At 41.1% G+C, this 72,089-nt stretch overlaps 3 pseudogenes across 3 annotated transcripts; all 3 read left to right on the top strand.

The window, feature by feature from the left end:
• The first annotated feature begins 26,039 nt into the window (after nucleotides 1-26,039).
• Nucleotides 26,040-26,349, top strand: LOC308432139 (alpha-ketoglutarate dehydrogenase component 4-like; annotated as a pseudogene). Its single transcript has one exon. The product of its transcript is annotated as an alpha-ketoglutarate dehydrogenase component 4-like (transcript).
• Nucleotides 26,350-45,169: 18,820 nt separating this feature from the next.
• On the top strand, nucleotides 45,170-46,289 carry LOC308432420 (tubulin alpha-1B chain-like; annotated as a pseudogene). Its single transcript has one exon. The product of its transcript is annotated as a tubulin alpha-1B chain-like (transcript).
• A 189-nt stretch (nucleotides 46,290-46,478) lies between these two features.
• LOC308432464 (large ribosomal subunit protein uL29-like) lies at nucleotides 46,479-46,848 on the top strand (annotated as a pseudogene). The gene has a single exon. The product of its transcript is annotated as a large ribosomal subunit protein uL29-like (transcript).
• Nucleotides 46,849-72,089: the final 25,241 nt, after the last annotated feature.

The following is a 72,089-nucleotide window of genomic DNA, read 5'->3' as shown; positions in this document are numbered from 1 at the left end:
GAGATGCTAAGACAGGGAGAAACAGTCTTCCCCCGGGAGGAGGGAAGAGCTTACCAATTGGTTGTCAAGCACCAAATGGTCAGCCCTGGAAGCATATTTACAAGTAACTCTTTACATACTGAGCAAGGTTATGTTTGGGAATGTGTAAATGTACATTCACATATATTCATCTAACAACGATTGAAAAATAAAAGAGAGAGGCCACAAATTTGAAAGAAATAGAGGAGGGTTATATGAGAGGTTTTGAAGGGAGGTAAAGAAAGGAAGCGATGATGAGATTTTCATCTCGAAATTAAAGGAAACAGCTGAAAAGCATTTTGTATTCTGTGCAGTAGAAGTAGCTATCCTGATCAGAAATACCAGAAATAAGCACAAAGGAAGGTTTTTCATTCTGGATCAATTATTTCTAGAATGGCTTCTGCGGGTGACTTATGTGTTGGCAATAGGAACACACCCACAGCAGGTGTGGGAACTGGTCTGCACAGCACATGGCACATGGAGGAAGGAGTCCTGGGCTTTGTCCCTTCTGATGGTAAATGATTTTATTGAGGTTATGCTGACAGATTTTACAAGAAATCAAATCACATGTGAATTTATACTTGTGTGTGTGGTGCTAGAAAATTCTTAATTTTACATGTATAATGCTTTTAATTTACAAGCAATTTCCTAAACTTCTTTGCAATTGACTTTTATGTCAAGGCTTCTTTCTTTGAAATGAGTTACTAGTAGAATTTTTGTTCAGAGTTTTGAACTGCTTCGCTTTCCTTGGTTTTTGAATCATGTTGTCTATTTTTTTTTTAAGCACATCCACTGGAAATTTAAAGGCCCCGTTCTGTTTGCACTGTATTCTTAGTTGAAGAGTGGAGAATGCTAGGTCCTTCTCATGCTTGATGAATTCGTCTGCCACCCCAGTCTCTGAAACAATTGCTGTCGACTTTTTATGTTGAATATTGGTGTGATTAGAGTTTATGTCTCTGACATTTTGGCAGGCTTTTCTGGGTTTGCTTACCTGTAATTATCACACCCAGTTCACTCAAAACACAGCTGTTAATTTGATCTTAATCACTCGTCCTAAGTTAAATCCACTGCTAGTATCCAACCTCCAGGGGTAATCGTTAAATAATGGCTGATTATAATCTCATACAAAAACAGCAACAATGTTATCTGTTCACAGTCTAGTGTCAACACTGTGGTTAAAAGAATAGGTCCATACTATGGAGCCCAAACCTGGTTTGAAGTTCTGAGCAACTAGTTAGTAGTGGTGACATGAGTCCTTGGTGTCATTTCCCAAAAGCAGAGGTAATAAATGTATGTGCGTGCTTGAATGGAAGATTATATATATGATTATTTTAAGTATGTAATTGCATATTCCTTATGAAATATCTAGCATTATGGCATATAGCATGTAACCAAGCAATATTAGCTATTCTTAATGCTAAGTGACCTAGCACTCTGCTCCCTTTAGTCACTGTTGTGAAAGTCATAAAGTATTTTACTCAACCATCGATCCCACAGCGTATGATACAATGAAGTAAGAAGGTTGACTTTTGTGCACAGATTATAGCTCAACACCTGTCTCCTAACAGTAGTGGGACTGATATCAAATGCCTGTGAATGAGTAATCACCCTAAAACCGCTAACAGTCACAGGCAGTTAGTTTGACAGTCTAGACGGGTTTGAAGACTGAACCAAGTCACCTGCTGCCTTAGAGCGTTTTCAGGGAGTGATATAAAATTTGATTTTAATGGCTATCTGTTATCATATGATGCCATATGCATAATGATTCCGAGATCCGGTTTAAAGGGTATATTAATCCAGGGTGTGTTTTAGCACATGGTATGTTATTAGAGTTCTCCAGAACCAGTAAGTAAGAGAGATAAAGAGACAGAGACACGTTTTTCATAGGGAATGGACTGATAGAACTGTGGAGGCTGAGATGTCACATAATCTTCTGTGTGCAAGACAAAGACAAGCTGGTGATAGAGTCCAAAGGCTGAGCCAGGGATCCCTGAGAGCAAGGGAAGGTCAAAATGCCAACACAGGAACTTCAACCTGCTTCCACCGTTTTGGTCTATTCATGCTTTCAACAAATTGGAGATGCCCACCTCGGTGGGGGATGCCTATCTATTTTATACAGTTCACCAACGCAAATGTTGAAGTCTACCAGAAACATTTTACACACTCATCCAAAACAGTGAGTGTTCCAGGTTCCAGTCATGTTTTTATACAAAATTAACGTGCAAGAGTCTAGCAGCATTCCCTATAAGTCCTGAGCTATCCCCTAAATTCCAAAATGGAGACTGTCATTGGAGACCCCAGTTCAGTTCCTCATTGATGAAGACAGGAACTCCATTCCAAGGGAACCCCTCCTACCCAGATCCCTTTCTGTGTCTCGTTAGAAAACAAACAGGCTTCTAATGGATAAAAATAAAATATAATAAGATAAAACAAAAAACACATTAAAAAAAACAAAAGAACAAAGCAAATAAAAGAAAAAAGAGCCCAAGAACAGGCACAAAACATGAGACACATTCTCTCGCACACTCAAGAATTCCATAAAAACACAAAGCTGGAAGCTATAATATATATGCAAAGGACATGTAGAGTAAAAAGACAAAATAATATGAGATGTCTTTTGAGGAAACCAATTTTCCTTTGCATGTAGTTGTCAGTTGGTGATGGCTTCTAGTTAGAGAAGGGGGCATGTGTCTTCTCTTTTCACCTCTAGGACCCCATCAGGTGCTGACTTATGTAGGCCATACGCATGCTGTCTCGGACTCTGTGAGTTCACGTGTGCAGTGATCTTGTTGGATTAGAGGGCCTTGTTGTCTTTGTATGCCTCCTTCCCTCTGCCTCTTCCTTTCTGCCACCTTTTCAGGTGGGTTCCCTGAACCCTAAGGGGAGAAATTTGAGTAAAAGAAAATCCCATTTGGAGTTGGATGTCCCAAAAATCTCTCTGTACATAATGTCATTGTGTTTGTTCCCATCCACTGCAGAAGGGACTACTCTGATGATACCTGAGCAAGACACTGATCTTTCCTGCCTGGTGTCTACCTATTCTCATTTGTTAGGATTTTAATATGGATCAAACCTTTGAGTGATTAGCAATGCTCTGTCCTATTTCCAGAGACTACTTTCAGCAAATGGGAACAAGTATGTCAATGAATTCATGCAAGAGGACATATAAGGCATCCCAGGGTACTCCTATAAATCACAGGCCTAGTCTTGGGTTGAGACAGCTCAGTTGGCAGATTCCTTGCTTAGCACCACAACTGGGTGTGTGGTGCCGGCCTGTGATTCAAACACTTGGGAAGTTGACAAGGAATAATCAGAAATTAGAAATCATGCTTTGCTACAAACAGAATACAATGGAAGCCTGGAATACAGAAGCCTGAAATATACAGAGAATTAAAATCAGAAACCTAGGATTCTGAGACCTGAGATACAGACTTGGCTAAGAGGCCTGGAGCACAGAGACCTGGTCTCAGAAAAACAAGTAAACAAAGCAAAGAATAGTTATTTGGGACTTTGCAAACATAAAATAAGATGTAAGCTTATTATTTTATTGATAAGCAAATATTAGTTTGTCTATAAAACAAACTCAGGAGTTTAAAAATCGAATGAAATATGGTTTTCTTCAAGAATCAATTCTGGATCACAATAGTTGTTGGATCTGAGAAGTGGCTGGGATTTAAGATGTGAAGGAGAATATCTCTGTTTAAAAATTAACTCCATTCAAACCATTTGGTTTGTATCATGAGATTTTTTCCATTTAGAGATCCAGTCTGTCCTCCCTGCTCTTTGTCTCCATTGCTGATCATGAAGTGTTCTTTGATGACATATGGATAGACCACCTCAGTGACTATCAAATTAGAGCAGCTCTGTTCCCACACCACCATCCTTACTCACTAAACATTCTAAACATTCACTGGGATATGATATGAACCATATCCTTTTCTAACTCTTTCAGGGATCCTTCCCAAACCTCATACTCCATATGTTCATTCATTCATCCCCTTATTTATTCAACCAAGAGTCACTGGAGGGTAAGGTTCTATGGTATATCACTTGCTTGGTATGCCCAAAGACAGGTTTGATTCCCCACAACTGCAAACACATTCACATGCACACAAACACACACACAATGTAGATAGGTAGATGGATGGATGGATGGATGGATGGATGGATGGATGGATGGATAGATGGATGGATGGATGATGGATGGACACAGACAGACAGACAGAAAATGGGGGAAGGAAGAAGGAAAGGGAGAATCAGATCCTTGATGTTTCCATCTCATGGTACTTAGTATGGATCATAAAGAGTTCTTTTTCTTGCAGTGCCTAATTTCTAATATAATGGTTGTTCTTTCTGTGTTCTTATAATTACATTTGTCTCGTAGACTCTATGCAGTTTTATTCTTTGTCTAAATTTTGAGTACTAAGAAGCAGGGAAATTTTATCTTTAAAATGTTTATGGCCAACACTTGTGACACATCCTGGCACTGTGCCACAGAGGAAGAGACAAGCATACGTTACAGTTTGAAAGGTAGGAAACCTTGACCGTGTCAATATTTACATTTTTGTTATGGATTGCTGCCTAAGAAAGTAACTCAAAATTTAATGGCTTAAAGTAATACTTAACTTTGGTCATGGTTTTTGACTCAGACATCTTAAAGAGGCTTATCAGGGCAGTTTAGCATTTGTCTTTGGCTTTAGTCATGGTGGGTGAGCTGCTGCTTCTGAGACATCTATTGTCCTACTTCATGTCTTGTGGCAACCACTGTTTCTCTCCCCCCTTCCCTTTTTACTCAAGTTCTTGTGTTTCACAGACTCTCACATAATTTAGATTTCCATTGCCTGGTGTTCCATGGGATTCACACTTTTCTTGCAGTAGATAGATGCAAGATATTTCAGGCCACTTAAAGTCTTCACCAGAAACCTGATGCTATCACTCAGATATGCTGCAATGAATAAAGCAACCATGGAGACTGTCAATCTCCAATAAGATAGAGAGAAATGCATCAGCCCATGATGGAGGACAGGTAGTGTAGCTGGGCAAGGGAATGAACACAAGACTGTGCATTCATCACTGTTTCCCATTTGTGATAATAAAAGAAAATACCTAAGACTTATAAACAATAAAAATTTATTCACACAGTTGTGGAAGTTGGAAAGTCCAGGGTCAAGCCTCTGGTAGACTGAGGGTCTGATACAGACTCACAATATCTTCTTAGACATTGTCCTCATCATCTGTCCTCTGAAGAAAGCAAATGCTGTGACCTCAAATAACAGAAGAAATTCAAGAACAAAAATCCACACTAGCTTCTTCCATCTGTCTTATAAGAACATTATGTTCATTTGTGAGGGCAGAGTCACCTGACCTAATAACTCCTGAAAACTCCATCTCCTAACAATATCATAGTATGCAAAATCGATTTTGGAGGAACACATGAACAATGTTCTATTTCCTGTTATTAAAATAAAATGCCTGAGGCTGGATGTTTTGTTGAAAACAAACAAAACCTGCCCACAATTCTGGCATTCAAGTCCCAGGGGTGGTTCTTGTTTAGCTCCAGTGAAGACTTGGTCATAAAAAAAAAGGCCAATGGGATCACAGCAGGAGCAGTTGCAGAAGGGAGAGAGTGCAAGATGAGACAAGAAGTCAGAGCAAAAGTAATGGTGGCCTTGCTGTTTTGACAAATGCTTTACTGAGAACTAACCAGAGTTACAAATGAGCTATAACAGTTCCCTCTAACGGCAGTGTCTCAGCTGCTAGAAAATCTGGGTGGGGACCACATTTTATAGGTCCCATTGTTTTGAGACATGTCTTAGCAGTTAAAAATACTTGATATTCTTGCATAGGACCCAGATTTCTGTTCCAATCACACAGGTGGCTTATACTGTCTGTACCTTCAGTTCCAGGAGATCTTCTGGCCTCTATGGTAAGTATACACACATGCAGGAAAAGACTCATACACATAAAAATGTTTTCAATCTTAAAAATGTTGTATCAGCTTATACTTTTTTAAACCAGGATCAAGCTCAAAATTCACTAAGTCATATCCAACTCATTTTAGCATACATTCAGCCTACAGTATAATCTTTGGAAAATAAGTCCTGTAAGCTGTGAAATATATTTAATCATCCATGTGTTTGGGAAAACACATTAAAGTTTAATTTAAATGGAGATTTGAAACTCCCTCTTACTAGCTCAATTTTTTTTTGATTTACAGTGCTAAATAAATGGGTAAATGTGCTTGGATTCTGTCAAGTTTGAGGACCTAAGTTCGAACCCTGGGACTCAGATGATGAAAAGGGAGAATTGACACTAGAAAGTTGCCCTCTGATATCCACATGCGCAATACGACATGCTCACACCCACCCAGTACAACACGGTAAAATACAGAAAGTTAAATACTAAGTGAATGATGTTCAAAAACACCTAGCACACAAGAACTCTAAACATATCAAGTAATGGTATTTTAAAGAATTATATAAAAGAGCCAAAAGGAAATCTTTGAAGTATAAAATGTTAGAAATTAATTAAATTATCTTTCTGCTAAAATTTGCACATCTCAAGTTTGGCTCTCAGGGATGCAGTTTCATTCATGTTTAATATAAACGCATGGTTCTCAGACTCAACTGTTTCCAACATATCTGTACAGTTGCTGGCGTTTGTTTGACTGTTAGACTGTGTTGAGAAAGTTCTGTGAGTGAGTCCCTAAGAGGCCCAGAGGTGAGCCCCTTTTTTCCTAGCTTTTCTCATAGTGTGGGGTACTATCTGTATTCATTTCTCCTTGTGCTTTATAATACACTGAGGACTTCAACTACTTACCAAGAATCATCTCCTTGTTAGAGGGTAGATATTTCTGTTTCCAGGGAAATAGAATGATTAGTACTCAATTATGATTTTGTGAGTTTATTCACATCTATAATGCCTTAATGTAGCTCATAATTGTACAGCGATGCTTAGTTCTTGTCAATAAGAGATAAACTTGGATATATCTGGAACAAAGGAGAGGAGATCTCAAATGATGAATTGTCTCTTGTCAGATTGACACATGGACCTGTCTGGGGTCATTTTTTGTTATTGCTCTGTGATATACGAGGGCCCAATCCACTGTAGATAGAACCATCTGTAGTGACTGTTCCTGGGTGTCAACTTGACTATATCTGGAATGAACCACAATCCAGAATTGGATGGCTCACCTGTGATCCTGATCTTGAGGCTGGAAGGTACAAGTTTCTGACCCAGATCTTGGCATGGAAATCTTGAGGCATAGTGGCTATGAGGAGACTAAGGCAAGGAGATCTCTGAGTTCAAGGTCATCTGGAACAAAGCAACCCAGATCCAGGCGTGGTGGTACACACCTCTAATCTGGGACACACCTTCTGCTGGAGACCAACATAAGGACTTTGGAAGAAGAAAGACTTCAATGCCTGCTTTCCTTGTAGGACTGAGCAGCTGCTAGATGCTTGAACTTCAATTCATAGCTGCTGCTGACCAATGTTGGGGAGTTGGACTATAGCCTGTAAGTTACCAACAAATTCTCTTACTATATAAAGACTATCTAAGTTCTGTGACTGTAGAGTACCCTGACTAATAAACCATTCCTAGGCAAGGTGACATGGTTGTAAAAGAAAGCCACACAAAACAAGCCAGTAAGTAGCACTCCTTCATGGTCCTGACACAGTTCCTACCTCCAGGTTCTCTGCCTTTCTCTCCTGCCCATATTTCTCTTAGTGATGACTTGTGGCCCAGAAATATAAGATGAAATAGGTTCTTTCCTCTCCAAGTTTCTTTTGGTCATGATGTTGTTTGTCATAGACACTTGCTTACTGTTCTTTGTACTGTATACACACGGTAGCTCATATAAAAGTACTACTTTAGATATAAAGTCATTATCTATGTGTCGTTAGTAATCCAAGATGGTATTCACAATTCTGCCATAATCTAAATTGATATGAGTTTATGATCTCATATGGTAGAAGCCTATTTGTTTATCAGTGAAGGCTGCTATAATTTAACTATCAGTATTAATACAAAGAAATAGATTGCCCAATTTCAGTGTGGAAATTGAAAGTTTATTTGTAATTCTCCTTTATTAATCATTAAAATTAAAAAAAACAAGTCTTATTTCCTTAATAAGCCACAGAAATTTCTACTGAGGGGGGAATAAAGTCAAATGGAGGCCTCACACCTTTCATCTCAGCACTTGGGGAGAAAAGGCAAATGGATCTTTGTGGGTTGGATCCTAGCCTGGTCTGTATAACAAGTTCCAGAACAGCTAGATCTGCATAGTGAGACTTTATGGGAAAAAAAGGAAGAAGGGGGAAAAGACAGAAGGGAGAGAGAGACAGAGACAGAGAACATGAAAAGGTAGTGAATAGGAGCATTTGTCTACTCCCTGTCTCAGTGCCAGGATACCATCTGACGTAGTCTTTAACAGGCTCTGTGCATGCTGCTACAGTTTGAACTCACATGTGCACCGATCCTGTGGTTGTCTAGGAGGCTTTGTTTTCTTGGTGTCTTCTACCGCCTCTAGCTCTCACAATATTTCTGCCTCCTCCTTTTTCCCAGAGTTCCCTAAGCCCCAAGTAGATAGGTTTCATAGGGACATCCCATTTAGGACTGAGGATTCCAAGGTTTCTGCATTGTTCACTTGTGTATATCTGTATTTGTTCCAATCTCCATGAGGAAGAACAGTCTCTGATAATGGCTGCATATAGGAAATTCATTGAGAGTCATTTGATTGCTGCATTCCTTTATAAAAACTGTGGTATTTGGTTTTCCCCAAAGACCGTGTCCTGCCTAGTCTCCAGTTCTTGGCTACCTAAGCAATGCCAGGCATGGGTTCCAGCTCATAAAGTGAGCCTTAAATTCAATCAGATGGTGGTTGGTTACTTTCAGAACTTTTGTGCCACTCTAGCACCAGTGTATCTTGCAGTCAGGTCAGGGTTGTTGATCACAGGGTTTCCAACTGAGTTAGTGTTTGCCTTTCTCCTCTGCTAGCATACAGAGTCCTTCCAGTACCATGGACGTCGGTAGGGTCAAAGGTTCTATGTAGCCACCAGCTTGATTTCTCCATGCTCAGTGAGTTATTTAAGTGATGTCTTCAGTACTAGGGCCTTATCATCAGTTTGTGGAGTTGCCTGAGTTATTTGGGAGTTTCCTTAGGGCCCCTTTGGCCAGGCACTTGCTTAGACGTAACCCATTCCTGGAACTGGAGGTTTCATTTGGTGACAAGAGATGTCTAGTCATGGCTTTGTCTCCTCCAAGTTGTTTGGTGACTCCATTTGGATTTTATATCATATATGTATTTATTTTTAAAAGCTTCTACTATAGTGGGTTTTTATACAACCTCTCAAATGGTCCTTAGTTTTAGCTGTTTCTCCCTCCCCATATTCCCTCTTTTATTTGCCTCTTCCTTCCCTATTTTATTTAATCTTCCCATTCCAGTTTTCCCCACCTTTATAACTATATACTCGATTTCCCCTTCCTACGGAGATCTTTCTCTTCCCCAATCCCTTACTCTACGCCCAACCTCTGGAGTTATATGCATTATTGCCTGCTTATGGAAGTCTTAACAACTAACATCTACATATAAGCAAATATAACACACATATTTGTCCTTTGGGATTTGGGATACCTCACCCAGGATAAATTTTTCTCTAGTGCTATCCATCTACGTAGAAATTTCATAGTTTTATTTTTGTAACAACTAAGTAATAGTCCATTGTGTAAACATACCATATGTTCTTTATCCATTTAGTCACTGATGGACATCTAAACTGTTTCCAGTTTCTGGCTATTATGAGTAAAACAGCAATGAATATGAATTAGTTAGGTCTCTGTAGTAGGATATAGAGTTCTTTGCATATATTTCCAAGAATAATATGTCTGAGTCTTCAGGTAGATCTATCCCCAGCTTCCTGAGTCAAATTCACCAGAAAAAAATATTAATACAGAAAATATGTGGGAATGGCCTTAAGTTGTCTTCATGGAGTGGCTGTTGGTCAGAAAGGAAACCGTAACAAAACATATAGAGGCAACATTAGACAACCGACACTATTAAATAAAAATTACCATAAGCAGCTGTGGTAACCAAATGTCTGCCGATGAAATCTTTAGGAATCTATGTAACCTATGTAGTATGCTGAGCAAAAGCCAACAATTAGAACTTAGCCACGAATTAATATTAGATATATGGCAAATAAGAAGCAACTTTTTATTTTTTATTTGTTAGGTTGGTTATATTTTTCAAAGATGTCTAGGGCCAGTGAGATGGCTCAGCGGCTGTGACAATTAGGGTTTATATTGATGTAATAAACACCATGACCAAAGCAATTTGGGTAAAAAAGAGTTTGTTTTAGTATATAGCTTACAGAATATCATTGAAGGAGGTCAGGGCAAAAATTCAAGTCAGAAACCTGGAAGCAGGAACTGATTCAGAAGCCATGGAAGGATGCTGCTTACTGTCTTGCTCTCCATGGTTTGTTCAGTCACTTCTTATAACATCCAAGACAAGCTGCACATAGGTGGTACCATTCTTGTGGGATGGGGCCTCTCATATTAATCATTAATCAGTACAGTGCCCCCAATGAATTACCCATAGTCCAGTGTTCTAGCCGAATTTTCACAATTGTGAAATAACTCAAGCGTCTGTCAAGTTAATAGACTACTGCAAACTTGGTGGGTAAAAGTGCTGGTCCACACAAGTCTAATGGCCTGAGTAATCACTGGAACTTACATACGAATGGAAAGAGAAAATGAGTTCCCAAAAGTTGTCATGTGACCCCCAAACGTGCACCATGTCACACGTTTCTACAATTGCACACACAAACATACATATAAAATAATAAAGAATGTCTATGGTATAAAAGACAAAATAAATCGATCAATAAAAGGGTGCGGATATTAAACCCTGGGGAACATGACTACACACAACAGCAAATCCTAACTGGATTCTCAGAGGGAAAAAAAAAAAGGTGTTTTGTGTTTGCTACCAAAAACTGAAGTCATATGCATGGCAAATTTTCGGAGGGTACTAGACCAGTGTGAAAATCCCAGTTGTGGGGCAAGCAGAATGGCTCAGGAGATGATAGCATTTCACACACAACTCTGATGAGCTGAGTATGACCCAGGGAAACCTCCAGATTGGGGTGTCAGGTGTTTGTAGTTCCAGCCTTCCTACAATGAAATACACTGTAAATCAAGAGTAGATCCCAGAAACTCATGGTCCAGCTTGCCTAAAATATACAGCCTGACAGAAAGAACAAGAAAAGGCCTCTCTCAACAATATGGAAGAAGAAAATTTGCTCCCCAAAGTCTTTGGTCCTTCCCACCTGTGTTATTACATGTTTATATGCCGTCTCTGCAACCCAACCCTCACCACACATGCTTGCACACATGCATACATACACTGGAACACATACACAGGAACATGAACACACACACAAATAAATAATTTTTAGGAATTAAATATAAATTAAATCATAGTATGGAATAATTAGATGAATTGTGGTATGCAAGAGAATGCTTTATTCTTAAGAAGCAGACACAGTGAACAATGGAACTGAAGATGAATATGTAAATCCACATACCTCAATTTTTATAAAGAGGCCAGAAACGCACTGAAAACAAGACAGTGTCTTCAACAAATGGTGCTGTTCAAACTGGATGGCTACATGTAAAAGAATCTAAATAGACCCATACTTATCACCCTACCCAAAAGTCAACTCCAAATGTATGTATCAAAGACTCCAATCTAAAACCAGATATACTGAACCTGATATAAGAGACAGTAGGAAATAGCCTTGAACTCTTTGGCACAGTAAAAGACTCTCTAACACCATTAACTGGGCACTAAGATCAATAATTAATAAACGGGACTTCAAAAAACGGAGAAATATGGTGGCATGTGCATGTGACCCTAGGACTTGAAAGGTTGAGACAGGAAAATCAGGATTAAGAGGGCACTTTGGGCTACAAAATAAGGCCCTTTCTCAACAAAACAAAACAAATACAGAAAATAAAAGAGTATTATCAGTTAAAGTATTAAGGAACAAGGCAACAAGATATGGACGATTTATCTTTAAATATCTGCAGTTGAATCTTCGCTGCTCATACGGCACTAGAAAATGAGCCACACAGAAAAGGAGAAGCAGGAACATGGGTTCAAAACCACAAAGATGTTAGGTGAACCTGTTTTACTCTTTCAGCTTCAGATTTCTTAAAAAATATGAACTAAAAGCCTTGCTCAAGCAGCATGCAGAGGAGGAAGAGCATTCCCATCTCCCCCTGGCACAAGGACCCAGAGTGTAACACAGTATGCTGAAAGCTATCATGTGGCAAACTAGCAATTACTGTGTGCCCACATTTCAGGTGAACTTGATTCTGATTAATGTAGTAGGCTGTCTTGGTAGTCAACTAACTTGCCTTCAAATCAAAGGCAGTGTGGTACAGGTCATGGGATTGGGTTCACTGTAAAAAGCCTCGTTTCCAAGTCCCTAGGTGATACCTGACACACTCAAGCACTAACTTTGTAGCTTGGGTACAGAAGATAAACGAAAAGTCACACAGGAGCTCCTTTGCATTTGGCCCAGCAGCAAGGTTTAAAAGGACAGACAGGCTGTATGGCATAGAAGGTGAGATGCTTAAATGTCAGTCCCCATTGTGAGCGCCTATCTGTATGCACAGCAACCAGCCTGCGTTCCAAGAAGAGGAGCGCATTTCACAGAGGGAAATGAGAATAAAAGGCTGTATCCTGTTTTACCATTCCCGGGAGACTTGGGGAAGTCTCCAAACAGTTTAGATATTGTTTGCTTGGGTGACCTATGTATTGTGACACTCTCAAAACCAAAGGGGAATACAGAGTGTTCACATATTTCTTATCCAGCGTGCAACCGTCTGCATTCCCAAGGTGACGGCCACCTTCTGACATGCTCTTGGCCTTCAGTAGAAGCTGCAAAGCCTGCTCTCAGCACATGCTCTCAAAAATAAGCTCTTATGAGAGGCTAGCCAAAGATTTATTTCCTCTAGGAATTATGTTAAATAAAACTTTCTGAGTTTTAAGTTTTTGTTTTGGTTTTGTTTTCCTTTGTTTGGGCTGTAGTCCTGCAGAGCCCTGAATAGCTTGGAATCCATTGTGGCCTTGGCAGGCCTCAAACTCTTAGCAATCCTCCTGCTTCAGTGTCCCTTCTCCCACCTCCCATGCTGGCCAAGTGCTGAGATTAAATCGCTACTCATTATTAACTGCCTTGCCTAATTAACAAGACATTTTTTTTCAGTTTATAATATTATGTCAAATAAAGCAACTTTGCTATAATTTCTCTTCACCTTCTCTTTCATTTTTAAAGCATGTTTCCCATACAGTTGACTGTTTGCCTCCCCCAGGACTGGAGATTGAACCCTGGACTTCTCACTTGCTAGGCAATCCCTTTACCAGTGAGCTATGTCCTCAACTGTACACTATCCGTCTTCGTGCATTTTTCTCGATCAAAAATTTTCAGTTGGGATTAAGGAGCCGTTTGAATGCAGGCGGAGGTAGGGAGGGATGCTCACTAAATAGTTAGGTGCCATAGAAACAAAGAGATGGAGAACAGGGGTGCTTGGAGGATGGAGAAAACTGGTGTTACAGAGTCAGATGACTCAGCACCTGCACTCCACACAGTCCTATGTACCTCCAGCGCAAAGGTGAGGTGATTGTGAAGTTCTCGGGCTTGGCAAATCTCTGTGTGCAACACTGCATCAGAGAACACTCAGGCATGTTAAAGCCAAAAACCAAGTTTATGTTGCCATAGGTTACGAACCTACCCAAATAATGTACCCCAAACCCCATCACCCTTCATTTTTTATGCTCAAAACCCACATCCTGTTTGACACACTTGTGCTAGCGAGAACACTTAGAAAGAAGCAAAACTCCAGAAGCCAAGGTTAGTACATTTTTAGTTAGTACATTAAGGACTGTCCTGGATCCTGGAACTTTGGACTAGGTCATTAATGAGTTAGGTCTTTGCTCCCATTTTTGCAGGTGTTTGGGGCCTATATAATGTGATCTAAGGTCACTCGGTGCTTCCAACATGGCATCAGTTGTGATAAGTTCTGGGGCCTCTTATAGCAGTATATATTTACTTCTGTTGGCAACCATGCAACCTCCACTTCAGCCCCACAATGGGACCATCAAGCAACCCAGCAACAAGACACATCCTTAGCTGCCCAGGGGCAACACATTGTCATTGTCACCTCTATTACATGTCCCCCAGAATAGGAGCCGAGGTCCATATAAAGAGCCACGTTTTTCCTCCTCCAACCCCTCTTTCCTTTTCCCCCTTGAAGGCAGGTTCTATGTCCCCTAAACCCTCTCTTTTAATAAACCTGCATATGAGACCTGTCATTCAGTGTGACTTTGTCGGAACCTGCCACCTAGTTCCATTAATTTCCTTATCAGTCTTTGCCTTCATAAAGTCACGGTTCCCAGTTCATAAAGTGTAGCAAATGCTAATTTTACCTGCTGCTGTGCTTCCTGAGGACAGAGACTGAGGTCCTGAGCAGGGCCTGGCAGACAGCAGTGTATTGGTTGTTGGTATTTCCACTGGGAATTTATTGAGGGCTCTGTTAAGCTTCCATCACCTGAAGTGACGGACCAACTTTCTCCACTCCAACTATTCTTTTTCCATTATTGTGTCTTCATATTTTCTTTCCGATAACTATTAGGAAGTTTCAAACACCTCTGAGGTTATACATTTTCATGTCTAGTACTTATTAGAAGATCCTTCAAGGCAGAAATGCAGAAATACTTTCCTTTGGCTCTGACCCTTAGATATGTATGGGCTTAATGAAAAATGCATTGACGTCTCTTGGGCACCAGTGTGATCTGTAAGCATCTACCCTGTGCAAACTCACTGTCACATGAATGTCTTTTCATTCTGTCTCTGTGACACAGCAATTGTTACTGAACAATTTTAATGTCACAGGAAACAAAACTGAGAAACTAAGGGTTTAGCATGTCACTTAGTAAGAAATGGAGCTCAACTTTTGACCACAGGCTTGACTATCAGAGAGCCTGAACCTTATTCATCTAGGTACCTTACCACTCAGGGGACATGGGATGTTTTCAAACACTCGGATGTGTGTAGTTGAAGTTAAAAGAGGGCAGGCACAAGGCCTGTCATTGGACAAGAAGGAAGGGTAGGTGGGAACAAAGTTGTAGACTGATGAAGAGAGGAGAAGGGGGAAGCAAGATGGAGGAAGAGGAAGATTACCCATTGCATGTCTCTGTACAGCTACAGGTTGTTATGAATATTTTATAAGGGATGATTTGTATAGGATGATTTGTCTTGTCTAGGTGGGCAAATTATTTCATATCAATTGGATCAGAGTTTATTGTACGTTTTCCTTCACGAAATAATTCAATTAAGTTCAAGAGAAGGCATAGTGGCAGGATGCACTAAGCCCACCACGGAGTTGGGGTGTGTGGGCCTGATGTGGTAGAGACCCACTGAGGGAACTTTAAGAGGGCAGCCAGCGATGAGATAAATATATGTTAGTTTTATATGGTATAGAACTAATGTGGGAGAGGCCACCGCTGAGATCAATTAATGTTGGTTCTATATGGCCTTCCAGTGCTGGAACTAACATGGATAAGACTGCCTAGGTCATAGAGTACCTGGGGAAAGCGTGGAGCAATAACACGCTGGAACTGGTTACGTTTAATATTTATCTAAACAGATGTGCATCTGTGCTCTGAAGAGAAAGGATCAGGTCAAGGAGACTTGTTGTAATCACAGAATTGAGCAAATTTCCTTGGGCCCACACCTTCCCTCTAGACCAGTGGGTCTCAACCTTCCCAATGCTGTGACCCTTTAGTGCAGTTCCTCATGAGGTGGTGACCCCCAACCATAAGATTATTTTTATTGTTACTTTATAACTGTAATTTTGCTACTGCTATGAACTGTGATGTAAATGTTGGTCTTCTTCTATGGTCTTAGGCAACCCTCGTGAAAGGGTAGCGACCCACAGGTTGAGAACCTGCTCTAGCACAGGTCTTAAGTGCTCCTTAATCTGAAATGAGGAAACTGAGTCATGGGAGAAATTCCCCCTGCCCAGCATCACTTGCTTAAGTTCCAAAACTTTAATTCACATCAGAGTTATACCGAAAATTTGTGAAAGTACATCCATGTAGGTCTTATGCCAAGTTTTCTTAGTATTTCTGGGGTTCCTACATTGCTAGTAACTTCCAAGGTGTACAGATATATAAATACATATATAGTCTGAATACAACATTGAGAAGCAGAGCTTTGATCCATTTACAGTGCAATGCTGAGAACCTTTCATGCATCATCACCACATAAGATAATGCGATGTTTCATTGTTCTGTAACCAAACAGCTTAGCATCACAAACATCTGACCATAGTATCCATTTGTAAATTTAGGAAATGTTGTTTAGCAGTCAGTGAGATAGCTTACTGAGGTTGAAGCCTAAATACCTGAGGTCTATTCTTAGAACGTACGTGATGGCAGGGGTCACACACCGTTTATAGCCCTCACACACAAATAAATAAATGTAACAATTAGTTTAAATAGGCTGTCTAACTATAAGGCAAAGTTGGCTGCAAAGTGTTCACCAACATTTACAAAAAGAGCCAGGTACTAGGAGGAGAAATTCGCTAAGCTAACACAGAGAATTGACTCTAATAGTGAAATCTAAGCTTATGTGCTTGAATTTCTGGGTTTTATTTAAGAAAATGGACAAACATTTGAGCATTATATAAGTTGACACTAAATTGTTAAGCATTATTCTGAGTAAAAAGTAATTGGTCATGAAAGGCAGAATAATAGATTTGAAGTATAAATTACCCTCCTCCACTTTGAGTCTCACCTTTCTTTCCCCTATCCAATCAGATAGTCAGGTCTGTGCTCAATTCACTGACCAGAAGAAAGAGAAAGACAGGATAAAAAGAAACTGGCTAATTATACCACTATGGTGTCTTGAAGTCTATCCCCTTGGGAAAAAGCAAAGGGAAAGTCATGGAATGAGGAAGGTCTTTTTTTTTTTTTTTTTTTTTCCCAAGGATCACAAAGGAGTCTCTCAGTGTGGGAGGCTGAAACTTCAGAAGAAGGTTAGGCAAGCAAAGACCTGTGTTCATGGAGAGAGGTGCTGAGCCCTGTGTTCCTAGAGGAGGTCTCCGAGGAGCCAGAAAGGAAATGCTACACCCTGTACATGAGAAGCGGGCCATGGGCACCTTGGAAGCTTCCACATTCACACCAGTTAGAAAGACCATAAATACTCGCGTACAGTACAGCAAACTAGACAGCAAGGGAAGGGTGACTCATATGACAGGAGCCATGCATGAAGCAAGCGACTAGCAGCTTCTGAAAGCAATGTGGAGAATGCTGACAGCCATAAATGATACCTTGATCAAGTTCATCTCCCTGGAATGCCTTAGACGGTATGGTCTTATCTAACTTAAACACCTTCCCTGCAAGACAATAGGATCCTCGGATTAACTGGGAATGTTGCACAAAATTAAGTTTGTGCGAGTGATCTTGTGTAATAACGTAAAGTAAGAGCGAGCCCTGAGTTCATGCACTTAGTGAGAAGTCCTAAATTGTATTTATCACCTCAAGAGGAGAAAGGAAGATTTTAGGGACTCCAAGAATGTTAATAGGAACCAGCATGTGAAAATAATTTCAGTTCAGTTATTAGACTATATTTAAGTCATACAGAGTGTTACTTTCTACATACCAAAGTCTTTTCCAGGGAGATAGAGAGATGACCCAGCATTTTGGAGAGCTTGCTGTTCTTGCAGAGGACCCATGTTTGGCTTCCTGGTGGCTCACAACTGCCATAAGCCCAGCTGCAGGGAATTAAACATTCTCTTCTGACATCTGCAGATAGAGCGTGCATATGTGGTGCATATGCATGCCAACAAAACACTCATTAACATAAAATAAGTTGAACATCGAGAGAAGACCCACAGAGTCAACTAGCCTAGGAGCAAAGGGACTCACAGAGACTGAATCACCAACCAAAGTGCATGCAGAGCTGGACCTAGACCCCCTACACATTTATTGTATGTAAAACCTGATCTTCATGTGGGTCCCCCCACAACTGAGGCAGGGGCTTGTTTCTGACTCCATTGCCTGCCTTTGGATCCCTTTCCCATAGGGATTGTCTGGCCTCAGTGGGAGAGGATGTACTTAGTCCTGGGGCAAGTTGATGTCCCAAGGTGGGTGGTACCCAAGGCAGGGAGGCTTCTCCTTCTCTGGGAAGAGGGCAAGTGGGGGGAGGTCTTTGTGAAGGTGGGACTAGAAAGCAGGGATGGGGTCTGTGACAAGAATATAAAATGAGTGAATAAATTAGTGAAGAAAATAACAGAAATGATTTTTAAAGACATTACAGTCTTTTCCAGTTAGACATGGTGGCTCATTTGTATCTCAGTACCTCAGGGGTTGAGGCCAGAGGACTGCCGTGAGTTTGAAACTACCTGTGCTAGACAGTGAGTACCTGGGCTACAAAGTGAGATCTTATCTAAAGAACACATTAAACAAAAACTTGAAAGCACCAAAAGTGTCTTTTCCATTTTACCATAATGTTTAAATCTTCGAAAACAACAAACATGATCACATGATGTTGTTTCAGGGTTCTTTTACTTTGTATATTTTCCTCAATACCACGGTGTACTTTAAAAATTATATGTTCCACCCTCATAGAAGCAAAGGGTATGGGAGAGAAGGCAGAAATGGGATGGAAAGTTTGTGGAGGGCTAAGCTGAAAGTGGAAAAAAAAATATGTGTTCCAACCTGGGACATAAAATCTTGTCAGATTTTTAAGATTTTTGTCATTAAGGTTAGAGATCAAACTGGACACTGCCTCAGTTGGGAACACTGAAATAGAGCCTAATCAAAAGGGGGCTGAGGAAGGTTCATTCATCACTAGAGACTATCCCTAAAGCAGGGAGCTTGTATTCTGATTTGCAAACAGCCCCCCACCATTATCCTTCCAGATAATTATTTTCTAATCCCTACTGACCTCACGACTGTAAATATAGCCACTGTGAGCTCTCTGACATCCACGGAGACATCTTGGGGACACCGATGAAACCGATAACAGACCATTTTATAGGATCTTAAAAGCTACTCCAGGCTCCATTAGACTTTCTGTCATGCATATGATGAGGAAAAATATACCACCCTAAGAGCCAGGGATTGTGGCTCCGTGACAGCAGAGGCTATTGTGCACGGGGAGCTTTGGGACGATGGCTCCACCTTTCTGTTTATGCTCAGCTGGCTGGTGGTAGTTTCAGGTGCAGTGTTGTAACAGAAGGGGCTTTGTGATAGGCTCCCAGTGACAAGCAAGAGCTACAACTGGTGGCTTGACAAGAAGGAGAAGCTCAACAAAGGCGAATGACCTGCTTCAGTCTCCCATTTCACAGTAACATTCCCTCGCTCCTGTACAGTTCAGCTGAGCACGATAGAGCCCACATTCCTCTGAGACACAGGGAGAATAATAGGTACCAGGCCGAGGGGGTTAAATCTCGTTCCTTTCTGTGCCCACTTTGAACTGCCTTTAAACCTACAGACGCTTTTGCAGAACTTTCCAAAGCAAACTTTCCAAAGCATCCAAGAAAGATGCACTTAAAAAGAAATATGTTCCTAGATTAGCATTTTACTATTTCCTGTGTGTCTGTGTGGGCACATGTTACTGCAATGTGTGGGTCCTGTCTCTGTAGGTCCTGTATGAATAACCAAGAATCTATTAAGCGAGTTTCTTTGCTTCTGTTTGTTTGGTTTTATAAGAAAAAAATGACTTTTCATCAAGAGCTATGTAACTCTCAATTCAAGAGATGCTTTGCAAGTGCCTGGCACTCAAGGTTAGACTACATTCCTGGGGAAAACACAGAGACAAGGATGGTCATTGAAATGCAGAGGCAAACAATAAAAATGTGTGAACATATTCTTATCAAAGCTGTATGTGCTTTCCATTAAAAAACCTTCCAGAGGGCTACTTTTTTAAGAATTACTCTTTTTTAGTCTATGGTTCATTGTCAGCCTAAATGGTTTAACTTTAAAAAAAAATTTCCTCTCTATCATCTACAAATCATCTGTCTGTCCATCTGTCTGTCTATCACTATATCTATCTCTACCTATCTCTATTTCTATCTATCTAATATCTCTATCTGCCTGTGTGTGTGTGTGTGTGTATGTGTCTGTGTGTGTCTGTGTGTGCATTTACATGTACTTGGTTGCCTCTCATGGTTTGTGAGTAGATCCTATTGCTGAAGACTTCATCACACACTTAAGATGCTCGAATTGGATGACTCAAGCTGGATCTCACCTGAAGGCCTCTTTCTGTGGTTCCAAAAAAAAAAAAATGCTATGCAAGCTGTCAAGGGAGGGAAACAAACAGTCCTTTGATATGTCCTGTGAACCATGGTAATTATGAGTATGGCAAGATATGTATTCATATACAGTAAGTGGAACTCACATGTGGCACTCACTTGGTGGAAACCAAGAGCTGTCTAATTGTTACTAAGGGCCATTCGACAGGAAGGAAATCATGCACGGTACGGGAAACCTAGCCAATTTCCCAGGGCTAGTGAGATCATGGACCTTACAAAAGTATCTCTTGACACTACTTTGAGAAACCAAGATAATTCCTTGTGACAGTCTAAATCTTATCCTTATACTCACGGATAAGTATAGCTACCACCCTGCATCAAAGATGCATCTTGTTATAGCAAATGAAAACCAACATAGAAAACCACCACTGAGGAGATGGACAGCATAGGAAGCCCAGCACTAATGGAAACACCTTCATTGCAACCTCTGCATCTATGGCTTAGGGGACTCACCGAAAAGTGGATACAAAGACTGTACACGCCAGAATACAAGAAAGTCTACAGTAAAAGTGTCTCCTAAAAATGGCTGATAAACAAGACCAGAATAATAGCAATGTCAATCAATGGACATGTTAACATGGAAGGAGAAAAAATTTTGTGAGCTCTCACCCCTAAACAAATATCTACAGTCAACTAATGAGTGTCGATGATTGGCTGCTCAGTGCTGAGACCAGGATACAAACAGCAAAAAGGGATTCGGCTGGTTGTATTTGTATCCTCTGAGAGACATGTCAGAGTGCACAGCTATGCAATGGCAGGGCTAGATGTCAATGACTATGGCTCATATTACCATTAAAGAAAATGGTTGCTTCTCTCTGATGGGGCAACCGCCAGGGATGACCTGAATGTTTAGGGGCTGTGCAGAACTAGCCTCACCCCATATTGTATGCAGTGCCCTGGAGATATGGCCTTATCTCTAACCCAGACAGCACAGTAGAGCTGGCTTTGATGACAAGGGTGTAGATGAGCTAGCCCAAAGGCCTTGAGTATGACCCCACCATTTATCTGCTGTGGCATGACACGGGTGCAGCGGTGATGCTTCCATCCCACCCCTCACCACGCCTGCCAGTCGAAAAAGCTGCCCACAGGGTCACGAGCTCCGGAGAGCTATCCCTGCCCCTCACCAGCTGCAGCACTGGGGAGAGCAGACCCTGCACCTCCCCTGGGACAGCAGATCCCTGGTGGTGGGGGCACAGGTGAGAACAAGAAAGAGCTGGCCCCACCACTTCTTTGTCATGAGATGCCACGAGGTATGAGAAGTAATACGCTTGTCCCTTGCCACCTATAGCAGTTTGGAGAACTGGCCCTGGGATCGTGAGAACAGGTGAGCTGGTTCTGCCTTTTGCTGACTGCAACACTCACCTGGGCAGCCCAGAATGACTGGTCCTAGTCAAGGGGTGTGAGTGAGGCAGCCCCGAGGGGGAGAGCTCGGGAGAGCTAGCCCTGCCAAACAACTGTCTGCTGTGAGGTGGCTTGGGTTTGGAGGTGATACCCTCGGTCTCTGTCTCATCCCTCACCACCTGCTGTATTCAGTAATCCAGGAGACCTGGCCGTGCCGGCGTGCGTGTGAGCGAGTTACCCTGCCCCTTCACTGACTATGGAGCTCAGGAGAACAGGCCCTGCACCTTGACTGGGCAGCATAGTGCAGCTGGCTCTGGAGGTGTGGTTGGCTGGACTGAGGGCATGACCACGGGAAAGCTGATGGCAGCACTGGACGGCCTAGCCAGAGCAGTGCTGGAGAGTTTGCAGTGGTGCGAACAAGAGAAAGCTGCTGCGCTGACCAGCTCAGACCAGCTCTGTGATGATCCCCCCCCCCCAAATCTGCATTATCTGCTGTCCGCTGGGATTCATGATAGGGCCAGACCTGCTGATCCAAAGCTGTAGAATCTCCATGACAACAGGATAACCAGGAAGCGCCCTGGTGAGGACCCAGTAATGGTACCACCTTGACCTAGACCAATGGCTCATTACAATGATATTTACACGTGAAGATGTGTGGACAGAGGGACATACCGTGGGACATACTGTGACACACTAAAGCATCCAAGATGATGCTTCTTTTTTTTTTTCTGGTGTGTGTGTGTATGTGTGTATGTGTGTGTGTGTGTGTCTATGTGTGTTTATTTGGGGGGAGGTTGCAAGGGCAAAGTACATGAGAGAATGGGAAAATGAACAGGACTGGGGTGCATGATGTAAAACTCACAAACAATTTTTTAGAAAAGCATGACAAGGTCCAATGGTGCAAAACTAGTCCTCATTTGGCATTTCAGATGGCCAGGCTTCCTGAATCCTTACCAAAGTCCAAAGGCCACCATTATAATTTTTACATGGGCAATATCTTCAGGGTTGGGACAGCCTGAAGGGATTGATACCCGTATTGTGGATATAACAGTGTTCACCCAGCACGGTGACATTCTTCTGGCCCTTTCTCACTTTACAAAAAAGGAATCATAAAGGAGGGTGGCTTCTCATGGATTCCATACTGTTTTGTATCTGTGTCAGTGACATGTGTCACAAGCATTTTTTTTTTTTATAAAACATAGTTGATTGCCCGATTTCTACACTGTGCCTTACTTTAATAACAAATTTTACTTTTTTTTAAAAGCACACACCTTTTTGCACAGGGCTGGGGGACAGAGTAGTTAAGCAAACAGCACAGAACACTCCAGAGAGCTGACCCCACAGCTACTGCAGAGTCTACAACCATTAGCACCTTGCATTCAAGTTTCACATTTGTTGTAAATGACGAACTAATGCCGGTAGTTTGGTCTTAGCTTTACTCTGTAGTGTTTGTAACGGCCCATACTTCAAACTGTACGTGTATTGATTGTGACAAGTGCATCAATATTGGGATCTTGGAATTGTCACACAGCCACTCAGTCACTGATCTCCGTCAACTAAGCATGGTTTATTGAATGTCGCACCCCAAGACTGATCGATCGGGGATACAATTCAGACTCCAGAGCTGAACCATGTCCTCGACTTAAGGTCCTACAGGGCTTTTTAAGCCTGAGATCTACAAACATCTGTACCAAATTATTTCACCAATCAGGATTTAGGGATAGAGACTTCCTTAGGAACATGTCTTTGTTGAACATTTATTCTGCTCCGTTGGTTGAGGTATTCAACTGTAGTAAGGACTTGATTGTCTAATATTCATATCTTATCTAGTGGCATAGAACCTGTCTTGTGTATCGTTCTTGTTTTAACTTGCCAATAAGGATGTCAGGTACTCATATAAATGTCTCTTTTTGCCAAGTAGGATGTCAAGTTTCTAGGGAGGCTTTGGGAACCTCTACTCATTTGACCACTACTCAAAATGGAAGTTTTATTCCTGTATTCATAAGATTTTATGGGAGAGTAACCAAAGACTCAAAACAAAAACTATTCAATTTTCCACATGTAATGTTTGTTTATATCTCTATATTGGAGTACAGGAAAATGAATCTTCAGAGTTTTCCAAACAGTGCTAAATAATTCCACTGATCTCTATTAACAACGCTATAATTTAAAGGAGAATTCTTCTTATTCTAATAGTCATAATGCAGGTCTGCTCCAACAAATGTTTGTTCTTCTAAATTCCCAAGACTGTCTCTAAAAGGATATGATGAGCTTATCAGATTCCACAGGCAAAAGTCAAAGATCGTCACGTAAGTCTCTTTCAATAGAACACATCTTTTAATCTTATAACACTCATTTGAAATTTTGAGATGTTCATTCTCCATGCTACACCTAAAGGACTATTGTCGCTAAGATTTTGCCTGGGTAAGTTTTGCCTGCGGGATTTTTGCCCTTCACCCTACTATGCACTGTCCACAAGTTCAGCAAAGTCTCCGCTGCACTATCTGTCAAGTACAAATAACAGAGAAGGCGATGCAGTTCTGTGTCCAGAGCAATGGCTCCTTTAAGGGGCAGAAGTGGCCAGAACTCCATTTGCTCAGAGAGTCTCATGGGGGTAAGGAGTACACTGCTTTTCTTAATCCCTTATCTCCTCGGATGCCAGATTGTTCTTCCAATCTTTGCTTCTATAATATCTCGCTCACTCATACCCAATACCATGGGTACCTTGGCATTGCTAGTGAGTCCACCATGTTCGAGGAAGAACCATCATGACAAGGTTACAGCCATTTTTGATTCATTTTCTTCCTGAGCCTTCTCCTCTTGGCTTGCAATGTCAACAGTTATTCAGTCCTATAGAGAGAAAAAGGCTGGTTCTCATCCTGGGCATACCCTTTCCACCTCGGCCATTCTAGAATCTGTGAAGGCATTACAATCAACTTTCCTTCAGCTCCTACATCCCTCCTGTATTAACTATTTAATTAAAATACGGTCTTACCTATTGATCCAGTTGCATATGTAGCTGAAGATAACAGTGTCTGGAATCAGCGTGAGAAGAGGCCTTTGGTCCAGGAAGGTCATGTTTTCCCAGTGTAGAGGAATGACAAGGCAATGGGGTGGACAGGGTGATTAGGAGGGAGTGCATCTTTGTGAAGACAAATGGAGGGAGAAGGGAGCGGGGTGGGGGAAGGAGAAGAGACAGTATCTCAAATGTAAATGCAGAATATCTAATTTAAAATTAGAAGAAAAAATAGAAACTACTTTAAAAACAAAGACAAAAACAAAAACAAAAAAAAGTCTTAATCTAACTCATCCACCCATCTACTCTGCACCTCTGCCCAAAAGTCAAATGTTCTTCATGGGACTTCATCAGCCACATAGCTTGATCTCCCCTCAGTTTCTCACCACTAGTTTTACATGAGCATTCAGCAGCAGCCAGGAAACCTCTGACACTTCTACTGTTCAAACAAAAGTGAGTTTCCTGTTCACTCTTCAACCCTCTGAAAATCTCTCTTTTCTACCTCAGAAAGAGCTCAGGAACCCAGCTCTTTCTGCCCCCGGGAAGAGAGTAGTAATCAGATGGGAAATGCAGCCATGTCCCAACAGCGGGCTGTTGAGATGCCTCATCTATACTCCCATTCTTAGCCTTCCTCTTCTTCCAGTGAAAAGACTTCCCTGTGCCTAAAAACATACCAAGCCATCCCCTGACTTTCTAGATTTTTATCTCCTTTTCCCATGTTCAAGAAATTTAAGCCGGCAATGACCATGTAGCTCTCCTTGTTCCATTAGAGGCTATCTACAGGATCATTTCTGTAGCCACAAACATATAAGCTATCCATAACACCTTTGTTAACTATTTATACTATGCTCCAGTCATTTCTTCATTTTTCTAACCCTTCGGGGCAAACCTCAGCAACACTTTTACTTCCATCAGAATGGACTCTCAGCCTCTCCCGACTTATTCGAGCTATCCTTATTTCTTTACCTGTCTAGCCTGTCAGCTGGGGTCTCACCAGTCCATGGCTCTATTGTTTGTGTGGTCCTGGTTCTCCATCTTCATCTCTTGTCTTGACCTCCTTATCCAAGATAATTTGTATTTCTCCTTGTCTTCCCTCAATAATAAGCCACCCCTGTGGCTTAACTGTTCAAACAAATGCCCCAGTGTAGGGAAATGCCAAGGTAGACACCCCCCCGAGGTCTACCTTGTTACCTCTATCTTGCATGCCATCTACATCAAAATACTAATGGAGCATGAAGTTGATAAACTATGTCAAAGAAGTAGATCTTTGGTCATTATGGGCAGCAAGATGGCTTCTGCCACCAGGGTCATGCAGGTAGTGAAGCCACATGCTCCATTAATAAAGTTCCCTAACAGAAGAGACAAACCTAAACTCAGTGCCTCAGAAGCTTTGGGATCTGCTGCACAACGTCCCTACTCCTCTGTAATTTTACAGCATACTAAAGGAAATATGTCCCCAGATTTACTGATGCATCAGGGGTCACCAGACACTGCAGAAATAAAAAAAATCATTACCTCAGAAGTACAGGAGGAAACCTATGTCCCAAGAGGAAATGAAATTTATCCTGTCTAAGGGTCCAGAGTGATCGTTGTGGTTGCTGTCACCAGACAGAAGGATTAGCTTTACAATAAAGGACTTCCCCATTGTCAAATGAACAGTTATATACTAAGCAACTTAATAAATATTCTGTGAGCAAAATGAAGTATAGAAACTCTAGGTGGTCACATGTATCTCCTACATTGTGTATCTTGGTCAACTTCCCCACAAGCTGAACTGGACACTTATTAAAGTCTACATTTTTAAATGCTAAAAAGAAGAAGGAGGAGCAGGAGAAGGGGAGGAGGACGAGGAGGAGGAGGAGGAGAAGGAGAAGAAGGAGGAGAAGGAGAAGGAGGAGGAGGAAGAAGAGGAAGAAGGAGGAGGAGGAGAAGGAAGAAGGAGAAGAAGGAGGAGGAGGAGAAGGAAGAAGAACAAGAACAAGAACAAGAAAGAAGAAAGAAAAGTACTTTTAATCAGCCCACTTCTCAGTGGTGTTGCTATTGGCACTGACCATGCTCTTGTTGTCTTTTCTAAAGGACTCAAAACTTCCTGTTTCCCACATGGTGCCCCAAATCTGTTTCCCAGACAGCAATTCCAGGGGAATTCCTGAAATATACAAAATACCATGTTTCTTGAAGTGTGCTAATTGTTTCCCCTTTGGACTTAGAAAAAATTACAAATGTAGCCATGTGTCATAGGCCTGTGATCCTAGTTACTTCAGAGAGAGGTGAAGGCAAATGTTCACAAGTTCGAAGCCTGCCTGCACTGTAGGAATAGTCTGAGACCAGGGCATTTACTGAGATTTTTTTTTAAAAAAAGAAGAGAGCTGAGGAATATATCTTGAAGCTAGAATAACTTGTCTAGAACACTGTAAAGCCCTAGGTTCAAGCCACAAGGGAGGGTTTCAGGAGGGCCAGGGAACAGAGAGAAAGATGGACAGAGGGAGAGAGACTGAATTGATATTTTGTTTTTTTGTCTTGCCTGGGTCCCCTTTTATTATCTGTCACAAGCTGTCTCTATGACTACAACGTGCCCCATTGCCCTTCATCCCCACTATGCACCACCAAACTGGCTGGCTTGTGTTGTTTTTCAAGTCAACAACTCCTTAGTAGCTTTTGAGGCTGCTTTTCATCCAGCCTAGAATCTTCCACTGACGATCCCGACAGCTGCCTCCTAACCGCCAGACCTACCATCCTTCCAATGCCTCCAACACAAACTCCCCCTTCAGGCACTTTAATCCAGTGGGTGTGTTTTATTTACATCACCACAACTCATTATCTGAAATTGTTTTGTGATTTGAACTGACTGTTCTCCCTCCGGAGAGTGAGCTTGGTAATTGTGAATGATGTCTCTCTTATTCACTCTTTTATTCAATGTAGTTGAATAATTGAACTCAATTATTTAATGTGGTTCTTACTAAATGATAAGTGACCAGAGAATAAATGTTATCTGTTCGGAGAATAAATGAATTTTGCATTCCAGTTACTATTTGACAAGAGATAATATGAACTATCAAGATAACATCTTGTTGCCCTTACTGCCTGGGATTAATAATTGAAGCCTGGTGTGTGGGCTGCAAGACTTTTACTTCAGGGCTCCTGAGTAGGCTGGGTGCGATGAAACATACAGCACTGAAATAATTTTTATATTTCAAAAGGACACATGTCATTATTGTATATAAAGCAAACGTGATTGTAAATACTGACACATCATGACAGCTACTTGATCAGCCCCAGTCCCTGCCAGTCACTCTGTTGTAGATAACCTACCCCATGGAGTTTCTCCACAGGGATACAGGCCTACGGATAGACTCTGAAGCGTGGAACTGCCAGAACATTCAGAGGTGACAACCTCAAAACCCATGAACAGGTACTTTGTTTTGTTTGTTAGTGCGGGGGAAGGGGTTAGCATGGAGGCAAGGTCTGGTGTAACCAGGACTGGCCACACACTCACTGTGCAGTGGGCAACGGCCTTGGAACCCTGATGCTCCTGCCTCCACTTTCCAAAGCATTTGACCTTGTCAGTTCTACCCTGGGATTTTCTGGAAGCTCTGTTTTAGCAGTACAGGGCATCTTAGCATCCTCCGCAGCCGTAGTTAGACGTGTCCTAAAGAAACAGTAAGACATCTCAACATCCTGAACATGTGAAATACAAAGGGAGATGCTTATAATCTTCCATGGGTTTGTAGAAAAAAAATAACTAAATGATCTTCCACTGCTTTTTAACTATTTCTTTCTATAGAATAATAAAAGACCAACAATAATTTAATTTATATGTAGTGAAAACTGATATCTACATCTAGTATATCACTAGTAACATTTTATGCCTTATGACTGTACTTAAAGGCATGGGACTGTACCCCTGAAATGGCTAAAAATGCAAAGTAATGAATATTTCACTCAGCTTTTAATTTATTCTCTCTCTCTCTCTCTCTCTCTCTCTCTCTCTCTCTCTCTCTCTCTGTCTGTCTATCTTTGTGTGTGTGTGTGTGTGTGTGACACACACATGCACCTGGGTGTGTGTAAAGCAGAGGAGATACTGAGGGAATAAGTTCTCTCTTACACACTGTGTGCACTGTAGATGGAACACAATTTGTCACTCAGGATGATATTTTCCAGATCAATTCATTTGCCTAAGAATTTTACAAAGTCATTGTTTCTGATAGCTGAGTAGTACTCCATTGTGTAAATGTAGCACAATTTCTGTATCCATTCATCTGTCGAAGTACATCTGGGTTTTTTCCAGCTCCTGGCTATTATAAATAAGGCTGCTATGAACATAGTGAAGCATGTGTCTTTGTATGTTGGAGAATCTTTTGGGTATGCCCAGAAGTGGTATAGCTGGGTCCTCAGGTAGTAGTACTATGTCCAATTTTGTAAGGAATCGCCAGACTGATTTCCAGAGTAGTTGTACCAGCCTGCTATCCCACTAACAATGGAGAAGTGTTCCTCTTTCTCCACATCCTCACCAGCTTCTGCTGTCACCTGAGGTTTTGATCTTAGCCATTCTAATTGGTGTGAGGTGGAATCTCAGGGTTGTTATGATTTGCATTTCCCCCGATGACTAAACATGTTGAACATATATTTAGGTGCTTCTCACCTATTCGATATTCCTTAGTTGAGAATTCTTTGTTTAGTTCTGTCCCCCATTGTTAAGAGGATTGTTTGATTCTCTAGAATCTAACTTCTTGAGTTCTTTGTATATATTGGATATTAGCCCTCTATCAGATGTAGGATTGGCAAAGATCTTTTCTGTTGGTTGCAGTTTTGTCCTAATGAGAGTGTCCTTGGCCTTACAGAAGCTTTGCAATTTCATGAGGTCCCATTTGCCGATTCTTGATCTTAGAACATAAGCCACTGGTGTTCTGTTCAGGAAATTTACTCCTGTGCCTGCATGTTCTAAGCTCTTCCCCACTTTCTGTTCTATTAGTTTCTGTGTACCTGGTTTTATGTAGAGGTCTTTGATCCACTTGAACTTGAGCTTTGTAAATGGCATTAGGGATGGATCTATTTGCATTCTTCTGCATGCTGACTGCCAGTTGGACAAGCACCATTTTTTGAAAATGCTACCTTTTTTCCACTGGATGGTTTTAGCTTCTTTGTCAAAGATCAACTGACCATAGGTATGTTAGTTCATTTCTGGGTCTTCAATTCTATTCCATTGATCTACCTTCCTGTCTCTGTACCAATACCATAGAGTTTTTATCATGGTTGATCTGTAACACAGTTTGACGTCAAGGATGGTAATTTTCCCAGAAGTTCTTTTAAGGTTAAGAATAGTTTTCACGATCTCCCATGCTCATGGATTGGAAAAATCAACATCTTAAAAATGGCCATCCTACCAAAAGCAATCTACAGATTCAATGCAATTCCCATCAAAATTCCAACCCAGTTCTTCATGGAATTGGAAAGATCAATGTGCAATTTCATATGGAATAACAAAAGACCTAGAATAGCAAAATCCATCCTCAACAACAAAAAAACATCTGCGGGAATCACTATCCCTGACCTCAAGCTATATTACAAGGCAATTGTGCTGAAAACTGCATGGTACTGGTACAGAAATAAGCATGTGGATCAATGGAATAGAATAGAAGATCCAGAAATGAGCCCTCATGTATATGGTCACCTGATTTTTGACAAAGGGGCAGTAAACATTCAATGGAAAAAGGACAGCCTATTCAACAAATGGTGCTGGTCCAACTGGCACTCAGCATGCAAAAGAATGAAAATAGACCCGTTCTTATCTCCTTGTACAAAGCTCAAGTGTAAGTGGATCAAAGACCTCCACATTAAACCAGATACACTGAAACTATTAGATGAGAAAGTAGGGAAAACCTTAGAACACATAGGTACAGGAGAAAATTTCCTGAACAAAACACCAATGGCTCAAGCTCTAAGGTCAAAGATTAACAAATGGGACTTAATGAGATTGCAAAGTTTCTGTAAGGCTAAGGACATCGTCAAGAAAACAAAACGGCAACCAACAGAATGGGAAAAGATCTTTAGCAACACCACATCAGATAGAGGCCTAATATCCAAGGTGTACAAGGAACTCAAAAAGCTAGACACCAGAGAATCAAATAACCCTATTAAAAAATGGGGTACAGAGCTAAACAAAACGTTTTCAGTTGAGGAACACCGAATGGCCGAGAAACACCTGAGGAAGTGCTCGACATCCTTAGCCATCAGGGAAATGCAAATCAAAACAACCCTGAGATACCACCTCACACCAGTCAGATTGGCCAAGATCCAAAACTCAGATGACAGCAGATGCTGGCGAGGCTGCGGAGAAAGAGGAACACTTCTCCACTGTTGGTGGGGTTGCAAGATAATACAACCACTCTGGAAATCTGTCTGGCGATACCTCAGAAAATTGGATATAGTACTACCTGAAGACCCAGCTATTCCACTTCTGGGCATATACCCCAGAGACACTTTAATACACAACAAAGATATATGCACCACAATGTTCATAGCAGCTCTATTTATAATAGCCAGAAGCTGGAAGGAACCCAGATGTCCTTCAGAAGATGAATGGATACAAAAATTGTGGTACATATACACAATGGAATACTACTCAGCCACCAGAAACAATGACTTAACCAAATTCTTAAGAAAATGGCTGCATCTAGAGAATATCATCCTGAGTGAGATAACCCAGTCACAAAAGAACAGACATAATATGCAGTCACTGATAGTGGGATGCTAACCCCAGAGGCTTGCACTCCCCCAGAAACAACTCACAGACTGTATGAAGTCCAAGAAATAAAGAAAACAAAAAAATATACATATATTTACAAAACAAGAAGACTTTGACTATTTCCATGTTGCGTTTTGTTTTGCATGTACTTTACGCTTATTGTAACTATTAGGTTTTCAATGCATACTGTCAAGCCCTTGAAAAAAATCAAGTACTGACTAAAAAAATATATTCACATGGTTTTATGTAAAAATTATTTTAATGTCTGAAAAAACAGTACTGACAAAAATGTATAATTTTAAGCAAAAAATGTTTAAAATCTGTACATTTATCTTTGTTTTGTAAAATAAAGTCGTTTAAAAAAAAAGAATAGTTTTCACTATCCTGGGTTTTTATTATTCCAAATGAATTTGCAAATTGCTTTTTCTAACTCTATAGAGTATTGAGTTGAAATTTTGATGACTTGCATTGAATCTGTAAATTGCTTTTGGCAAGATGACCATTTTACAATATTAATACTGCCAATCCATGAGCATGGGAGATTTTTTCATCTTCTGAGATCTTCTTCAATTTCTCTCTTCAGAGACTTGAAGTTTTTGTCATACAGGTCTTTCACTTGCTTGGTTAGAGTCACACCAAGTATTTTATATTATTTCTGTCTATTGTGAAGGGTGGCTTTCTTACTTTCTACCTCCTTCCCTTGAGAAAGGGTCTCTGACTCAACCTGGAACTAGGACAGGAGACAGAAAGTCAAAGGGATCTTCTTATCTCTTCTTCTCACAGTGGCAGAGTAATGGGCATGCTTCTGGTCATACCTACCTTTTTACGTGAGCACTAGGGACTTGAACTCAGGTTCCTGAAGTGGAAATTTCTAGTTTCTTTGGAAAGTTAGCTATGTCTAATGATGTTTTGCTGGGGCACATAGGGGAAAAATGTCTTGCTAAAGTAAACATGTGAAACACTGTTTATCCGATGCAGACACAGGTAAAAGGATGTTTTGATATAGCAAACACATGAAAAGATACTTGATGAAGGAGTATAAATATGACCTCAAAGACAGTGTGAGAGACAAGCACTGAGCATTGGTTTGGTTTGCTTTGCCCCACTATTCTTTGCTAAAGACATTACATGTATTGGTTTGCCTTACATAGCATCATTGAACTCAACTTGTGGCAACACTACCATTAGAAAAACTGTCCTGGAGGCTGGAGAGATGGCTCAGTGGTTAAGAGTACCAAATGCTCTTCCAGGGGTCCTGAGTTCAATCCCTAGCACCGACATGGTGGGTCACAGCTATCTGTAATGGTATCTGATGTCCTTTTCTGTTGTGTCTGAAGACAGTTGCAGTGTACTGACATGCATAAAATAAATAAATAATTCTTTAATTTTTTTTTTTAAAGAGAGAAAAACTGTCCCAAGAACTGCTCATGAGTTTCCTTTGTCAGCTTTCCAGTCCCTCGTGCTTGCCTGAGGCCGGTTGGCAAGACTGATGGTTTCTTTAGGATTGAACTACAGCTGCCTGGTGTCTGCTTGCTGAAAAGACTGAACTGTATCTGCTAGTTCGTGCTTGGTGTCTGCCTGCCTAGAGGACTGGTCTTCTGCTGCTGAGTAGCCTTTGCTGTTTGCTATGGAAGTGAACTGCTGCCCAAGAAGATTAAGCTCATCCTAAAAATAACTATTGCTGAACAGGTCTACTTCCCCCACATCCTAATAACTTTTCTCTTCCACCACCTCTGCTGGGTAGTAGACTAGAGGAGAGGTTGAACACTTATGAAAAGTAGGTTGCAAAGAATGTATACCTACCTGCTCCCATTCTTAAACAGTAAGTGTTCCTGTCCCCTAAGCCTTTTCAATCTTCCCCAAGCCCCACAAAAAACACTCATTATTTTTTAATACTATGAAATAATTTCAGATTAAAACTTACATTGACTAATCTTTAAAATTTGATGTCAATAGCTGGGATTGGGATACATGCCCAGAATTCAGGGGACAGAATTTGCTATATCCCTTTGAAATAAACTGAGATCCAGACCAGAGCCAAATGACTTGATAAAATGTCAAAACCTAAAAAGGGAAACAAATCTCAACTTTCCCTTTAAAATTTGCATGAAGAATACCAACAGTGGTGAAAATTAACTCAACAAAATCAAAGTTCAGATGTAAACTTCATGGTACAATCTAACACTTCAGAACAATAACTAGAGATTTAACTTACCTTACTTGTTTGTTTCAAAAGTATATATATTACAATCCCATTGACATAATGGCTATTAATTAAATACAGTTTAATGTCCATAGCCAAAAGGATTTAATTAAACTCACATGTTATTGGTTCTCTCACAAAGACCATGAGAGAGACTTCACCCACTTTTTTTCTCTTTTCCTTCTTCTACCAATACATTCTCAATAAAGTACTGTAAAAAAAAGTTTCTGAAAGGTAAACTATGTTATTTATTTATTGACTGATTATTTATTATTGCTATTATCATCATCATTGTCTTACGTGTGAAAAGACACTATGGGCAAGACAACTCTTACAAAGAACAACGTTTAACTGGGGCTGTCTTATACTTTCAGAGGTTCAGTTCATTATCATCCTGGAAGGAAGCATGGCACCCTGCAGTTAGACATGGTGCTGAAGGAGCCAAGTTTTCTGCATAATCACTGTGTCTCTTCACAGAAAGAGAACACTGCCTAAGACACACATCTAATTCTACTTAATCCTGGATCTACCCCATTACCACCCCACAGAACTACTCAAAACTTAATCCTCAAAGTAAAGAGAAGAGAAAAATTTGGCATAATTCAAGGGGAAACAAACTTTCTACCATGTTCTACACACCAAAGCCAATCAAAACCTTAAACAGACATATAAAGTGGGAAACTGGAAACCAAAGTCTTCTGAACCAGATTTGAGCCCACAGTTTTTTCTTCTACCAACCCCTGCTGGAGCCCGTAAAGCAGGGTGCAACAGAAGGTCTCCATCCTTCGCCTCAGGTGATAGGGATCAGTACGGATATTCATTCACACACACATACACACACATACACACACACATACATAGACATACACACACAGATGCACACTGTCTCTATGTTTCTCTCCCTTCCTCCCTCCCTCCTTCCCTCTCTCCCTCCCTCCCTCACTCCTTCCTTCTCTCCCTCCTTCTCTCTCTCTCTCTCTCTCTCTCTCTCTCTCTCTCTATATATATATATATATATATATATATATATATATATATATATATATAATCACTCTCTTTCCCTTCCTCCCTCCCATTTCTTTCATTGTACCCATTGTAGTTGCTGGAAGAAAAAGTTATGAAACATTACCCATAACCAAAGCCAATATTCTAATAAAAGTACTGCTGTGGTTTGCTGTGTGTCCAGAGAGTCTGTGTATTAAAGCTTTGACTAACAGCAGCGGTTCTCCACCTATAGGTCATGACCCCTTTGGAAACCTTTATCTCCAATGTAGGGAGCCGTTTGTGCCACACCCAAACATGGCACCGGCTTCCCACCGAGAACTCAGCAAACAGAGCTGTTGCCCAGCCAAGAGACTTAATGCACATGCGCCACATACGTCATAGCCCGCTCTCGGGGCATACTATTGAGTTACTGGAGGGCGCACCAATCAGGTAGCGACACGAGTCTCCTGGGCATATATAGCAGTGCATTTCTCCCCCACGTGAGGAGAAGAGGAAGACAGTGGAGAGATTGCGGGAGACCCCACGTGGAAGGATGGCAGAGAGATGCCACGTGGAGAGAGACTCGGTAAAAGAGATTGCGGGAGATCCTGCGTGGACAGAGACTGGACAGAGAGATCGCACGTGGGGGACTGCACGTGAGAGGTCGCCTAGACAGTAGAACCCGGTAGGGAGTCCCCGGCTCAGAGAGAAGTTTCCTGCTCAAGAAGCCCCCTGCTCAGAGTGCTGTACAATAAAGGTTATCCGCAGAAGAATCTGTTTGTTGCACGCCTGTTCCTATCGGCGGGAAGCGTGGGCGCGTGACACTCCAAGGATATTTACATTACATTATATAACAGCAGCAAATCACATCTATGAAGTAACGATGAGAGTCATTTTATGGTTGAGGGTCAGCACCACCTAAGGAACTGTATTTAGGGTTGCAGCTTTTAGACAGGTTGAGAAACACTGATCTACAGGAGAGTATAATGGGAACTGACACACTTTTAAAAGGAAAAATGTACGTGATGTTCATAAGTCACATGCCTTTGAAGCCTTTGTAGAGAATTATGGAACCTTAGCCAGTATTTTTATTCTTGCAACTGGCAGGTGATGTGAGGTGAGGAACTGTATTTATTCATTTCTGTGTTGCTCTTGATCTTGTTTTGTTGTGGTCTGGGTCTCACTGTAGCCCGGGCCTGTCTCAAACTTACAAGCACCATGCCTCAGCCTCCTGAAGGCTGATAACATAGATGTCTGCCACTAGGCTGGGTCAGAGCAGTGGCTTTGTTCTGCCGTGGACCCCAGTGAAGATGCTCATGACTGCCTCAAAGCAGAGGGGCAATTCGTGAGCAAAACTAAATCTCTCCTAATCTTAAACTCATTAGTTCAATATGTTCCTCACCAAGACACAGACTGACAAATACAAAAACCAAACAAGGATAGGTGGGAATCTCATGTGCCGGGAAGATGGAAAAGAGAGTGGTCACTTTGTTATGGACACCCAAGTTTGGCCCTTAATAGAATCCCCAAAGCTTTGAACGGTAAACTGTGGTGGTTAGCAGTTGCCCACTGTCGACCCTTATGCTTGTCCACTCCTTACAAACATAGAAAGGGGGGAGGGAAAGTATACAGCAGAAGTTGTAAGAAAAGAAGGTTGCAGAACAATTATCCTTAAGCAAAAAAAAAAAATACCATAGGAAAATTTATTAAGCAGCAAAATATACTTATAATATATGTAAGACCCAGAATTCAATCCATATACAACTCCAGAAAGAAAAAGACAAGAGAGCAATGAAGATAGTTAATTCTTTGTCATATCAACAAAATTGGAAGACTTCCAACCTGACTTGTTTTTTGTTTTGTTTTGTTTTGTTTTAAGAAAAGAGGGGAAGTTGAAATCAGAAACAGAAGTAGGGTGGTGACTGCTAACTGTTTGATAAGGTTGGCTGGGTGTGGCAGCACACACCTGTAACTCTAACCCTGAGGAGATCGAGATAGGATGACCAGTGTTCAAGATCAGCTTGGGTTACAGTCTCAAACAAACAAGCAAATTCAGAGAAACTACTCTGGAAAACTATTTCTATAGCCTGGATGCTATTTAAATCCCCGGTCATGGTTTGAATGTGCTTGGCCAAGGAAGTGTCGATATTAGGAGGTGTGGCCTTGTTTGAATGGGTGTGTCACTGTGGGCATGGGTTTTAAGATCTTCGTCCTAGCTGCTTAGAAGTCAGTCTTCCACTAGCTGCCTTCAGATGAAGATGTAGAACTTTCAGCTCTGTCTGGACCATACCTGCCTGGATGCTGCCACAATTCCTGCCTTGATAATAATGGGCTAAACCTCTGAACCTATAAGCCAGCCTCAATTAAATGTTGTTCTTATAAGAGTTGCCTTGGTTGTGGTATCTGTTCACGGCAGTAAAATCCTAATGAAAGCAACTTCCAAAACATCCAAATTACCAACATTAACTCAAGAGAAACATAAAAAATATAAGCAGACTTGTAACAAGTGAAGGGAACCTTTGAAAACATACAACAAAAAGAAGACCAGGCTCTCTGGCAAATTCTATCACATCAATTAACAAGAGCCCTCTTCATTTTGTTCATAATGTAGTTGAGGATGGAATACTTTCTAACTCATTCTGTGAAGCTAGTGCAGCCTTCCCACCAAAGCCAAATAAAGACACAATGACAGAACACATCCCTTATAAGTGTGAATCAGAAGTCCTCACCAAAATGCTGCAAATCTAAACCAGAGGCACATAGAGTGTGCTTCCAGGTTTAGCAGGGTTTTTCCAAACTGCCATCTTCTTTCCACATATCAAATCTATCAGCATAATGAACTAGTTCTTCAGAAACAAAGAGAAAATGCATGCAGTGGTCTGCTGTGCTGTGCTTAGCAGAAGGAGAAAATAATCCACCTCCCTTTCACTGTTAAAACACTCAACAAACTAGATAGAGAAGGGAATTTTCTCTACCTGATAAATAAAGATCATGTACCATCAAACAAACAAAAACCCTACAGTTAACATCACACCTAATGGCACAAAACTGAATATGCCTTCCCCACTAAAAGCAGAAAGAAAAGGCAGTTCACTCTTGTCATTCCTAATCAACATTCTGTTAGAGGTTCTAACCAAGGCCACTGGACAATAAAAAGAAGTAAAAGATATCTAGGTTGAAAAGAGAAAGGAAAAAAAAAAAAATGAAGCCGTCTTTATTCAAAGATGATGTGATCTTCCAAATGAGAACTACACAAAACAGTTTTGTTCTTGGGGAAGTTTCTCACTGTGTAGTCCTAGCTGGCCTGGAACTCTCCATGTAGACCAGGCTTCCCGCAAGTGTTTCAGCCACACTACCTCTGCCTCCCAAGGGCTACAATTATAGGAAAAAGTCACTGCACCTGCCTGAAAATCCTTTTATAAAATCTGCAAAGGGGCCAAAGAGCTATATACAGCTCCAAGACTAGAAAGCCAATGACAGGAATCCAATCCTCAAAACACACAATGAAGGAAAGGTCAGCTTGCAAAAATTGTCCTCTAATTTTTGCATGGGTGCTATGACACGCTTGCACATGTACACACACCATCTACACACACAAGGATTTTAAAATAATAATAAAAATAAGCCAGGCATACTGGCACATTCTTGCAATTCTAGCCTTGGAGAAAGGTATGGACAGGATTTTTAAGAGTTCTAGAGTACCAGCCTTGGCTACATAAAAGTTTAAAAGACCAGCCTTGGCTGTGAAAGAGTTTGAGCCAGCCGAGAACACATAACATTCCATGTGGAAATATATATAAACGAATATAAAAAGAGATGGAGAGGTGGAAGGGTGTGTGTGGGTGAAAACCCTCATAGAAGCAAGGGGAGAGGGATGGGATGGGGGGATTGAGGAGAACCGGGAAAGGTGATCACATTTGAAATGTAAATAAAATATATCCAATTTACAAAAAGTAAAGGTTGAACTATGGCTTGATGAAAAGCCTGAGTACACACACAGTAAATGAATAAATGAATGAATGAAGAAAGAAAGAAAGAAAGAAAGAAAGAAAGGAAAGAAAGAAAGAAAGAAAGAAAGAAAGAAAGAAAGAAAGAAAGAAAAAAAGATGGGGGACTGGATATAGCTTAGTTGACTATAAAGCTAAATATAGATTTAGAAGTCAAACTCCATGCAAAGAACTGTATCTTTCAAAAATGAATATTAAATCTACAAAAATAACTACTGAGTCACTTTTCTTCAGAAGTGTGCTCCCTAGAGTGGTGCCTATATTTGGCCCCACACTCACATACATATAGGCAGCATTAATTTGACCTGATGGTTATACACACTCACATGTGCACACACACACACACACACACACACACGTGTACACAGACAAACATATATAACATAAAAGCGGGATTAGGTATGTGTTGAGTGATGGAAAAGTGATGGCCAGGGAAGTTTGGGGTGATTACGGTCACTATACACATACTTGTATGCAATTGTCAAAGAATAAAAATGTTCCTTTAAAATTATTGAGCTCATGTCAGAAACTAAGTTGCAAGATACAAGCTCAGTACATGAGAGTCAGTTGTTGTGGGGCAAGTGGACCCACCCCACACAGCGCCCTGCTTGGGCTCTTCTCAGACCCACTGGCTGGGTTCTCAAGTATCCTTTGCCTTACAGAAGCTTTGCATCTCATGAGGTCCTATTTATAGATTCTTGATCTTAGAGGTATAGGCCATTGGTGTTCTGTTCAGGAAATTTTCCCCTGTGCCTATGTGTTCTAAGCTCTTCCCCACTTTCTCCTCTAATAGTTTCAGTATACCTGGTTTTATGTGGAGGAACTTTTTAATTTTTACATTTTCTCTGACTGTTGTGTCAATGTTTTCTATGTTATCTTCTGCCCTTAAGATTCTCTCTTCTGGCTCTTGTATTCTGTTGGTGATGACTCCTAGTCTCTTTCCTAGGTTTTCTATCTCCAGAGTTGTCTCCCTTCGTGATTTCTTTATTGTTTCTATTTCTATTTTAGATCGTGGATTGTTTGGTTTGATTCCTTCACCTGTTTGGTAGTATTTTCCTGTAATTCTTTAAGGTGTGTGTGTGTGTGTGTGTGTGTGTGTGTGTGTGTTTCCTCCTTAAGGGCTTCTACTGTTTACCTGTGTTCTCCTGTATTTCTTTAAGGGAGTTATTTATGTCCTTCCTAAAGTTCTCTATCATCATCATGAGGTATGATGTTAAATCCAAATCTTGCTTTTCTGGTATAATGGAGTATCCAGGACTTGCTGTAATGAGAGAACTGGGTTTTTTGGTGTTTTGTTTTGTTTTTTGGTATAAAATCTAGTTTATTCAGGGCATAAAGAAAGGAGTTAAGAGGGTACTAGAAGCAGAGAGAGAGAAGAGTGAAGAGAAGTAGAGAGTAGAGGCCGGCCATGAGCACATGGAGAGAGGGGGAAGGGAAGGGGAGAGGAGAGAAAAGGGTGGGGGAAGAGCAAGGGTGAGAGGCCAAGAGAGCAAGAGGCCAAGAGAGAAAGAGCAAGAACTGGTTTCTGATGATGCCAAGTAGTTCTTGCACTTGCCTCTTGTCATCTGCTTATTGATAGTGCCACCTACCCTTGCTGTCCCTGACTGGAGCCTGTCACTCCTGTGGTCCTGGTTGTGTCAGAACTCCTCAGAGTCCGGCTTTCTCTGTGATCCTGGGATTCTGGGATCCTGAGATCCTTGGTTTTTCAGAACTCCTGGGAGTCAAGCTACCACTGGGATCCTGAAATCCTAGTGTGACAAGCTCCTGAGATCCTGTTGTATCAGAGCTCCTGGGAGTCAAGCTTTCTCTGGGTGTTGCAGGAGTAGGTATGGAGTCAGAGCCCTGGGTTTGCTCCAGGCACAGGTGCAAGCTGGTAGGAACCCGAGTCTCTGACTGGGTGGGAGTTTGTATTTCCCTGGTTCCTGTTGGGGTCCCAGTTACACTGGGTGTTGAGAAAGATGTGGCCTCAACTGTGATCTTAAGTGTGTCAGAGCTCTAGTACTTCTGGGTGTGTCCGATCTCCTGGGAGTCAGTCAACCTTCCTCTGTGATCCTGAGATCCTTTGATCCTGTGATCATGGGTATTTCAAGCACCTGGGAGTCTGGCTCCCCTAGATATTGTAAGAGTCGATGCAGATCCAGCACCTCAAGTCTGCTCCCGGTACAGGTTCAAACTGAAAGGAACCTGTGCCACAGGCCAGGCAGGGGTATCTGCATTCCTGGATTCTGGGGGACCTAGTAACTCCGAGTGTTGGGGCAGTTGTTGTGGCCTCCTCACCTGTGATCCTGAGTATGTTAGAGCACCTGGGAGTCTGGCTTTCTCTGGGTGTCCTGGGAATGGGTATAGAGCCAGCGCCTGAAGTCTTAAATTTCTTTCTTGATGTGAAATATCAATGCCTTAATATGAAGTAAACGAGAAGCACAAAGAGATGGTTCCATGTTTAAGAGCATTGACTGCTCCTGCAGAGGAGCCATGTTCAATTCCCAGTTCCAACACAACAGCTTACAATCCTCTATAACTCCAGTCCCAGGAGATTCCACCCTGGTCTACATAGAGAAACCTAGGGCCACCAGGCCACCTGGTGAGACTCTTGTCTCCAACAACAACAAAAGTAGGCAAATAGGATTCTTCATAGCCTAATAGAATGCATTTGCATTTATTTTGGCATGTTCCTTGTGTTACAAATGCATGGTAAAAAGTACATCGGAGATAAAAAATCACTTGGCCTATAAAGAGGAGTCTTGCCTGTACCTTTAATGTTGAGCCAAAGTATAACAGGAGGGAAAGACCTACTTTTTGTTAACGGTGAACCTTACTTCACAGTTGAGAGGTTTTTCTATAGGCTGTCAGTGCTGATTTTAAACTGTGAGTTACTATTTTGTGACAAATTAACAGAGGAGACACTGTCTAAATTGTGCAAAGTGGGGGTGGAGGGTAGGAAAAGTGAGATGAAAATCAGATACATTAGATCAAACAGAGGAAAGGTGCCTTATCCCAGATTTCCAATAAACTATAACTTTACCATTTTTTTTTTTTGTGCTTCTTTTCTTCCTCTCAGTCTTCAATAACATTTTCAATACAAATTATCGTATTATTTTGCAGAAACACTTTGTGTTCTTTGGTGGGTTTATTCGGCTAATTGATGTCTTTTAAAAAGAAGGGCTGAAAGCAATATCAAGAGAAATAATTTCCAAGCTGAAATTTATATACCTGAAAGCTGATTCCTAGGAAGATGATTTGGCTCTATAGAAAGAGAGGCAGCCCATCAGCTGCCCAGACCCAGACATGGGCCTGCTGGGATTTCTTTTTCATAGGAAATTGCTGCTCTGATGGATTCTTGTTAACCCTGGTGGGTTGGGGATTCAGGGGCCAGGCCTAAGTAGATACTGAAACAGAATGTTCTGTTGTCTGAGACCTACATCTCCATGCAGTAGTTGAAAGACAACAGAATGTGTCAGAGTTGAGGGACTCATTTTCATTCCCACTTAACCAGGCTACATCGCTTTAGCCTTTGCTCACACCCCAGCAATTCCATCGCTAGTCCCATATTTTATTTACTCTCACCGAGAGGAGAAAGCTGCTGAAGATTTGTCATGACTGTCCTAGCACCCTTGCCTACTGCACACATCCTTTCTCCACATATCACATTCCCTTACAGACCAATGCACTAACTGACAAACAGAACCCCTGCCAAGCTCCTTTCCTAGGTAGCTTTCCCAGCAGAAAACTAGGACTAGCGAGCCCACCATCCCCATGCCAGACACCGTCAAAATGATGGAGACATTATGTGATTCTTTACACCCAGAAACATTTTGTTTTGTTTGTCTGTATTTGGTGTGTTGTTTTCTTTTGTATTGTTTTATGGCAGAGATGGGTGGGGGACACGACATCTCACTATGACTATATAGTTCAGACTGACCATCCCTCTGCCTCAGCTCAGCTTACCGTGTTTGTGTGTATCAGCTCCAATGCCCCCCACTGTGTGTGTGTCTCTGTGTGTATCTATCTGTGTGTGTGTTTGTCTGTGTGTATGTATCTGTATGTGTCTGTGTGTGTGTGTCTGTGTGTGTTGAGACAGGCTCATACTGTGCAGTCGTAAGCATTCTGGAACTCACTGTGTAGACCTAACTGACATCTAACTTGTGGCAATCCTCCTGCTTCTGTTTACCAAGCACTGGTAGGCATGTGACACCACAGCTAGCTGAAATAGTAAATATTTAAATACTCAATCAGGACCAAATGACTTCTCTAATGTTTGAATGCGGCGTGTATTTAACAGCAGTGTGGTGGCTAACATGGGCTTTGTTTAATTGCTGTGTACTGAGTAGCATAAGTTCTGGGGCCAGCCTGCCTGGGTTCAAGCCTGGTTAACCATCTAGGAGCTAGCTATGAAACATGGAACATGCTAATTAAACCACCAATGCCTGGCTTCTCTCTATAAACTAAAACTAGCTGCATTTTCTCCTGCTTCCTAGGACACACAAAGCATTCTTATCTGATTATTAATTGAGGTTTCAGTAAGGATTCAATCAAGAAGGACACAAAATTTAAATTTTTCCCAACACGTTGCTTAGTTTGGAGATACTATGAAGACATAAGTTTCTAGCATCTACTCGAAACTTTTCTCATGGTATACATTCACTTGCAGTCAACATTCACATTTATTTTATTATTGACATTTTTCCCTTTGGCATCTGCAATCTTCAGAACACAACTTGCTGAAAGAGCTATTTCGGAAGAACTGAGCTTAAGCCAATGAGGAAAGACTATGTATAGCAATGTAAGCTAACTGTTGCTCCTCTGTGCTAACTAAAGACACTGTTTCCCTTTCATCGTTCAGTTAGCTTTATGAAATCTCATGGAGGGTCTATACTGTTGACAGGGACAAGACAGCAAGTCAGTGAAGGTGATTTTTAAAAAGACAACTTTTCTTAGGCCCTTCAATCCCTGACATCACTGTTCTCTTTATTTATTGTTTGAGACAATATGACAGCACATTTCTGCTTATGTACAATCATGTCTGTCTGGGTGACTTGGCAGTGAAAATGTTGGCTAACATATTGGGTATTTCCTCTCCTGTTCATGTTTTACAATGTCTTGTTCTTGCTTTTGACTAGAAAATAGAAGAAGGAAGCACTGGAGTGCATGGGTTTTTCATTTGTTCCAGCATTGTGGTTGTCAAGACTGTCAGGGTGGGTCAAAGAGGAGCATGAAGACATTTCTCTGGTTTACTCATCTCCTGACTTTCATCGCTCCTCAAATCTAGTTAATGAGTTGTTGGTCTTTGGAAGGCACACGGTGTATGCAGGGCAGGGGGGAGCTAAGGGAAGCTCTTCCCTACACATAACCATTAGGGATGCCATTCTCTCTTCGTGCTGGGGAAATCAGTGATGTTGCATGTTACCTCCTGAATACAATGTGATTGGACTTTTGAAAGATAGTTGCATACAGATTGAATTCATTTTTCTCTCAATCGTAAGCTAGATCATCCTGGGAATCTTGATTCAATCCCCCTCTCTCTAACTGCTCCTGTTCTTTCTTTGCCATTTCAGAGAGACTTGGCTTTTATAAGGTCCCTACCTGGTGATAGCTAACTTAAGATAGATAGGTAGATAGATAGGTAGGTAGGTAGGTAGGTAGGTTGGTAGATAGATAGATAGATAGATAGATAGATAGATAGATAGATAGATAGATAGATAGATAAGCAGGTAGATAGACAGACAGACATACAGATAGAATCACTTCATTTCCTATCAGAGCTTTCTGTGAACAGAATTTAAGCGTACTGAGCACTGGTTAACATGAAGGGAGTTTGATTCTGATTCTTTTTACAAACATAGAATTGACTTCTTAAAAATAATAACAGTTATTTATTTACTTTTCTTTAGTTTACTCCATGAAAGATGCAGGATCACATGAGTCCTGTACCCAACAACCTTTGCCTAATAAAGTCACTTTGGAACTTAGCGTGAACTGTGCCACTGTTTCCACAGGTCTGAGTTTTGTGTCCCCAGATTACTCTGGTTTTGTGCAGTCTACCTCCAGGAGTCGCTATGTTGGTTTATAAGCACAACTCTTGCCTGAGTGGGATTCAGTTTCACTTCCAGCACAACCACCTTCAGTTTTAAGAAGAGTCATGAGTCTGTTCTCTTTGCTTCTTGGGAACTCACTTCTAGCCAAAAATGGCCTTGCAACAGTGCCCTCCAGACATACTTGCCTTGGAGAGATCCTGTTCCCAGCAGGCCTCCACAGGAACCAAAGGGGAAGAAAGAAACTAGAACTATTTTTTATATTTTATTTATCTATTTTAGGTGACTTTTTTGAGATTATAATTACAATCTTTCTCCCTTTCTTTTCCTTGCCCCAAACTCCTCCATGCGCCCCTCCCTACTTTCCTGCAAATTCATGACCCCTATTTTTATCACTTGCTATTGCATGCTTATAACAATATGTATACAAGGGTTGGAAAGATGACTCAGACACAAAGAAACCCATGGCTCTTCCACCCTCAGCAGCTCATCACAGGCAAAGAAGATGCTGACAATAACTATGCCTGTGGCCACTACACCACTGGCAAGGAGATCATTGACCTTGTCTTGGACAGAATTCACAAGCTGCCTGACCAGTGCACAGGTCTCCAGGGCTTCTTGGTTTTCCACAGCTTTGGTGGTGGAACTGGCTCTGGGTTCACCTCCCTGCTGGTGGAGCGGCTCTCTGTTGATTATGGAAAGAAGTCCAAGCTGGAGTTCTCCATTTACCCAGCATCCCAGTTTTCCACTGCTGTGGTTGAGCCCTACAATTCTATCCTTGCCAATCACACCACCCTGGAGCACTCTGATTGTGCCTTCATGGTAGACAATGAGGCCATCTCTGATATCTGTCGTAGAAACCTCAACATCAGGCGCCCAACCTACACTAACTTTAGCCGCCTTATTAGCCAGATCGCGTCTTCCATCACTGCTTCCCTCAGATTTGATGGGGCCCTGAATGTTGATCTGACAGAATTCCAGATTAAACTGGTGCCCTATCCTCGAATACACTTCCTTCTGGCCACTTATGCCCCGTCATCTCTGCTGAGAAAGCCTAACATGAGCAGCTTTCTGTAGCACAGACCATCAATGCCTGCTTTGAGCCAGTCAACAAGATGGTGAAATGTGACCCTCGCCATGGTAAATACATGGCTTGCTGCTTGCTGTACTGTGGTGATGTGGTCCCCAAAGATGTCAATGCTGCCATTGCCACCATCAAGACCAAGCGCAGATCCAGTTTGTGGACTGGTGTCCCACTAGCTTCAAGGTTGTCATTAATTACCAGTCTCCCACTGTGGTGCCTGCTTTGGCCAAGATCCAGAGCACTGTGTGCATGCTGAGCAACACCACAGCCGTTGCTGTGGCCTGGGCTCTCCTAGATCACAAGTTTGATCTGATGTATGCCAAGTGTGCCTTCGTGCACTGGTATGTGGGTGAGGGCATGGAGAAGGGGGAGTTCTCTGAGACCCGTGAGGACATGGCTGCCCTAGAGAAGGATTATGAGGAGGTTGATGTGGATTCTGTGGAAGGGGAGGGTGAGGAAGAAGAAAAGGAATACTAATTCATTCCTCCAGCCCCTGTATCATGTCAGACTCAAAAAAAAAAAAAAAAAAAAAAAAACTCCAGCTCCAGCATTAGCTGCAGGCATTGATGCTTCTGTGCTGTGTCCATCCTGTGATCATGTGTTCTCCGGGTGTACCTCCACTTTTCCATGATGTGTCAAAGTAAAGGCGTTAAAAAAACAATTAAGATGACCAAGATTAAGGCCCGCGACCTGTGCAGCAAGAAGGAGGCGCTGTTGAAACAACTGGACGATCTGAAGGTGGAACTGTCCCAGCTTCATGTCGCCAAAGTGACAGGAGGCGCTCTGTCCAAGCTCTCCAAGATACAAGTCGTACGCAAATCCATTGCCTGTGTCCTCACAGTCATTAATCAGACTCAAAAGGAAAACCTCAGGAAATTCTACAAGGGAAAGAAGCACAAGCCCGTAGACCTGCAAACCAAGAAGATTAGAGCCATGTACCAACGGCTCACCAAGCACAAGGAGAAGCTGAAGACCAAGAAGCAAGCAGCGGAAGGAACGGCTATACCCACTGCGCAAGCATGCAGTCAAGGCCTGAGGTGACAAGGACAATTAAGTGCAAGCCTGACTGGCAAAAAAGAAAAGCAAAAATAAGTCTGTTAACTTAAGCTTGTATCACAGAACGTCTCCACCATGACTTCCTCGGTGTTTCAGCAAAAGGAAAATAAATGAAAGATTCCTCTGATGTTATGCACTATTATTAAATGCATCGTAATGGTATCTAAATTACAATGTAATGTTACTGTAAAATAGTTATCAATCATTTTTGTTTCATGAATAAAGTGTCCCACATTTTCTAACTGGATTTAGACTTCAATAGCACACGGACCGGAAGTGACACAAGACCCCGCCCCATTTTACTGCATCGTTTTTCCTCTGCGTTTGGCTGTTGTGTTTGCTTCTTTGTGTTTCCCTGCTACATAGATAGAATAGTTTTGATGAAACAAAATATGAACTGAATCGATTAATTTAAGTGAGTTTTCAAATAATCACTTCCTAAAGGGAAAAATAATGAACTAGAAACTATAGAACAACAGTGTAATGGAGTTAGGAATCATAGAGCAACGTACAGCACTCTACTACAGAGTTAGAGATAGAGAAACAATCAGCCCTGTCTTTCATAACTCATGCCTATCGTCTGCTTTCGGTTTCATTTATTAATTAAACGTTTCCTTTGACAATTTCCCACGTGTGTATGATGCATCTTGGTCGCTTCCGTCTCTCCACCCTTTTTTAAATCTTCCTTCCGTCCCTGCCAATACCCCTCCCTGTGGCTTCTTTTCTTGTGGGGAGCCAAATGCGGATGCCATTACAAGATGGCGCTGGCTCCCTCACGGTTTGAGGTAAACAACTCCATGTATAGTAATGCTCTTGTCAGCTAAGGCGCTGCACCCTGCGCATGCTGACAATTCTCTTTCTTAGTCATGAAAGGCAGGCAGGGAACCTGCTTTCTACAGCAAATATCTCTCTCTATCTAGGAACAATAACAGGCATCACCAGAAAGAGATAGCCTCTTGCTCTTGATTGAGCTTGGCTCCAATGATCCAGGAGACAGATACTTTCAAGAAAGTGGTAGTCAATGCTGCTAACAATCCTAGGCACATGGGGAACAGAACTTAAGGAAAATAGTAGCAAAAGCTGTCTATACTTTTAAATATACAAAAATATCCTCATGGGGGGATTCTCTAAATTTAAAAAATGCCTATATATTAAATGTACTCATTAAAAAGTGCATATTATATATACTCATGGCAATGAGAACGTGGAACACAGGAGTAGGTAGAGGACAGCTTTCACGAGTCTGTTCTCTCCTTCCACCATGGAGGTTCTGGATTGACTGGAAGGTTATCATGCTTGGCAGCAGGCGCCTTTACCCACTGAACGATCTCAAGAACTCTCAAGGGGGGAGGTCTTGAAGTTTATATCTCTGTGATAAAGAGTTGTGATAGTATCAGTATCATTCGAAAACACAAATGCATGAGCTTTGTTTCAAAGAATAAGCATTCTTGGAAGGATATAATCTGTAACCTGCCATCTGAAAGGTATTGAAACCCTGTGTGACAATTCAGTCCGAAAAATAGAAAGCCTACAAAGTGATGTGCTTCTTTATTCTAATCATTGATCATAATAGCATTTTTAAGCGTGTAAAAAATAATCCAAGGTAAATTGAGCAGAGGTGTGATCTGGTATAGTTTTTACTGCTGAGTTTGTATTTGCTCCTTCAAGAAACTGAGTAAACTTTTACATTAACCCCATTCATTCGTCCAGTCTAAGTCTGAAACTAGAAACTCCCACTAGCCTGAGAGGAAGGCAGGATTCTTCCGTTTTTCTTTTGTTCTCCGTTCTTCGACCATAGACATTCATTCTCTGTGACTGTGGAAGAGGAGGGAGGATATTTGCAACAACGGCTTGCTTCAGATTTACCTTTATACCAACAACAGGTAAAGGGCTCTGAAATAATTGTCAACAATTGCTGTGAAACTGTGTAACATGGTATCTTGAGTGTAACATCTGAAACCTTCATTGCTTATAAAATGTTCAGACGCCTCCAGGATCACCTGTCTCTGTGCGCCATCGCTGAAAACAAAAAGGCAGATTCTCTACTCAAAGGGGCCTTTTCTTCTTTTGAGTCCTTCAGAACAAAAATCTGACCCACTGTGTAAATACTCACCAGTACATCTTTTAAAATGTACATTGACTTGCATACAGTCTGCACTTTGAGTGAGGTTTTCCCTTTATCAAGTCCAATAGAGATCTCTGAGAAGAGTAACTTAGCCCGCACAGCATCGCCATTTTCCAGGATGCCTGCCAAGTGGGTACTTAGAAGGATGGCCTCTGGGCAGGAGGAGGGCCTTATCCTCTATCTGGGACCAGACACAATCCAGGAGGCTCCCAGGAGGACAGGATCTGCTAACTGATAGCACTTTCCCATTTCTGAATGGAGAGATAGCTGATGTTTCCAAGACTTAATATTTAACTCACACCAATAAATCATGGTTTCTGTTCTTGTTCTCAAAAAATGTGAATTCTATAATAGATTTATAGTTAGAAAAGAAGATGCAGCTCTTTGTTGAATCTAATGATTGCCCTCCTTAATGTCACTCCATCTGGGGTCTTGTATTTGTTTTGGGTTTTTGGGGGGTGTGTTTGTGTGTGTGTGTGTGTGTGTGTGTGTGAGAGAGAGAGAGAGAGAGAGAGAGAGAGAGAGAGAGAGAGAGAGAGAGAGTTTTGTTGCTGTTGTTGTTGTTCTTGTTTTATTTTGTTTTGTTCTCATTTTGGGGGTGATTTTGTTTTGTTGCTTGGCTTTTGATTTTTGAGATAAGAACCCATATACCTCAATAGCAGAGCAAGCCACAGCTATTGAAGAAGGTCATTTTCTGAGAAAGCAGAATGTGAGGCTGCAGTCTGCTAGATTAGAAGACGGGATTAGAGGCTGGAGAGATGGCTCAGTAGTTACAAGCACTTGTTGCTCTTGCAGAGGACCTGAGTTTTATTTCAGGCATCCTAATGGTGGCTAGCAACTGCCCCTACCCAGCCATCGAGACTCACTCAGCTGTGTGCCTGTGAATTCTTTTGTTTTAGGGAGATTTGTAAAGCTTGCATTGTATTAGATCCTTGCCTTTCAGCATCTTACAATAGAGGACGAGAAAGTGAAGCTGATTGAAAGGAAATGTGCCCTGTCCATAAACTCTCCATAAGAGTCAGCTGGGGAGATATTGTGACTAAGGAGGCTGCCAGGTTTCCAGGGTATACTTAAACTCTGTGTTACAGCTCAGCATTTGTATTCCTGTAACTTCTACCCACAAGAAGAATCTGTGACTCAATTTCCCCTCCATAAAGTCCGTAACTGTGGCTCCAGGAGATCTAATGCACTATTCTGACCTCCTTGAGCACCAGGAACATGCATGGTACACATGCATACATGCAGTACTGACAGAACCATGTAGGTCCTAAGAAGAAGAACATCCGTTGTAGAGCTACGGTAGAGACAGCTCCCTAGGGCTCAGCAGTGCTGCTGTGATGCCTCCACTCAAACGCGGGATAGCGTCTTCTCCAGCTGTGGGGTAGCATGCAACCTCTGTATTCTCAGGCATTGATCCTTCAGTCTGCCTACTGTGTTTTTACCTGTTTTTCACCCATAACACCTCCTACCATGTGCTAAAAGAAAGTCTAATAAACCAACTGGTTTCCTAACTAAACGTTGACAGAATTATGCCTCAGTTTGTCTGTGGCACCTTAGTGGAAGGGGTGTTTATGCCTTTCATAAAAAAGGAACTTTAGAATCGTGTTTTATTATTATCTTGTAGGTGTCCTTCACATCTCTGTAACTCCATCTCCACACAGGACTGAGACAGGAGGATTATCTATCTAGCTGCCCAACAGCATAGCTAAGCAAGTATTTGCTCCAGGTTCAGGAAGAGACTTAGGATCAAAAGGATAGGTTGAGGCAGGTAGAACATATGTCATCTTCTGACATCTATGTGCCCAAGTGTGTGTATTCATGTGTGCATACACTTGCACAGACACACATAAATACATTTTTAAGATTTATTGATTTGGTTTTTTTAAATAATAAAAACAAAGAGTGTAGCGCATGCATCTGTGTCTCAAGTGCATGACTTTTTGTCTTCTCACTGTGCCCTGTGCGTTTTCCCATCTCTCAAAAGGCTGCACTCCCACATGTGCAACTGTGTGTTTCTGCTCTGTCACCCACAATCTGAACATCATTGAGAACTAAATAGGTTTACGTTGAGTGATATATTACTAGTTGTATTGTGACACACACACACAAAAAAAAATAGTAACTTTTTCAGCAGCGTAGAGAGTCATTTTGGCTTTAGACCCAAATTTCACAAAGATCCTGGTTCACTGGGCATATCTGTGTTTGCCATGTTATTTTTTTCTATTGGGCTCAAGCATTGACGGCTTAAACTTGCCTTCCCAGACATCTCTCTTCTTTACATAATGGTCTCCCAAACATGGCTTTTCTTCCTAACAGATCAATCTATACTGATGCCCCTACTGCAACTCATAATGACCTTAAAATGCTGAAACTTCGGACAGCATTACTTTCCAACAACGCTTGTTACAGGCACAGTGTGCAAAACCACTAGGGGAGGGATTTACTGCTACATTTCCATGTGCTTTTCTTTGTAGCACCAGAAATTTTATTCTTAAGTTTCTTTACTGCCACATCCTTGTCTTTTCGACCAGACTTGGTCAAAGCAAAAGTAGAAATTTTTCTATCATTTCTCCTGTGCTCGGTGGCACCCTTTCTGCTCACAGTATGATTTCCAAAAAGAAATAGAGCACTGATGCATATTAAGACACTGATTCTCTAGTGATAAGTAGTAGGACATTTACCCTAAGACTGAAACTGTAGATTGTTGTAGTAAATATTATAAAGGTGGCTTATCCTTTTATCGGAGCCCATAGTCTCACTCCGCAGACTGCGCTCTAGACTCTGTCACTCAGAACTCAACCCACCCTCTCCAAACCAGTCCTTTCCCAGGCGGTTCACTGTCCCAGGTGGATATTACCACCCTGGTGTGTTGCTTTCCACTCCACCCAGCAGAAACATTACTCCAAAGCCCAATAACTTTTCAAGCAGGTTTATATATTAGCTTCTCAATCCACAAACCCTCTATACAATAAGATTACATCCAATGAACAAAGACACAAACTGCCCTTCTATATAGATAAAAAGACCTATAGAATCCCTTAAAATATTTATATCTACCTACCACCAATTACAGCCACCAGGATCTAGGTATGATCTCTCCTGCTCCATCTTGATTTATTTTCTCTCTGCCCCCTCTTCTGTTTTCCTACCATTTCACCACCTATTTCTCCACTGTCCAGTCATGTATCACTTTAACAACAATCCACAGTAGACGAGTCTCCTCCTGTACCCGTCTCCCCTTATCCCTGCTCCCTTTTGCTTTTTCTTTTCCTTTGTGCGTTCTCATTGTTCACCTGTTGTATGCTTCTAAACCAGGTTGTTACTTCTATGTCTTATTTCATTTCTTATTTAACTTTCCTTAAATTCATGTTTATTGGGCTCTAAGTACCTTTCCCATTAAAGTGGAAAATGATTATACATATATATTAGAGAGAAAGCATTAATATTGTTATTATTTATATATATAGCATATATATCTATCATTAAGCTGCTAGTATACTCAAACTACTATGTATGAAAGCCTAAAGAAAAATGATGTGCATCCTCACTTACCAGATACATTTGATAAGCTTGGGAATGTTATCCCCCGTGTCTGTAGATTTCAACAGTTACTAAGCAACTTCCATATAAAGCATCATTTCATGTACACAATAAACACTCTTTAATTGAATCATCAAACTCTCACTGTGTATTTTTGTTACTCTTTAAGGAATGAGTCTTTATGGAGTATATAATTTTTTTAGAACACTCACAGCACTGAGTTTGCCATGTGTTGGAAGAGCAAGGTCATTGAGGTTATACTAATTACTCAATGATGGATTATCCTAGACAGCATTTCCCCAAATCTTTATACAGTACGTCACAAACAGGTCAAAGATCATGTTACTCTTCTGCTAACCTCTTGCTCCATAGATGTTCATTCCCGGTCTGGGTTGTGGACCAGAGGTCAAAAGAATACCAGAGCTTCAATATAAGTCTGGTGCATGAAAACAAAGTTCTGAGTTGCACTGTAATGTTGTCTAAGTACATAATATTTTATAGCAAGTAAACAGCAAAGAAGACATAAGTAACAGAAAGGTGTTTAATAGGGCAGTGTGGGTCTCCTTAACTAGGTAATAATCAGAGTTCCATGTTGTCAGTTCATTATCAGTAGAAAGCAATGCAATCATTTAGCTGAGTAAGGAGGCAATAGTAACAAAAAGTTTCTCTGTTCTTTAAGCCTCACTGTTACTTCTGGAATGCTGTTTGATTGTGAGTCTACATTATAGTTCCCTTTCAACAATCTTATATGAATTAGACCAAAAATCTCATGCCTTGATATTATTTAGAAATGAGTATTATTACTGAAAATGAAGAAATTGGCATTTGATAATTCTACTCCACAGGTAGCAAAATATATTGATTTGAAGCTATTTTGGTAAAACACTTTCAGTCTATTTCCAAATAATAGTGACTCTGGTTCTCAGCAGAGTCAAAAAAAGTCCCTTGAAGCTTTTATATATCTACTGAATGTCTCACAGCACTTCCTGAAATACAAAAAGTACTTAGTCCACTTCTCCAATGGCATTCATATTTAGAGAGCAAAAACTACTTTCTTCCTTGGGGGCGGCAGGAGTAGAAGCTTTTCTCACATATACTTCTAAAGAGTCAATGTTAACTAACCAAACCCACCACAGCTCCCTGGGACTAAAACACCAACCAATGAGTTCACATGGAGAGACCCATGGCCTCAGGTGCACATCCAGCAGAGGATAGCATTCTCTGGCATCAATGAAAGGAGAGGCCTTTTGTCCAGCGAAGACTCATTTTCTCAGTGTAGGGGAATGACAGGGCATTGAGGAGGGAGATGGAGGTTGGGAGTGGGAGCACCTTTATGGAGGCAATGGTAGAGAAAGGGGGATGGGATTGGCGGAAAGGGGACAACATCTGCAATGTAAACACAGAGAATATCCAATAAAAAAGGGAAAGAAAAAAAAGAGTGTCCTGACACCCCTTCTGTTTTGGTATCCCTCCAGATATTCTGGTTTTCACCATCTAAATAAAATACAGCATTCTGAAACTACTTAATCTTACCTCATTTTTAATGCAAAAATTACAACACTGGATTTTTATAAAGACTTTTCTGGTGCTGAAATGTCCTTTGCATTTTTATCTTACAAATATATCAAATGTCATCTATAATTTCAAAGTCACGTGGTTGCTTACTTTATTTTATGTATTGTCACACTCTACTTTCTACTTTGAAAATGCTTCCATGGCTGGTGATGTGACTCAGGATAACCTAAATCCCAACCCTGGAATCCACTGTGGACGGAAAGAACCAACTCCCAAAAGTTAGCTTTTGACTTCCATGTTCATATGATGGCACCCACATGCCCTTACACACTGGTGCATGCATTACATACACACATATGCACACCTACACAACAGTAATAAAATATGCATTTTATAAACTTAACAGTGGCACTTCAAAACGTTAAGAGAAATCCTTCATATGTTTGATTTACAACATTAAATTTCTATAGTAAGTTGGATGTGTGTGTTGATTTAGTGTGTTAACTTTCATTTTCAAAGATCTTTAGGAAGACAACTCTAAACATAAAATCAACCTCCCTGAACCTTCTATGTGCTCTGGATGGGCCAAAACCTTGTATTATCGAGATCTGTCTAGAAAAATGGAGTTGAGTTTGTGTGCACTGGGGATGCAAATATTGCAGTCAGAAGGCTGACATGAAGTGATTGCTGCCCAGTTGTTGCCTGGTTGAGTATCTACTACATGTATGAGCTAGTCTAGAGCAAGCCACCTACCATCTCTAAGCATCAGCATCCTCATCCATTGGTAAAGGGGATAAATCATCTTGTACTCTTTGAGCTTATGGTAGAAATTTAGTGAGTTAGTCCTGGTATCATATTCTTTATGTAGTGCTCATCACAAGCTGTGATACCAAGTAGGAAAGATGCTACCCAAGTGAGAGCTATGAAGGAACGTTATAAGGTCCTTCTTTCTAGCTCTGATGTTCTAGAAACTACTCCTTTTTATCTCAATGGAAACAATTCCATCAGCAGAAAATGAGTAGATTTGCTCTCTGTAAGTGATGCATCTGTAGTGAGTAGGGGCAGAAACATGTTCTGGTTGTGCTTTCTGGACCAAGTAAAGAAAAGAAGGACTTAGTCTAATCCCAGAGCCGGTTAGGTGGCAGGGTTGCTCAACCTAGAGCCCATTTACTTCACCATGGTCTGGAATGGCAGGGATGGTCACTGCATCTGCAATCAATTCGCTTCACCCTTGTTCCAAACTGCAGTGTATGCATTAAAGACAGAAAAAAAAAAACAAAAAGGAACTAAGAATCCAGTGCTGAGAAGGTTGTGTTGTCTTAATAGCACCTCAATAGCAGGATAAGCAAAGATATTAATGGCAAATAATTACAAAGGCTTGCTGAGTGGTGCTATGTAAAGGGATCTCTACTAGACACGCAACATATGCTATGCAGAAAAACTGTTACTAAAATCTTATAGTGGAGAGTGAGAAAAACAAAGCATATATATTTTTTTGCACTTGCAGTTATTAAAAAGCAATACGGGGATCCAGATATAGGTGCAATAAGTTCCGAAGTCATATTCTTTTCACCACGCAGCAGAGCTCCCTAGTTACGTAGCAGCTTTAATCTTACAGGACAAACACTGTCCTGGTGCTAGGAATCAAGAAAACACAGCAGGGCTTAGGACCACCCATGTGCTCAGCTGTGGCAGCTTCGCAGATGGTACCCGAAAACATTTACCGGTTTTTGACACTGAAAACCAGAGCAATGCGGAGGCAAAGACTCCTCCTGTTTTCCATCAGAAACACTGGAAATTTAGTTAATGCCAGAAAAGTAGCCTTTCTCACTGTTTGTTACCAGAACTGTGATGAGAGAAATCAGCAATCCCATTTAGGAGCTCAGCCTGGTCTCTTCACCCTCTCCTTCATATGGAAGCAGCTAATCACATTCCTTTATCGCGAGGACTCTGAAGACGGGCTCCACTGGTTTCTCATACACATTGAGGCATAAATGTTAAGTGGATGGTTTTCTATGCCATGGTCATCCTGCTCTCCTGTTCCATTCAGCATCGTTCTTTAGAATTCGGGTTAAAGGCACTGGCTGCCTGATGCTCAATTCTCTCAAAGAAAGCGCCTCAACCCACTGACTCATGCTCGGGTACCACACTGCCCACCAGTCTAAATGGTGTCAGGTTAGACTACAGGAACACTTTTCATGGAAGTGTCAGCTCGCAGAATCATTAGCGTATGAACCTCCCAGCTCTCACTTCTCAGGGTACCCTGGTTTCTGAAACTGTGTAGAAAGAGCTGCAGCCTGTAGTTCGTAGTTAGACTATTCTAATGAGAGCTGAGGCGCAGTTCACCGTGAGGTACTCGCTTAGTCTGGACAAGGCCCCAGTTTTGATCCTTTCTATTGCAAACAAACAAACAATTAAAAATAAATACTGAGCTGGAGCTATTTGGGTATTTGCTACCCTTTTAAATAAAAACATAAACCTCTGTGCTACCGTAACTAGTTGTTCGGAGCTGTTGCCCATCAATGTGCTTGTGGATGTATACGTGGAGGATCATGAAGAATATACAGCAAGAAAATAACTTCTTGTTGCTGCCCCCTTACCACTAACAACATATTCATATACCTTCCCTGCGAGTCAAGAGCATTTGGCCTTAAAGACACAGATGTCAACACAGGGTTATCTCTGCCTTCCTACTGCCCTCCTACATAGGATAAATAGAAAAGAGTGTTATAATTAAATTCTTTTGTCGTGCACAAGATATAAAAAGTGAAAAGTATAAAGATATTGTTGACGTGAAACTGGTAGCTCCAGAAACTTGGAGACAAAAATTCAATGGACCATCACGCTCCTGGATTTTCACTCATACAACAAGGCTTAACCAAGTTTTTAAATTTTCAAGTAGATGGCGTGTCAGATGCACTCTACGTTTCTCAGCCAGTAACTGCATTTCTTACAAGTGGCTATTACATTTTTAGAGACAGGCACAACAAGTAATAAGGCTTTTATTTGAGAGGAGAAACAATCGTGCAGCTTTTTTTTTTCTTTAGATGAAAGGAGTATAATAAATTTATGAGACCTTACATACAGCTCAAATATAATAAATTAGAAGGATTAATAGAATTGTGAGCTACAGTAACCTGCACGAGTAGAATGCTATTTTATGGAGCTTGATAATACAGTTTATCATCGACTCCATGGAATTCCCACAATATATTAGCTTCGGTGTGACAATAAAGCAAGCCCAGTGAGGGGCATGTCCCTTTTGACCCACATTCTCTTCCCACACTTATTTTACCAGGGAAACAACTCCGGTGCAGTTTAATTAAACCGCCCGGCAATGAATTAGTCCAGGTCTTCGCCTTCTGACAGAGAGGGGCCTGGCAGTGCCACAGGGGTTTGTCCCCTTCTGACACCAAAGAGGCTTCAGAAAACCTGGGAACGAAAGTGCAGGACTCCTGAGATGACAGTCTCACTAGGCAAGCCCAGAGCTGTCAATCAGGGGACTTAAGGAAGCATGAACCCCTTAAGGGACGTGTTTGGATTTCTCTGGTTGTTGACTCTTTGCATTTCTCTGGGTATTGCTTCTGTGTCCATTTCTTGAAGAACATCTACATGTCTTAGAAGGGCTGCACTGTGTTCCTGATCTGGGGACAGGACATCATTTCCGCCTTCCTGCAAGAACAGCCTAGCTCATTGGAAGTCCACCGTGTATTCATAGCTAGCTTTGGGAAGGTGAGCCCGAAAGTAATAACGTGAAATACACTTAGGATGATGATGAGCTCAAATAACTCTATTGCAAAGAACACGTTAATAAAAACACTGTTGCTCAAAGTGCAAATTCTCAGGCTGAACATGAGCTCCAGTACAAAGAGAGGAGGTTCCTTATTTCCCCAGAGCTCCTGGTCCACAGTGTCGGATGTACACCCCCAAGAGCACAGAAAAACCTTGCATTATTCATGTATATTCATATCCTGTCTCAATGCTGTTTATTAATGCATGAGAGTGTTTCAGAATTGAAAACAAGAATTTGCAAGATGATTACGTTTTAATAACTGCTACTAGCTAGATACATTGAATATTTAAGCGAACCAGTAGACAAAGACCTCAAAAGAATTTAGGAGACAGTGGCAATTAGAGTCTAATAAAGTGGCTCCACCAGAACTACTGGGTTCTATTTAGATGCCAGACATGGCATCTTAGCGATGAGCACACCCTGTCGCTACCCTGACTTTGACTGGGGACCCTGAAAAATGACAGTTCCATTAGGTGCTGTGTAAAGAAGCTGACCCCCATGCTCTCAGCACTTGATCTTTGTGCTGTGAGCGACCATTTGTCACTGTTACTCAGGGCAGGGATTCAGGTAACCCAGTGCAATTATCACTGCCTATTTAAAAGAATAGAATGATTATGTTTTAGCCAAGCCTCACAGAGACAATGCAAATTTTCTTAGGAAAAAAAAATGAGTTGGAAGATTGTGAAGAATTAAATGTTCCTCCGCCACCCCCCCCCCCACACACACACACACACTGGGAGTATGCTATACTCACTCTGAAACTTCTAATGAAGGGAAAGGAAGATTTATGGCAACATAAAAAAACTCTTTTTTCCTAATACGTTTTTCTGAGGTAGAACTCTGTGCTTATTGCAGCCAGCACAGTACCTCACAGAGGAGGGAGGCTGCCTCACTGGCGAGGGCATGCTTAAGCAGTGTGATCATGCTGCAAGTTCAGAAGCATGAAAGGTCCCCACACTGTGTTCCAACTCTAGGGATAACTTCATTCTTTCTCTTTTAGTTCCTCCTCTTCTAGATCCTTTCCACTTTGAGGATTCTGGAGGTCTCTATATTGGCCTTATCATTGTAGCTAGCATGTATCAGTAAGGGCAGCACATTCGTGTGACTTTATAAGCAAGCTTGGGGTTAGACACAACATGATCTGCTCAAATACAACAGAGCTGACTAGGTAGCTGAATGGTTGTTAGATCTGAATGACTATTATGTGAATGTACACTTTTTTTTCTTTACTTATTTTTATTGTTTTAATTATGTATGTGGGATGGGGTATACGCACAGGAATGCAAGTGCCCACAGAGGTCAGAGGTGTCAGGAGCCCCTGGAGCTGGGGTTACAGGCAGTTTACAGCTGCCTGATCCTGGTGCTGGGATCGGACTCGGGAAGAGCTGTCTGTGCTCTTAACCACTGAGCCATCCCTCCAGCACCAGAAAGTGGACTCTTGCTGATCACCTTGATTTCTGTAGTGTGATTTTGTACATTTGATGGTTTCTATCTCAGGGACTATAATGGGAAAACAAGTGTTGAATTGTTGTATCTATCTGGCTGCTCTTTTCAAAGCAAAAGCTTGAAGATTTTCTCTTACTGGTAGTTTTACACTGTGGGTTTTTATTTTTTTTAATCATTTAATTCCTTCCATGTGGTTGTTTATTTTTCTAGAACATCTTATTATAGACCTGCTTTAAACAAAATGTCAAGTTTGAGAAAGCAATCTTTTTATCTGTTTTTTTTTCATAGAAATGAGGCCAGTCTCATATACTATATACCTCATTTACCTGCTCCTTCCCAGAGGGGAAGTGAAACGTTTCCCTCCCGGGAGATGTGCAAGCATCTCTAAGACCAAACCTTGAGTACTGTGACAGGTGTCCTAGCTGTCAAAGGAACAGAGGTAACAAATCCCGCAACTGCGTCGGCAACCACCTGCTTTCTTATGACAGTTCTACCGAAGGTCTGCAATAGGGAGATGGGGGTTTCAAGGGTGGGTAATTCAACTACATTTCCATGTACTAGAATTAGAGTATAAAGAACCACACTTCTAGCCCGATATGGTGACTCATGTCTAAATCCCAGCACTTGAGAGGTAAAAGCAGAAGTTTACCACGAGTTTGGGGCCAATGTGTGCTCCACAATGACTGTTAGACCATCATAGGTAACAAAAAAAAAAAAAAAAAAAAAAAAAAAAAAAACTCTGTCTGCATAAAAGGGCCACCTCTACTTCTCTAACCACAAAAGACATAGCTGTGGTTTTCAGTGTCCATTTCATATTAAAAAGGCTTTTCGTGTTTCAGTATCTATGAGACAGAAGTCTGTGTCACCCCTTGTTAAGCCATGGGTGTGACACATACCTGTAATTGTAGCACTTGGGAATCTGGGGGAAATGGATTGGAAGGCTAGTTTTGACTATATAGCATAACCTGCTCAGAAACGAAAAAAAAGAAGAAGAAGAGGAGAGAGGAATGGAAGGTGAGGGGTTGAGAGGGAGGGAAAAACACTGACTCTAGATGCTACTTATGAAGCAGTAAACATCTACGTCTATGAGAAAAAATCTGGAAAACATACTGAGGGCTGGAGTTCAGCCATTATATGCTAGAGCTCTCACATCTAAAAGATAAGAGCTTGAGGTTCCAGCATCCATGCCAGCAAACTCCACCTCTGCAGCTTCCCTTTTCATCCCAACGGTCCAGAGGTAGAAACAGGCAGATCTCTGCATGTTCTACTCTAAGCATTGCTACACAGTGAGGCTGTATCTCAAAACTCTGTGTGTGTGTATGTGTCTGTGTGTGTGTGTGTGTGTGAGAGAGAGAGAGAGAGAGAGAGAGAGAGAGAGAGAGAGAGAGAGAGAGAATGAGAGAGAGAAAGAGAGAAAGATTGCATGTGTAAAAATAGCATGATATATTTTGCATAAACTTTTAGTGCACATGTAAACTAACCCTCAACATGGGATACCATCAGCAAATGAAGAGGCGGTTTGTGATCATTTTTGAAAGGACACTAGTTGCCAGCAGTGTGCTATGGAGCAGTATTGGGTGAGACTAGAGAGAAAGCAGGAGGAGGCAGAGGAGCCCCGTGGGGAGGACGTAGCACTGTACCTTGATCTCAGCAGTGGTCTCTTCAATATCCACATGTTAAGATGACCAACATGGCCACCAAGATCACTCCGGGTTTGCTACTGCCTCCCACCAAGTCTGGTGACCTGGAGACCTTAGGATTCCTGCAAGTTCTCCTCTGAGCTGAGTTCACACACATGCACCAGGGTGTGCATACACACAAACCTTTAACTAAGTGAACGGAACTTAGAGCGTTTGTGTGTGAACTGCATGTGCACACCACAGCAATGGACTTTCATGATTTTGCCATCGTATTTGTTCAGACAGCAAATACTTAGGAAGGAGCGTGGAGAAGCCTGGCCTCCTACACACTGCCACTCTATAATTATCTCAAAACAAAAGGTTTTGATTGGTTTTTAATGCTAGTCTTGGTTTATCTAAAGATATAAGTAAAAAAGTTGGAGCTGAAAAAAAGAAAAAAAAGGTCTCAGGAGTTAAGAGTGCCACCAGCTCTTTCAGAAGGACCTAAGTTCAGTTCCCTGCCTGTAACTACAGATTCACAGGGACCAGCGCACCATCCAGCTTCCACCAGCACTCACAGTGTGCGCAGATACACACAGTTAAAAATGAAGTATTTTTAAAAGGAAATATGGAATCTTTTAGTACCATTTGAATATTTCCCAGTGTCATCTGTTTACCTTCACAGGTACGTTAATATTCACAGAACGATCATAGCAGCGAACCGAACAAACCGTGAATAGCATACAAGCCAAAACATTTGACCCTGATACCACATCAGAAAGAGTAATATGCACAAGCTGAACATGGTGGTTTATGCCAGGAATTTTATCACAGAGACTGAGGCAGGAAGATTCCTACAAATTCAAGGTTAACCAGCCTCTGCTTCAGAGTGAGACACTGGCTTCAGAAACACGCACACACACACACACACACACACACACACACACCATGGATGGGAGCATACATGTCCCAGAGAGAGAAAAAAATCCATTAACTACTTCACGTAAAAAGACTGCAAGTATGTGGGAGAGATGGCGTTCTGGAAGCTAACTCAAGTTTTAAAAAGAATGTTTGAGTATCAACCCTGGGCCACAATGTACATCTCTGGCATTAATTATTAATCTAGAATAACTGGACATTTGTCACCCTGCAGTCATATACAAGATGGATGTAAACTCTAATTTTCAGACTTTAGAGTGATTTGTTAGAATAGCTTGGGTACACACATCTATGACACACATAGGTGAAGCCCAGTCATTAAGGACGTATTTTAGAAAATCTGCTGCTGTTGGCTCTAATGATAGTCATTGACTTCCACTTTTATTCTTTTCTTTTTCTAAGTACAGAATCAAGAACGTTTTAGCACCTCCTCACATCCCTTAAATTAACTTCAAAATGTTTATCAGAGCTTTGGCCAGTATCTCCCCAAAGTACGAATCTTCAAACCTCAGTAGTAAAAGTTACCTAATTTTTAGCAGTGTAAAAATCAATCAATCAATGATTTTCTTACCTGAAGCTGGATGGCAGGCCTCTCTTGAGAGCTCGACAAAGAAGCTGAAAGATCCCACTGCAGCCTAGAAGGGATCTGAATACTTTAGACACAAGCAAAAAGTGGTGACTCCTTGAGAGCCTTTTCCCTCAGCAAAGCAGCTACAGGCACAGCGCAGTTACACCCGCAGCAAAGCTCTGCTGTGATATATTCATTTACACCTACTGTGCCACTAAATTAGAAGTCAAAGGCCGGGGACTGGGCACATAACTTCCACTGTAACCTGAACTGGATTTAACACTTGCTAGTCAAATTTTGAAAGCGCAATGCCTGAGGATTCGCAGCACAACGGATGAAAGGCAGAGAATACATTTTTATAGTACTGCTGGTTAGACGAGGCAAGGCCAGATTGTCTGGTAATGCTCCCCGGACCTTGAGAAGGGTAGGTAGACAGATATCAGAACAGCTGTGAACCATTAAAACTATGATTGCCACAAGTTACATGCTTTCACACCCAATTTTTAAAGTGCAGTTGTCATTGATAAAGAAAACTTTAAGGCTTAAAAACTACTGCACAATGATTATTCTTTCTAGGGAGCAGTACTTTGATGCTGTTTTCGTGTTACAGAAAGAAATCCTATTTGCCAGTATCTGACAACTTCTTTATTAGTAATCCAGTGGCTTTTCGTTAAAAAACTATGCTTGTTAGATCAATTCTAGTGGCTCGTGGTTAAAAGCCTGCACTGTTCTTGCAGAGGACTGGAGTTCAGTTTGCAGCACCACCTGTATGTAATTCCAGCTCAAGATCTGAAGCCCTCTTCTGGCTTCCCTGAGGGCACACTGGTGACCTGCGCTCACAGAACACCTACACGTGTGAGCAAATACAAACAAAAGGTAACAGCAGTACATCACAAAGACTTCATGGCTGACATGAAGACTTCATGCTTCATGCAGCATCCAATAAGCAAGGCATAATAATGATCAATACCTTCCAGAACGTTAGGGTGCAGAATGACAAGCCCTACTTTATTTTCCAAGCTACCAGGAAAACCGAAACGTGATATCACAAGTTCGAAGCCTACCTGGGGTAAACTCAGGGCTCACTTGATAAGCTTAGGAAGACACTGTCTAAAAATTTAATAAACACAAAATGGGAGGGGGGCCTGGAGAAGAAACTCAATGCATAGAGTACTTGCCTGGTATTCATGGGGCCCTGGGTTTGATCTTCAGTACTAAAAAAAGTGAGAGATGGGGAGAAGAGGGAGGGAGAAAAAAATAACTCATCCAATAACAAGAAAGTCAACTGATATAGATCTTAGCATCCCTGTCAATGACTTGGGACATAATACTTTGGGCCACTGAAACTACCAGTTATGGGTAGGGCTGGTTTAAGTGCCCACTCTTACCCTGGCTTTCCTGTTTGTCCTGTCTACTGCCAGTGTTCGTCCCCTTTGTCTCTGACTATTTCGATGTCCCGCCACTCTCAGAGGTAGGAGCTTGTTTTGGTGTGGTGCAAGGGCCTTAGAGCATTTGCTTTTAATGTTCCTCAGTCAGCTTTCAGCCTCTAACAATAACGGTGCCAATTTACTTATAGATCCAGGGCTCCTGTCTTCTCTGATGTTTTTGCTGTCCTCTCCCATATAGGTAAACTTCCACATACATTGCTATTTCCTGATTAGCCAATTATCTTTTCAGAGCTTTCCATAATAACAGTAGATTGTGTGTTATCCGTGCACTGGGCACTTGGTTTCTAGGATCTGAAAGGACTCTGGCCACCTTGAGCATGACAAGCATGTCTCTGAAAGGCCTTACCCATCTCCCCAGTTCCCTCTGCTAAAGACCTTTTAGATTACATCCCTGAAGCTAGCCCCAACATGGCAATCTTTCCTTTTGAAGCTGGCTACCAAGGTCCAACTATCAGAGTATTGAGGTTCAGCAATCAAAGCTTCACCAAGTTTACATTCCCGGGGTTGAGGATTTAACCTCAGTGGTAGAGCACTTGCCTAACAAGCACAAGGCCCTGGGTTCGGTCCTCAGCTCTGAAAAAAAATTGCATTCCCAATTAAAACTAAACACTTCATCCTAAGGTAGGGATCCCCCTTGTACCTTTATACACTGCCATTTTTCTGTATGCCATGTCTGTCTCCTCTCTATCCAAAGACAGTCCTTTGTTCCATGTCCCCCGGGAAAAACACCTCTCCCCCTCTTCTTTTCCTTCTTTATCTCTCTCTCTCTCTCTCTCTCTCTCTCTCTCTCTCTCTCTCTTTTTTTTTTTTTTTTTTGGTTTCTTCTTCTTTTTTCTCTGTCTCCTACCTTTGTCCCTCATCCCTGCCCTTTGTTCCTCTGGTGCAAATAAATCTCCTTTGTGCTGAGAACTTGGGCTTGAAGATTCTGAGCTGGTATTTTTCTTTCCAGGATCCACTTCTTATGTCATAGAGTGCTACCCATAGCATTTTCTTTTTTGTTTGTGGAGTATTTTCATACAATATATTCTGGTCTTTTCTCTCACCCAGTGCCTCCCAGATTCTCAACACCTCCTCCCTAGCCCAATTTTATGTTCTCTCTCTCTCTCTCTCTCTGCCCCCCTTCCCCCTCTCAGACACACATACACACACACACACACACACACACACACAGACACACACACACACACAAACACACACACACACACCAAAACAAAACAAAAACTAGAAAGACTATTGTGCATGTATACAATGAACATGCCTGGTTCCCAGAGATGCCAGAAGGTGCAGCAGTTCTTCCAGAACTAGAGATCAGGAACTTGTGAGCCACACTGTGAACGCTGGGTTCAGAACCCAGGTCCTCTGCATGGACGCCAAGTGTTCTTTTGTTGTTGTTGTTGATGTTGATGATGATGATAATGATGATGATGATGATCTTTGTCTTTTAAGAACCAAGCCTCATTACACAGCTCTCGATGAACTCATTGCATAGACCAGGCTAGCCTCAAAATCATGAAGACCATCTATTAGTATTAGTATTAAAGACATTCACCACCACCTTGAGCAACAATTACTCTTAAGGAATGATTCCTGTCTTTAACCAGCTCTCCAAACTCCTCTCTTCAATTTTAAAAATGCATTTTTACTAGGTGTAGAATCTTAATTTTGTTCTTTCCTTGCCTACCTTCAGGATGTTACCTTGTTGCAGTCTTACCTGTTTTGGGCTTTGAAAGGAACCTGCCATCGTTTTGCTGTTGCCATGGCTGGTTTCCAGGTTTTCCTCTTATCATTGGTTTTGAGCAGCTTGAGCATGCTCTGCCTACGTTTCCTTTTCTTCCTGTTTCTTGTAACTATGGACTGCCAAGCCTCTTAAAGCTGTCAAATGGTTTTCATAAAATGTAGAAAATCCAGCCACTACTACTAGATTTTTTTTCACCTCTTTCCCTTCAAGGACTTAAACTACTAAGATGATATAGGTTTCGTGAAGCCATGGCATAGTTAACCGATCACACCAGCCCTCTTTTGCTTTAATTGTGTTCCTGTACCTGTTTGAACAGTCTCTTCGGTCCACTGTTTTCTTCCGCAGAGTTTAGTCTGCTGTTATCTCCTGTGGTACACATTTTATTCCAAATATTTTAGTTTTCGCCTTCAGAAAAAATTGAAGGCTTTTAGGACTGATGAGAGGGCTCAGTGTGTCACCAGGGCATTTGTCACTAGGCCAGATGACCTGATCTCAATCCCCAGAGCCTACATGATGAAAAGGGAATTGAATTTTCAAAGCTGGCTGCCATCCAAATTTACTCACCATATGCATACTTACACTCAAAAAAGTGCATAAACTTCCTTCACCAGGTGTAGCCCAGACCCATTGTACCCACAGTCACCTTTCTCATAGTATCTGCCCTCCTCACCACCAAATTCACCGTTCATTCTCCAGGGTCCGGTCCAGTTAGTTTCCATAACCTCCTACTCCATGCCTGCTCTCTAGCCTGCTAGACTCAGCCCAGGTCCCACATTCAGTGCAGTTTAGACTGGCCTCCCCAACATGTACCCCAACTCATGTCTAGGCTTCTGCCAGAAACCTCCCTGTTTACCTCCCAACCTACAAGACCCTTCCATGTCACATCAAAAGTTGCCACTCAATCAGATCTATCTCTGTACTTCAGGCTTGCACCAGGAGGCACAACCTGTACACTGGTTGTTTCCAACCTGCAGGCCCAATAAGCCTTCATATCTTCTCTTCTTCCCCAACCTGATCAGTCAATATTAAGCTCAAAACTGACAATGTCCACATGCCTTTTCACAAAAAAAACCATATATATATATATATGTATATGTATATATGAATGTGTGTATATATATACATCAACAATATGGAGGATCAACTCAGTATCTTATCTCCAAAACCTAATGATCATAGAAATGTTTACCAATGAAAATTACCTAGAAAAATCCCAGGACACAGAAATCAAAAGTACAATCATAAACTTCATCAGATAATTCTTGGAGTTTAAAAAGGAGTCAAAAAAACTCAGTGAAATTAAGGAGAACAAACAGCTGATGTCCAAGAAAAATGCAAACATAAAGCTGAGGGACATGGCTAAGACAACCCAGAACTTGAGAAGAGAACTCAGTAAAGAATTAGAAACTGAAGAGGACTCAAGCTGAAATGAATGTGAAACCGAGAAAATCTGACAACTTAGCTAGAAAATCCAAAGAAAAGCGTTACAGGTAGAAACAATCAAGCAGAAAATAGAATATCAGGACACAAAGCTATAGTAGAGAACTTAGACCAAATACATAAGGAATATAAAAAAAGAGACATAAATATTCAGCAAATGTGGAACACCATAAAAAATTAAACCTTAAAATTATGATCACAGATGATGAGAGAGAATTCAAAATCATTGTCATAACCATATCTTCAATAAGATCATAGGACAACTTCACTAAACAGGAAAGACACACCCATGCACATACAAGAGCCACAAATGACAAGAACAGAAAATCACAGCATGAATACAGTAAGAATTCAGAAAAAAGAAAGAAAATGGACCGAAATGTGGAAGCAGAAAGTGCGCGCGCGCGCGCGCACACACACACACACACACACACACACATAAAGTCATATACAAAAGATAATCCACGAGAGTAGCAACTGACTTCTTATGGAAACTTTGAAAGTCAGAAGAACATGGAAGCATGCATTTCAAATCCTAAAAGAGGATAATGACCAGCCTAGACTACATAGGCAGCAAAACTATCTGCCACAACTGAAGAAAAAAGCAAAAGGGTTTTGCCATACACGCGGCTTAAGAAATGGGTATCTAAGGTTGACTTTAGAAAACACAGGAAGCTGAACAGAGGAATGAGCATAACAGAGAGACTGTGAAAAGAGACACAAACCCATCGTTAATAAAAACACAAAGTACCTGGGAGCTCTGTGGAGTCTGGTTAGTTGATAATGTTGCTCTTCCTGAGGTTGTAAACTCTTAGTACGCTTTGGGGAACCCCTGGCTCCAGCCGCATAGTAGCAGAGGATGGCATTGCCTGGCATCAGTGGGAGAAGAAGCCCTGGGTCCTGTGAAGACCAAGTTTCTCCAGTGTAGGGGAATGCCAGGATGTTGAGGAGGGAGTGAATGGGTGGAAGGGGAACATCCTCATAGAAGCAGGGGGAGGGGAGATAGGAGAGTAGGGAACCAGGAGAAAGGATAACATTTGAAATGTAAATACATAAACTATCCAATAAAAAAGTTTTTAAAAAGTACCACTAAGTAAAATCAATGCATAAAGATCACAATTAACACACATATCTCAATAATAGCTTTAACTATCTATTGCCTCAATTCCCCATTCAAAAGACATAGGCTAAATGAATGGATCAAGGATCAAAATTCATATATCTGCTGTCTAAAAGATTAGTATCATAGCTTTAAAGATAGGAACTACCTTAGAGTGAAAAAAAAGGGACAAAAGGGACCCCAAAGAAGTCATTACTATTCTAAACATATATGCACTAAACTTTGGGGGTACCAGATTTCATTTTTAAAATATACTTCTGGATCTGAATATACAAATTAACATTAATATTAGGGGATTTCAACATCCCACTTTCTCTATTACATAGGTCATCCAGAAAAAAATAAACAGAGAAACATCAGAATTTTTGACATCATCCATCAAATGGAATATTTCACAAACACACACACACACACACACACAGAGAGAGAGAGAGAGAGAGAGAGAGAGAGAGAGAGAGAGAGGAACACAATCTACATAATAGCACAAGGAAAGTTTTCTAAATTAGGTCACAACAAACAAATTTTTATAGATTTAAAAAAATAGAAATTCTTGTATCCTATCTAACCATTCTGCAACAAAGCTTAAAATTGACAGCTAGCAAATGTCTAGTAAACACACAAACTTATGGAGATTAAGCAACTCATTATTAAAGAGTTAATGGGTCACCAAGATCAAGGAAGAAATAAAAATGTTCTAGAAATAAGTGAAAACAAAAACACAACTAAGCAAAGCCTCTGGGACACACAGAAAGCAGGCTTTGAGGGAACGGTACAATGCTAGCTGCCTACATTAAACAGTCATTCAGAAAACCAAGAAATGGCCTAACAATACAATTCAACAATTTGGAAAAACAAAACAATCCAAATCCAAACTTAGTTGTAGTCCAGAAATAATAAAAATTAGAGCAGAAATCAAGAACACACAAACAATGAAAACAACACAAAGAATCAATGGGTCTAAGAGTTACTTCTATGAGAAGATGAACAGGACTGACGGACCCTTAGCCCAACTAACCAAAAGTCATAAAGGGAAGACTCAAGTGGACAGAATCAGAAATGAACAGGAAAATACTACAACACACACCGACAAAATTCAGAATAGTATAAGAGAATACTTTTTAAACTGCATTCCACTGAACTGGAAAACTTAAAAGAAATGGACAAATTTTCATTCTTCCAAACTGCCAAAATTTAAACTTAAAAGTTTAACAAAAAAAATAAACAGACATAACAAATTATATTGAAATAATAATTTTTAAAAATCTAAGTATAAACACTCCAGGGCCAGATGGATTGACAGTAGAATTTTAGCAGAATTTCAAAGAAAATATATAGCCAATCCTTAAACTTTTTAAGTTATTTCTTTTAAAACAACACTGCTTAACCTGCTTTTTAAAATAAAATTGAAACAGAAAGAACAGAAGAAACATACCCAATCTCCTTTTTTGTAGAAAGTGGCAGTCTAAACCAATGTCCCAAATATTTTAAGGGACCCTATTCTTTCTCCTTAGTATGGAATTTTGTCCTCATCTTTAGGTTGATATTTTTATTTTTATTAATGAAATTTATTTATCTATTTTATTTGTTGTTTATTTACTGAAGGTTAAAGGGAGTGGGCCCAGGTACCACGACATGTATTTGGAGGATAAAAACTACGTGTGAGAGTCAGCTCTCTCCCTTCACTTTGTAAGTCCCAGGAATTCAACTCAGGTCAAAAGACTTGGCAGCAAGTACTTTTACATACTAAGCCATCTCTTCAGCTGCAGTTGCTGAAATTTAATATGTATTTGCTCTTTAAACTGCACCCATTTATAATCACTAAAACCTTAGCTTCTTCAATGTATGTAACCTTTAACTCATGTAACCTCAACTTATGTATACTTTAATATTTTTCTACTTTCTTCAATAGAAATGCAATCAGGGACTAGCACTCATTTTTTAGAACACAAAGTGGTTATTGTTTTAGAGTTGGATGTGGTGGAACACACCCTTAGTCCCAGTGTTTGGAGGTAGAGACAAGTAGATTTCGGAGTTTGAGGCCAACATGGTTTACAAAGCAAGTTCCCTATTTCAAAAAAGGAGTTATTTTAAAGAATTTTTTCTCTCTTCAAGACAGAAAGTGACTCTGATTAATGCTAGCAGAAGCTTACCAGAACGGTGGTAATCCTGACGATGTCTAGAGAGTCAGCTTTTTAAAACAAGGAGCAAGAAAACCAGAGGTTGTCACACACAGCTGTCACTTTAGCACTGAGGATATAGGAGAAGGACCTATGGAATTCAGAGTCATGTCCCATTATGAAAACAGCCCTAGAGCAGACTGGCCTACATAACTTTGTCAAAGAAAACAAATACTGGCTTGTCTCATTGCATGCACCAGATAAGACCAGTATCTCCCAAATACTAGTGCCTTACCTCACATGAGCCATGACAAAGATTTAAAACTTGATGTAGATCTCTGAGCCCTTATTCCTCAAATCATAGACCTTTTAGATGATTCTGTAGCCTTTACAACAGTATCATAGGGGAAAACAGTGGTTATGAATAGAGCTGGAGAACTCTCTGCAACTTAAAAAAAAAAAAAAAGATGGTGGGTCTTTTGGGAAGTCAATTGATTTAAAGGAGAAATATAAAAATATCAGCACTAAATTTGTTCAGGATAACACAACACACACATAACACAACTCAAGACAGCACGATATTTGTTCCCAGTATTACACGCACAGAGGCCAGGACTGACATGGCACTGATGTAGTGTGCTCCACTGCAAAGAGTGTTTTGAGAAGACCAGCAAAGCAGCTAATGCAGTGTGAATCAGAAAATGGACCTCGATGGCAGTTGGTACTATACTTGCTGAACTTGAGAAACAATCTACACCAGTGATAGCCCATGGAGAAATTGTTATGGTTGCTACAATTTCTGCAAAAGAAGATCAAGAAATGGAAAGATAAATTCTGATGCAGTGAAAAGGGTTGCAATGAAGAATGGAAAAACACTGAGTGATAAATTGTAAGTTATTGAAGACGTGAAGTTTTGCAGAGGATACCTTGATCACTGTTCTATTGCTGTGAAGAAACTCCATAACCATGGAAACTGTTGTAAAAGCAAGCATTTAATGGGGGGTGTCCTTTCCATTTGAGAGGCTTAGTCCATTATTGTCATGTCAGGGAACCTGGTACATGCAGGCAGACATGGTGCTGGGGAAGTATATAAGAATTCTACATCCTATTTCACACGCAGCAGAAAGAAAGACACTGGAGCTGCCTTCAGCATTTGACACTTCAAAGTCCACCCCCAGTGACATACTCCCACCAAGGCCACACCTACTAATCCTTCTCAAGTAGTGCCACCAGTTGGTGACTAAGAATTCAAATCTAAGCCAGCCCATGGAGTCATTCTTATTCAAAACATCAAAGAGAACATAGTACCCCATAGTTTACTAATGTCAAAAATATGAATCCTAAGTGCATATCGTCACTTGAATAAAAATAAATTTTTGAGTGTTCTTTCCATTATACCTATTGTAGAAATTGCCAGTGTTCACTGAAAGACCCTTAGTCATAATCTCTAAGAATGTTTATGAAGAAGGTCTAAGTACATTGATTTTTTTGAACAGGGTGAAAGTTGGTCTTCAGGTTGAAGCAGTAAAAACACCAGGGCTTGGGGACAATAGAACCAGCTATTTGAAGAAGAGCTGAAGCTAAATCTTGGGGATTTTCAAGCTCATGACTTCAGGAAAGCTAGAGAGATCATTGCCATAAAAGACACCGTGCTTCTGAAAGGAAAAGGTGGCAAGGCTCAAACTGAAACCCCTGAGCAGCGACAGCGCATAGTGAATAAGAAAAAGGGGAAAGTTGACTGGACAACAGGAATGTCCGTGCTGAAGGCTGAAGGACAACTGGTATTGACCTGAATGAGGAGAAAGACAAAGTT

This window comes from Micromys minutus, assembly GCF_963924665.1.
Source record: "Micromys minutus genome assembly, chromosome: 18".
Lineage (NCBI taxonomy): Eukaryota > Metazoa > Chordata > Mammalia > Rodentia > Muridae > Micromys > Micromys minutus.
The sequence above is the reverse complement of the archived record's forward strand: the minus strand, read 5'-3'. Positions and strand labels throughout refer to the sequence as shown.